Here is a 70,717-nt window from a genome sequence, read left to right as displayed (position 1 = left end):
GGTAGACAGATTGGCTGGTGCTGGAATGCTGGGCTGGGAGGAAGCGGGAAGCCACAGAGAACTGTGGAGTGAGTTTCTGGGAAAATGAGGGCATGTCCAAACACAAGAACTGGGTGGAAAATCAGGATATTTACCACAGAGGAAAAGAACAGAACAAACAGCATCTCTAATTCCAGGGCAAGCTGTGAGACGTGACCTCCCAAGGACACAGGTGTTTGAGCTGTAATTGAACGGTGCTGAAAGCCAGCCTCTCACAGGACCCATCCTGCTGGCCAGTATCTCTGCAGGAACGCTGTGGTCCATCCCCCACCCAATTCCAGAAACTTCTGGATATAATTACACTGGCCTATCTTGAGTCTTGGAACATGCCTCTGTTCTTTTTCTCTCCCCCCCCCCTTCTATCAAACCTCATTTTTTTTTATTTTATTTTTGTTTATTTTACGTGCATTGGTGCTTTGTCTATATGTGTGTCTGTGTGATAGTATCGGTTCCTTTGAAACTGTAGGGAGTTACAGACAGTTGTGAGCTGCCATGTGGGTGCTAGAAATTGAACCTGGGTCCGCTGGAAGAGCAGACAGAGCTCTTAACCACTGAGCCATCTCTCCAGCCCCAAACCTCATTTTTTAACTACCTTTTGTGGTGTGTGTGTCTGTCTGTCTGGCCTTATAGCCCTGGTTAACTGGAACTCAGTAAACCAGGCTGGCCTTGAACTCAAGATGTCTACCTGCTTCTACCTCCTGAGTTCTGGAATTAAAGGTGTGCACTACCAAAGTGAAATTGAATCTCTTATAGCTGAAGTGAGCCTTAAACTCAAGAGTGTTGGTGAGGATGATTTTGAATTCTTGACCTTTCTGCCTCTGTGTCCCAGGAACTGCAATAGCAGATATATGCTTGGCTGTCCCTCCTGAATCGTTCTTGTTGTTGCCTTTCTGTTTTGTTTGTTGTTTGTTGGTTTGTTTGTTTTTTCTGGAGACAGGGCTTCTCAGTGTATTCCTGGCTGTCCTGGACTCACTTTGTAGACCAGGCTGGCTGTGAACGCAGAGATCCACCTGCCTCTGCCTCCTGAGTGCTGGGATTACAGGCGTGCACCACTGCACCTGGTTTCCCTGATGAATCTTATAGAAAGATTTTACCTGGCCAGCTTCCTGGGTCATTTCTTTTGGGGTTCAGGTACCAGCTGCCTGTGTCCATCTTGCCACTGTGTAGCTCTACCCATCCACCTCTCATAAGCCTCACTCACATCTTCCTGGCTGCCTACCAAGGAGACCTTCGTCACAGTCATCTCTTCTGTCTTCCCTGGCATCTAATGAGATTCGGGACCATGGGGAAATGTATCTCTTTTGGCACTCATTGCTTTTGTAGTTATCTTTGGCTAGGATTCCTTTAACAACCCCTAACTAGTGTCCTTATTCTATTACACAATGCACCAAATTAATCTTTTATAGCACCTGTGATGTCATTCGCTATAGTTGCAAATAAAATACAGTGGAATATTCTTGTTTGCCTAGCTCTTCTCAGGCTGGGCTCAGCCTGTGCCACCAGGCCTGGCAGTACTCAGTTTCTTTAGATTTCTCTCTTGTCTAGGCACACTGACCCCCTTGCCATTCCTCAACATGCCTTTATTTCCTGCCTCCCAGGCTTTCTACCCACATTTTTTTTAACTTAGAAGTCTCCCCTTGCTTTGTCTGTCTACAGCCACTACTCTTTGTGGGCCTGCGAAATCTATATTAAAATGTGAGTTCTGGATGGTATAGAGAGCAGTCAGTTCCATGCTTGCCCAGCATGCACAAAGTTGGAGCCCAAGTGGGGTAACACACACCTGCAATCCTAGCCCTTGGAAAGTGGAGGCAGAAGGATTAGAAATTCAGAGTCATCCTTGGCTATGTAATGAGTGAAGCCAGCCTGAGTTACATGAGATCCTTTCTGTGAGCCACTGGACACGGGTGATGGGAACTGAACTCAGGACGTCTGGGAGAGCAGTAGGCATTTTAACCGCTCCCTAGCCTTGGTGTAGTTTCTTAACCATGCTGACTACCAGCTTTCTTTCCTGGAAACCAGAATGTAACGCTTGCAAGTTTGTGTGGGTGTTCTGATGAGAGGCGCCGGGGGACTGAGCAATGTCTCTCCAGCCTGAACTCTGTTATCTCTCCTCTCTGATAAAGCCAAGCCCAGCACCACTATCAGAGCGAGTCTCCTGCCTTCTTGGGCCCTTCTGTTTACTCTGCTGTGTAACCACTCATCTATTTGTGGATAAATCTGTCCTCACACCTGATAACGACTGCTGACGGGCAGGAACCCTCTTATTTATCCCTGTATGCACCATAGTCTCCCTGGTACTGTGCCTAGAGCTGAATTAAATGCAGGCAGAATGCTGAGAACTTGACCATTGAGGAGTCAGAAAACAGCATTACAATCCTGTCCTGGAATCCACACACAGTTACTCTGGCCACCTCCAGTGTTCTTATGCATATAAAGGAGATAATGTTAAAAAAAATTTTTTTTTTTTAAATGAGACATTTCCTTACTGTGTAGCCCCAGCTGGCCCAGCTCTAGATCAGGCTGGCCTCAAACTTCCAGAGGGCTGCCTGCTTCTGCCTCTCAAGTGCTGGGATGAAAAGCATGCAAGGTCTTAGCATAGTTGTTTGCTGCCTCCTTGTGGATAGAGTTAAAATCACTATGAAATCTGTGTGTGGTGACCCAGCAGTCATGTGAGGCTGTATGGAAAACAAACCAGGCTTCAAATGAGAATAGGCCAAATAGATCTTTTGACTGCAGTGATATAGATGCCTCCAGCATAACTCCAAGAAGAAACCTACTTATAAATGACACCACATTTTATAAAAATGAACAGTTGAGGGACTAAAATGTTGGTGTTGATTGGTGAAATTCTGTTGATTTTGATTTTCACTTTTTTCTCTCTTTCTTTCTGGTTTCTTTTCTTTTCAACATGACATTTTGTTGGTTCTCTGGCAATGTTTAACATCATGAACCCGATCTCACTCACTTCCCAGACCTTCCATGCCTACCTCCCCACCCTTGTGATCTTCCCCCAACCAAGAAAAAAATAAGAATAAAATAAGAATAGAAATTTTTACAAATAGAAAAAAAATTAAAAGCCCAGTTTGTGATATCTATATACTCACTGGAGCATGCTCAAATCCTTAGTGACTGGTCCCTTCACTAGAGAACTGAGGCCTTTCCCTCCAGAACCCTCTGCAGAACCTTTTTTTTTTTGAGACAGGGTTTCTTGACTGTCCTGTTCTCACTTTGTAGACCAGACTGGCCTTGAACTCACAGAAATCTGCCTGCCTCTGCCTCCCGAGTGCAGGATTTTTAAGAGTTCTCTCTAAAAGCTTCTTGCCTAGGCTTTTACTTTTGGGTGTCTGTGTAGGGTTTGTCACAGATGCCTTCCATGTCCCTCTGTCTCAACTGTGCACCTGCAGTCATCAATCTCACACCAGACGTAGCCTGCTTGCGCTTCACAGTCATCAGGAGCACAGATCATGGGCCTCCACACAATTTCTGGTGGCCACACAGACCATAAACAAACATGGCCTCCTGCTGCAGTAGGTGTAACAAGATGTTTAAAGAATGCCACACACAACAGAGCTGGTATGAAGAGATTCATTGTACAGAGGTGGAGAGAGACACAGAGACAGAGAGACAGTGGAAGGCATAGGAGAAAAGAGAAGAGGGATGGGTGAGGCACCTCAGAAGAGAAAAGTCAGAGATGGGGAGAGAAACCAAAACACAGAGCGGGTGAGAGTGTCAGACGGGTTATGTCTCAAACACCTGGCCCAAGTGGTGACATAGGCTGTTGTCAGGACCCTAAAGTTCCCGTTGAATTGCCTGTGCAGCAACATAACGGTGGACCATGGGCCCAGACAAGACCCTCGAGGGCAGCCCAGACCACAGACATCAACATGGCTTCAGGCTGTAGCACAGACCATGGACAACATGGTCTCTGGTGTGGATACATCAGCACAGACCCCCACCCACAGTAGGACCACGACCCATACATCACCATAAGCGTCAGGTTGTTACCTTTTATGACCAGCTTCCTCCATTTAGCATCCAAATGTCATAGCAACTTTATTGTTTTTATTGCTAAATAAAATGCCCTCATTGGGGTAAAATATGTTTTGTTTATTGATCACTTAAATGCACTTGTGACATTGCAAGGGGCTGAAGGGATCGCTAAGTGGTTAAGGGCAATTGTGGGAGCTTTTGGGGTCCATCTTGGGGTTTAATAATAATAAAGACACGGAGATGTCTGAATAGTATAAGCCTTCTAGCCTTTTTGCTGAGAGCAGTTTCCTGAGCTAGCCATCCAGACTTGAGCCAACCATTCTGCCACCACGTCTTGACCACCCCGCCTCTGTCTCATCCTTGTTGCTCTCTTCCTCCTACAGCTCCAGCTCTTTATTCATCAAAAGCCGTTCCTTCTTTCTAACACAGAAGGGCTTGTTAGCATAGGGAAAGAGGTTTCACAGCTGACTCACTCTGAACCAATCGGCAGCAACACTACACCCTGTCTATCTCTTAGCATTGCCTTTTGGCCAGATTGAGAGCACACACACTTTTTTTTTTTTTAAGATTTATTTATTATGTATACAGTGTTCTGCCTGCACATATGCCTGCAGGCCAGAAGAGGGCACCAGATCTCATTGTGAGCCATCATGTGGTTGCTGGAAATTGAACTCTGGACCTTTGGAAGATCTTCTAGTGTTCTTAACCTCTGAGCCATCTCTCTAGACCCACAGCTTGCCTTTAATTTAACGTGATAATCTCAGATAATCGTTGATCACTCTGTTTACATCTTTTTGGACAGGTGAGGAGGCAACAAACATTTACATATAGAAAGCAGGTCATGTGGGCTATAGAAATGACAGTATCACATATCCTGCCAGTACAGCAATTAACAATTGAGAATATAGGGGGCACAGATTCATAGCCAGTTGATAACACCACGTGTGGTGGTAGGTTACCCCAGCAAAGAACACTTGCTGTTCTTCCAGAGGGCCTGAGCTAAATTCTATTACCCTTAACGTTTGTAACCCCAGCTCCAGGGCATCCAATGCCCTATTCTAGTCTCTGCATACTCCCATCCACACAGATTATACACCAGACAGACAGACAGACAGACAGACACACACACACACACACCTAAAATAAATCTTTAAAATGTTTAAATGTGCTTGTGATTTGTATATGCACTGGCCATTCTGGGTAATGTTGCTCTGGCCACTCCAGGACAGGTTTTTGTGGGACATGTGTGTGCTAGTTAGATTTTTTGTCATGTGACAAATACTTGTTAAAATCAAGTTAAGGGAAGAAAGACTGGTTTTGCTTGCCTTTCTGGGCTTTGGTACAAGGTCAGCTAGGTCTACTTCGGGCTTAAGGTGAGGTAGAGAATCAGGGCATCAGGAGAGTGTGGCAGAGGACACTTAATGGCAGATTGGAAGTGGAGACCAAGGAAAGACCTCCTCCTATTGGCACTTTCTCCACCTAGGCCTCCTGCTTTTCAGTACTTCCCAATGGTGTCATCATGATCAGAGCCATGGGTCAGAGCCATTGGCCTCCCAAAAGCCCATCAGCCTGCAGCCAAGCTCCCAGTTCATAAGTCTGTGAGGGCCTTTTACCTTCAAACTATAATGTGACCACTTCTCTTAAGTGTGTGCACGGTTCGGGGTAGACCTGTTCCTATGCTTATGCAATCGGCTATGTGAGTATTCTGTTTAACCTTTCTGGGGTTTTGTGTTTTGAGACAAGGTCTTGCTATGTCTTGTAACAATATGGTCTGGTGTTTTGTATTTGATTGTTAATTATTTTGCTCCCTAAGGTTTGCTTGCTGTCTCTCTTTTTTTATGATTTATTCTCTTTAATATTCATCTAACATTTTTCAAAATCCACAGGGATCCAGGGAGGAGCTCCTCTTGGGCTCTTACCCTTCATATTGGAAACCTCTGACATAGTCCCACACTCTTTGGCTTCCTGCTCCCAAGTCCAGCCCATCTTAGTGCCTGACACACATAATTAGTAAACACAGTATCCTGAGGGTTGTGGCCTGGGGAGTCAGGGAGAAGTGGGGCTTTGGGAGCTAGTGAGGTGGACAGTTGGGGTGGGATGGGATGTTTAAGGACAGGAATACTTCTGTAGAATGGAAAACATGTGAACAAGGGCTGGCTGCCCTTGGAGACAGGACTGGAGCAAGGAGCAGCTCTGGCTTAGGATAGGGGATGGGGGTGGTCATGGTGCTTTGGGAGATGTTTGGGTAAAGTTTAGTGAATCTGGAAGAGAAGTACCCCACAGAGAACTTCAAAGAGTCCAAAGTAGGTAAGGAAAGAGGAAGCCTTGAGGTGAGCCCAGGGGAGGGTATGGATCTGAAGGGAAGACCCTGGCCAAAGCAGCAACAGCTCAGACGCCTTGCACAGATGGAGCTGGGACCCAGGGGAACTGAATGCTGTGGCTGAGAATTCTTCCAGGCGGTGCACGGCCAGCATGCTCTTCACCAGCAAATCTAGCTCCAGGAAGGCGGCCTTCCCCTCATCAAAGTGCACCTGACAGTGTAGGTAGAACCAACCCTGATGACTATAAATTCTCCAATCTGGCGGTCGTAGCGCAGAGGGATGGAGCTGTAGATTTTGGCCTCTTCTCAGCCTCTCACTGCCCCATCCACACTTGAATGCAGATGTTTAGGGATAAGAGTCCCTTTCCAAGACTCTCTCCTGCTTGCTGTCTCTTACGAGAACATTCTCACGTACATCTGTCCTTATTGTGTAAACCTTGCTCTAACGTAATTTGAAGTTCACTGGTTAATAAAAAATGCTGAAGCCTGGGCAGGGCAGAAATGAGAGGTGGAGCTAAGGTTTGAGAGCTTTGAGGACAAGATTGTGGGAGGAGGAGAGAGGAGAGTAGGAGAAAGAAGGAAGCAGAGCCACTAAAATGATGATGCACACAACAGATATTCTATGAAAGAGATTTATTGGATGGAGGTGGAGAGATAGAGAAGAAAAGGAAAGAGAGAGACATGGTGGGCCCCCCACCAGGAAAGAAAGTGAGGCAGAGAGCAAGGGAGAAGAGAGGAAGGTAAGACAGAAAGACAAAGTGGCGGGTTGGTCCTTTTATAGCCTATACATGCGCAGCTGAACTGTGTCTGCCACACACCTGGTGGGAACACATGATGACATCATAGGTTACCAGGCAACCCAGAAGCAGGCTGCCTATACACTAACAGCCACCATGTGTAAAAGTGCTTTTATTCTCCTGTTTCTGCTGTTGTCTCAGGAGATTACTGCTTCTATCTGCTAAAGTAGGCCTAGCCTTAGAAGCTTCTAGCCTCTGTACAATCTAACATAGGCCTAGAACATTTTCCACCTTTGAGACTCACTGGTGAATAAGTTCACCCTTTCTTGTTCTTACTAAGCTCTGGGCTGGCTGGTTCAACTCCCGCTGTTCTGGCTCAAACTCCTCTCCCAGCTAACTTATTCGTTCTGGCTTTTCTCTCTGCCTCTGAATTGCTCTGCTTGGCCTCAAACTCCAATAATCTTTTCTAATCTTCTAGCTCCTCATTCTCTGGCTTGTTGTATCTTCACCTATGTCTAGCTTGTTCTCTCTTCAACCTGTCTCTGTGTATCTGACCTGGTAAAACTCCTTTCTTCTCTCTTCACATAAGAGTTGGGCATATCCTATTCTGTCAAATCTTTTCTGATTCATCAGTGTTTTTGCCATTCAATTAGACATCACTTTCAAACATGGGAGTTCCCTTCTACAAACTATTTTTACCTTTATTTTTTGGGAGTAAAGGTGTGTACCACCATGCCTGGATCTAAACTTTTTATTACCTGATAATTGCTCTATATCAGGCTAGGGTGGGATAGGATGTTAAAGAACAGAAATACTTCTGTGGAATGGAAAAACACATGAACAAGAACTGTTAACCTTGGAGGAGAGGACAAGGCTGGCCTTGAACTCAGATCTGCTTTCCTCTGTCTCCTGGATTAAAGGCGTGTTTCTATTCCAGCTGGATCACACAGACAAAGAAGGTTTTTTGGATGTGATCTCTTGCCAGAACAGCCATGTTCTTAATTAAAATTCCTCTACAGTCATGGGTTAGCATGGAAAGCAGCACATGGCCAGATCAGCGTGGATGGAGGAAGCAGCCCAGAGGAGACACACGTACAAGTGTTTATGGATTATGGATGGGACGTAGCCCGGATAGGGATGATTAAAGCAATGGCATGGTATATGGGACTGGGAGATAAAGGGTAGTTTAAGAAGGTTAATTATCTGCCCTGCCCTGGGTAAAATAAGGCTTATCTAAAATCTATCAGGTGTCTGTGTCTTTTATTGATTATGATATTGGTTTAGATAACACCACCATAATACTTAAAGGCTTTTTAATAATAAACATTACTAGCCATTTATATTTTCTGCAAAGGTGTCTAGCTGGCCTGACCCTGACTCCCACCCCTCCTGTGTTGTCCAGGCTGTCCTTCCTTGAAATGTCAGGGATCCTTGCCTCTATCTCCAATGCTGGGATTATAGCCATTATAACCAGCTTGTGTTTTCGGAGCTGCTAAACTATTTTTCAGAGTAGCTGAACCATTTTCAATCCCATCAACAGTTATGAGGATTCCAATTTCTCTGCCTCTGTCAACACTACCTTTGACTATAGTCATCCTACAGGGTGTGAAGTGGCCCCTTACTGTGGTTTTGATCAACATTCTACAGTGGCTCATGATGCTGAGAATCCTGCCATGAACTTGCTCACTGTGTATCTCCTGGTTTGCTTCTTTCCTTATTTAAAAAAAAAAATGATAATTTTTAAAAGAGTAGTTTTAGGTTCCTAGAAACACTGAAGGTAAAGTCTATCCCTTGCCCCATGCATGTACAACTCGATTACTGGTGAGCCCACAACGGTACATTTGTTACATTAATGCATCCACTTTGACATATCACAATCCCACAAAGTTCACACTCAAGGTTCATTCCTATTTTTTAAAAAGATTTGTTTATTACATACATAATGTTCTGTCTGCATGTACACCTGCACGCCAGAAGAGGGCACCAGGTCTCATTATAGATTGCTGTGAGTCATCATGTGGTTGCTGTGGATCAGGATCTCTGGAAAAACAGAGAGTGCTCTCAAACTCTGAGCCACCTCTCCAGCCTCTCATTCCTATTTTTATTTCTCTTAATTTTATGCTTACAAATGAATGTGCATATGTGCTTATTTGGCCCATATGGTTACTGTATGCTTAATCTTATTGTTGATATTTGGTTTTGGAGACAGGGTCTCATTAGGTAGGCCATGTGTGAGATATATTTGCACTTAAACAAATCCATCATGCTATTCTCATAAAGTATTTTCAATGCCCTAAAAGACTTTGGCCGATTGCCATTTTTAAGTTTGTGTTTTGTTTTGTTAACATTTTGTTTTTAAATTCACTTTACATCCCTATCACAGCCTCCTCCCTCCTCTCTTCGTGGTCCTATTCCCTCCTAGCCTCTTCACCTTTTCCCCCTCCCCTTCTCCTCAGGAAAGGAGAGCCACCACCAACCTGCCCCAGCAAATCAAGTCGCTTCGGGACTAAGTGCATCCCCTTCCACAAGCCACAAGGCAGCCCAGCTAGGGGAAAGTGATCCAAAAAGAGCCAAGAGTCCATGTCAGAGACAGCCCCGCTCTAATTGCTAGGGGACCCACATGAAGACCAAGCTTCCCATCAGCTACATATGTGTAGGGGGCCTAGGTCCGTCCAGTCAGTGAATGCTCTTTGGTTGGTGAAAGTCTCTGTGAAGCCCCATGGTCCTTGTTTAGTTGACTCTGTTGGTCTTCTTGTGGAGTTTTTGTCCCCTCCGGGTCCCTCTATCCTTATACCAATCTCCCCAAGCTCAGCCAAAATTTACCCTGCCAACAAGGTGTGCAGGGACAAAGATAGAGCAGAGATTAAGGGAAGAGCCAAACAATGCCTGGCCCAACATGAGACCTACCCTATGGAGAGAGCCGACCCTGACACTATCAACAATACTCTGCTATGCTTACAGACCGGAGACTAGCATACCTGTGCTCTGAGAGGCTCTACCCAGCAACAGAAACAGATGCGGAGACCCACAGCCAAACATTTGGTGGAACGCGGGGGGTCTTGTGTGTTTGTTTTCAGTGGGTTTCTCCACTGACGTAATGAGCCAATTCAAGCTGAATTAAAAGTATAAAAGCAGGTTTATTCCCAAATAAACCTGTTCACCAGTCTCAAAGGATGAGGCCAAAGAAGTGGCCATGCAGCCAGGGAGGCAAAGAATAAGCAGAGATAGATCAATAAAAAATAGGTAGGTAGGTAGGTAGGTAGATGATAGATAGATAGATAACATATACAGAGAGGAGAGGGGCAGAGAGAGATGTGAAGACAGAGTAGATCTCAATTATCTAGAGAAGAACCTCTGGGATAAGAGCAGTCCAGCCCCTGAGCTGGAAAGTTCGGGGTAAGGGTCCCAGTATGCCAACTATACCCAGTAACAGGTAGGGACTACGGGATGCTGGAAAAGCCTGGAGGCCAGGTTTGCTTTGATATGTTAAATAGGTACTTCAGCTGCTTCCTCTGGGTTTGAATCTTAACAGTTTTGTTTGCTTTTTTTTTTTTTTTTTAAGACAGGGTTTCTCTGTTTCTCTGTTTCTCTGTGCCTTGACTGTCCTGGAACTCTGTAAACGGCTGGGCTCAAACTCACAGAGATCCTCCTGCCTCTGCCTCTGCCTCCCAAATGCTGGGACTAAAGGATGTGCCACCACCACCCAGCTTTTTAAAAAATTATTTTATGTATGTGTTTTACCTGAGTATGTGTGTGTTTCCTGTGAGTGCCTGGTGTCATGGATGCCAGAAGAGGGCACAATCACCTAGAAGAGTTGTGGGCTGCTGTGTGAATGCTAGGGACTGAAGTTGGGTCCTCTGCAAGAGCAGCCAGTGCTCTTGAACCGCCTCTCCAGAACCTGGGTTGTCTTTTTATTCTTTCCCTCCCTCCCCTTCTTCTCTGAGACAGCATGTCCATATGTATTCCAAGCTGGCCTAGAACTCTTAATCCTCCTGCCTCAGCCTCCAAAATGCTGAAAGTAGACATATGCAGGCATGGGATGCAGGAACTGGTTGGGATCTCCTAACACATAATAACAGTAGGTGGGGAGAAGAGAGAAAGAAATGCAAGAATTGCCTGGAGGAAGCATCAGGCACCAGCAGACTCTACCTACTCCTTTTAGAGAACAGCTACAGTAGAAACGTGAAATTTTGAGAAAGGGGCTGTAAACAATCAGCCATCTTCTGGGGTGGGGAGATGGCTCAGCAGCTAAGGGTGACAGTATTTACCAGTTTATCATACAAGAAGGCTCCTTTGGGTTCCTTGAACCCACATAAATGTCAGTGGCTGGATGAAACAGCTCCCACAAAATTCCTGACACCAACTTCAGACCTCCACATGCATGTCCAGACGTGAACACACACATGCTTACCACAGACACATGGAAAGGACGAGTACGTGTGTGTGTGTGTGTGTGTGTGTGTGTGTGTGTGTGTCTGTCTGTCTGTCTGTCTGTCTGTCTCTCCTCCCTCCCTCCTCACCCAGCAGGAGCCAGCTCCAGCTGACAAGGGAGGCTCAGTAGGTTGGGATTTGGGTGTGGTTTGTCAACTAAATTCACAAGCATAGTTCATTGCAAATATTTAGCTACCACCCTTTCCTGATCAGTGTTTTAGCTTTCCTTGGAGACTGTATATGTGTGTCAATTAAGCATAAACACTTGGTGGTGCTGAGAACCCAGCATTGTGTTGGGCGTGCCACCTTTTTACATCTTCCCCTACTGGGGTGTGTTCTGCAAAATTTCTTACATAGTCTTACAGCAGAGTCACAGGAAAGCCCCTGGGTTTTAAATTGACAGTTGAGCTAATTATTTACAATTCTGATACTGTCACTGTGAAGATGTCAGCACTTTTGAAATTGATTTGGCAGCACACACCTGTAATCCCAGCACGTAAGTGAAGGCAGGAGAACCAGAGGTTTAAGGTCACCCTCAGCTATATAGTGAGTTGAAGGTCAACCCCACAAGAGAGATTGTGTCTCAAAAAACAGAAGCTAGGTGCGCGTCTAATCCCTGCATTTAGGAAGGGAAGACAGAAGGATCAGAGTCCAAGATCCTTGGCTACATAGTAAGTTTGTGGCCAGCCTGGGCTACATGAGACCCTGTCACAAAACACAATTTCAGTACTATCGGGAGCGATAATAAAAGCTGGGTATGGTGGTGCCGTCCATACCCAACACCTAGGAGTCAGAGTTTAAGGCTAGCCTGGGTTACATGGTGGAAAAACAACATACGGGGGCTGGAAAGATGGCTCTGTGGGTTAGGGCACATGTTGCACAATCATGTCTTGGGTCTAAATCCCCAGAACTCCACTTAAGACCAGGTGTGGCCTCTCCTGCTTGTAACTCCAGAGTTGGGAAGGGTGGTAACAAGATGACTTCTGGGGCCGGCTGGCCTTAAGCCTGGCTCTAGGTTGAGAGAGAGATCCTGTCCTAAGGGATTAAGGCAGAGTGACAGAGCATGGTATCTAGTGCCTGCCTCCGGCCTCCATGTATGTGCACAGGTGCCTGTAACCATGCCCCCCCCCCATGCACATACACCGCATATGCACACACACAAAACAGGCCAGGCATGGTGGTCTATGCCTTTAATACCAGCGCTCAGGAGACATTAGCGCTCTGAGTTTAAGGCCAGCCTGGTCTACAAAGGGCAGCCTAGGGCTACACAGTGAAATGCTGTCTGAAAAAACAAAACAGCAGTCAGAAGATTGCCGCAGTTGTTTTTGTTTGTTGGTTTGTTGAGACTGGGTTGTGTAGCCTTGGCTGTCCTAGACTCACTTTGTAGACCAGGCTGGCCTCAAACTCAAATAGTGACCTGCCTCCCTGAGTGCTGGGATTATAGGGATGGGCCACTGAGCCCAGCTCCCAGTTCTTTATCTTGTAGTATCCTTCATATACTCCTACAGTGTTTGCATTTGGAAGCTCCAAGCCATGCCTTTAAATTGGCACATCAGTACACAAATTAATTCCTCCACTCCTTGGCTAGTTCCCACAGGCTCTGAAAACTCCACTGTTAATGTCCACTGCATTCTCCTTCATCCCAAACAATTAGCCAGTCTCCACTCTTCACCAGTCTCACTTTTCAGTAAGGGTCAGAACAGGATTCCACTAAGTTCTGTCAGTTACGTTTGTGAAACAATGCTTGGTGGATGACCCACAGGTTAAATCAGGGAATAAACAGGAATAAAGACTAGCTATGAAGAAAAGCCACCATCAAAGCAGAGCCGGGGAGCCAGTGTGTAGGACGCCCGCTGCTGCTGGACACAGGAACCAGCCTGAACTGTTGTCTTTCCCTGGCATTCAACACTGGATCCAAGGGTTGGCAACACAGACATCATTGTGCCTGCCAATTTGAAGCTGCTGCCACGGACACCAGAATGAAGTGCCCACTGTCCTTGTTCCCGTGTCATTAGTTTCAGATTGAAAGTCCCAGATAAGTGCATCTGATTGGCAGAGCCTGAGTCAAGGGCTTGCATCCCAGCTGGGTGGAGCAGCAACAGTTCTCACTGGTCGGCGCGGCTTCTTTTGGGGACAAGGAGTCCCTCTAGGAGAGGTAGCCAGAAGCTGCAAGTGCCCCTTACATTTATGTTGCTCTAGGCAGATGCCCATGATGTTCTACTTAGGTACAAGCTTGCTTTTGCAGAACTGCTAGTTCTTTCCTAAACTGCAATAAAATACTCTGCCAAGGACTAAGAGTGCTTAGTGGAGGAGAGCGCTTGCTACGCTTACGGAGGATGAGTTGGATCCCTAGCATCCACATAGCAGCTTACAAGTACTTTTAACTCCAGTTCCAGAGGGGTTCAATGCCAGTGCAATTTGCTCACAGGGACATTGGCACTAGCTCTTTGCAGATCTGTTCTCATCACAGGCCTCTCAGTAGGCTGCTTGAAGTTCCTCAGCCACAGACACTGGCTTCCCCCAGAGGGAATGCCATAGCCTGTTCCAGATGCTGTAAAGTGCCATTAACTGGGCTTCTAATAGCAACTTCTTTCTCAAAGTTCAGGACCTCAAAAGGGCCTGCTCCTTGGTTCACAGATGGCTGTCTTCTGATTCATCCTTGCATGGCAAAGGAAGCCAGTCATTTTTCTCTATCACCTAACAAAGGCCCCTCCTCCCTATAGCATCATAGCAGAGGTAAGTTATGTGTTGAACATAGGCATTGGTCTATAGAAGAAAGCCATCCCCGAGACCATGGTATAGGCCAGATCACCCTTTAAGACCTACTCTCATAGATGGGCATTGTGGTGCACGCCTTTAATCCCTGCACTCAGGGAGGCAAAAGCAGGCAGATCTATGTGAGGCCAGCCTGGTCTACAAAACACACAGACACATACATACAAACCTAACCTCGGAACTCCCATCTTCCTTCTGCCATACTGCTAGTCTGACAGGTAGGCCCTGACTCAGAAGACACCAAGATGGAAGACTACAAGAGGATTCTTGAGTGCTATCCTGGAGACTGGCTGCCTCATGAGTGTGCGTGTCTGTCCCAGGACAACTGAAGGCAGAGGTCCTGCGCAGGAGAAAGAGAATGGTCCATCAGGGCAGGAAGTATGCTGGAGAAAGCAGACTCATGCTTCCTGCTTCATTCTGAACCACGCCACAGATCCTTCCAAAACTCTGCCACAACATAAAGGAGAAAACCAGAAAAATGACAGGGGAGAGAAAGTGGCCATGAAAGGCATTGTAAAAGATGTATCATCTATACAAAATTTTTAAAATGGAAAAAAATGTTACATATAAAGCCAGTTTTTTAAATCTATCCAAACAATATTCAAGGGCAGGCATAATGGTGCAAGCCTATAATCCCAACCCTTGGGAAGCAGAAGAGACCTATGTGTTTGAGGCCAGCCTTGTCTACTTAAGTGACTTTTGGACTAGCTGGGCTACATTGAACTGTCTCAAAAAAAGGGGGGTACGTGGGAAAAGGGTGAGAGGAAACTTCTTGAATTAATAATAGCCTCAGATATTTTAAATAATAATAGCCTCAGGATATTTTAAGTCAAACTTTTTTAATTATCAAAGATCAGTTATACGATTCTGCCAGAATGTTCAAATGCCAGGCCTCCTTGCAATAAAGTTGGGTTGTGGGCCTATCTCTTTATTTTTAACACAGGGTCTCACTATGTAGACCAGCCTGACTTAGAACTCCCAGAGATCCACCTGCCTCTGTCTCCTGAGTACTGGGATTAAATCTGTGGACCTATCTTAGTGGTAGATCCCCTGCCTGGCTTGTTGAAGCCGAGTCTAATCTCTAGCAACACGTATATGAGAAACCTCTATGATGAATCTACCCTCATCATCCCACTGCACAGTCCCAGGATAAAACCCCACTCAGAGGCATGCAGCAACATCTTTTATTAGGTACAGAAGTTTTGAATGATCGCTTCAATTTCTCCATGTTCAGGCAAAACTGTGTGTGTCATTTAATGCACTAGAGCTTACCAAATGAATCTCTACCTAGAGAAGGGAAAATTAACCCCAGCCTGCTTAACCAGGAGGCCACTTCATCTGCCGACCCCCAAGAACATGAAGATGAATATGATAGACAGACTGTCCCCCGTCTGCACCTTCATTCACCACCATCCGATAACCCCGCTTCAGGCCCAGATCTGCAGCGCACTTCTTGCCAACAATCATTAAATGTCCTAGAAGCTGGGAAAGAAAAAACAAGTTTCTTAAACATAGGAAATGTACACTTCTGGCCATTAAATAACAAGCAGTCAAACTGGGCATGGTAGAGCATGCCTTTAATCCCAACATTCAGGAGACAGAGGCAGGCCAGTCTCTGTTGGGTTCCAGGCCAGCCTGGTCCACATAGAGACACCCTGGGTCAAAAAACCCAAAACAACAACTACAAAATCAGTGAAATAAAATGTGTAAGAAATGTACTTACACTCTCATCATCATCTTCTGCTACAGAAATCTGGGATATATGCTTCTTGGGTATCACCAGAAAGTGTGTTGGTGCTTGAGGGGAAACGTCATGAAAAGCAAGACACTAGGGGGAAAAAAAAAAAAACAGACGCGTTAGTCTATCACCCACGAGGCTAAAACATACTCTCTGACAAGTATTAAGCATTAACTGAATGGGAGGTACTGAGCTAGAAAAACAGAACTGTACACAATTCACATGGCTTCATGATCCTATTCATGTAACTTTAGAGTCTTTACGGTGGATGGACTTTAGGCAGAGACGTAATTCTTAGAGGTCAGACATGTTATAAAAGTAAAGGGTGAGGTGGATGATTACCACAAAAAGATGTGCTTTAGACTGAGTGATCAAGGACAAGCACTTCGAGGCAGTGACCCTGATCTGTGACAATGTGTGTGGTTTGAATAAGAACAGCCCTCATAGGCTCACTTATTAGAATGCTTAGTCATCAGGGAATCTCTCTTTCTCTCCATGCTCTCCTACATGATAATGGACTAAACCTCTGAAACTGTAAGCAAGCTCCCAATTAAATGTTTTCTTTTAGCAGTTCGAGGTGACGTACGCCTTTAGTCCCAGCGCTCGGGAAGGCAGAGGCAGGCTCTGTGAGTTTGAGGCTAGCCTGGTCTACAGAGGGATGTCCAGGACAGCCAGAAATACACAGAGAGACCCTGTCTCAAAAAACAGGAAGGAAAATTTTCGAACAAAGATCCTTAGATTTCAGGGTAAGCACTCTTAGCTACTGAACCATCTCCCCAACCTCTATCATTATACAATCAGAAACAAACCCGATTCCCTTCCCCTTCCCACCTTTTCCATATCAGAGTCCTCATTGCGCAATTGCCTGTAGTTTTGTTTTACTTTGCAGGTTACTGCCTGTGTGGGTGTTTTATAGCTCTTGCTCTCTTCCTTATGGAACCCAACCATACTTTTTTTTGGCTAGGGAATAATTTTACTTGCTGTACCCTACAAAATGCTGTGTCACTTAGAATGTTTCAGCCAATTATAACGAAGTTCAGTCATTATTTCAAAGACCATTTATCAAAACAACTGTGGTTCTGTTTGTTTGTTTGAAAGTGAGGTCTTCTTGTAGACCAGGTTGGGCTGAACTTGTACTGTTTCTCTTGCCTCCACCTTCCAAGTGCAAGAATCCCAGGGGGATGATTTTGTGTTTAAAGCTTTTCCTGTTTTGTTTTGCTTTGTTTTTGAGACAGGGTCTCACTTTATAATACAGGCTGGTCTGTAACTCCTGGCTCAGCCTTCTGGATGATATTACAGGGCATGCTACAACAACTTCAAACTTTTTTAGATGAAACGGGGCTTTTTCTAAGACAAAGACACTGCCCCAACTGGTGACAAATACAAGCAATTTAAATAAAACTCACCTCAAGGAACCAAATTAAATTTGGGGTAATATTTTGGATCGCTATGAACATTACCAGTAGCATTAATGCTTTCTCCTATTTCTTAAAGTGAACTGAACAAACCATATACAAAACTTTCTAGTCAACGGGCCAAGCTCCCACCCAGTGAGAACTAGGAAGTAATTTACAAAAATGGTCTTCAATGTCGACCGCGATTTCATGTCTATCACAGAAGAAAAATAGATAAATAAATAATTAACCCTTTGATCTTGCACCATAACTGTTTTCTTGTTCAGCAGGGAGTAAGTGGCGTAGTGGGCCGCCTGCAATCCTAGCATCTGGCAGGCGGAGGCAGGAGGATTAAGGGTTCAAGGTCAGCCCCAGTTAGTTACTCAGCGATTTCGGGGTCAGCCTGGGGCACGTGAAAGCGACATATGTTATTTATATATATATATATATACACACACACACACACACACACACACACACACACACACACACAATATACATATACATATATATGTACACAAAGCAACCTAAAGCAATGTTTTTCTAAAAGGCTGAAGGGTTGATTCCAGAGCCCAGGGGCACCCTCTGCAGCGGGACCGGGGAGCTGATGGCCCTGGCCTCCCCGGTCACCTCGCAGTGCGGGGACCGCTGCGCGCGGGAGATCGCGGAGATTGCGCCGGGGGCACGATCGGGTTTCTCGCGGGCCAGATTGACGCCTGCGAGGTGGGTGGCGGCCTCGGGGGCCCCGGAGGGCGTCACCCCACGGATCGGCCCTCACAGGGGCCCCGGACGGGGCGTCACCTCCGGGGCCTCCGCCCGCGGCACCTCGGCGGCACGCGGCGGGCCGAGCGGCCGATAACGCGTAACCGGAGCGCAGGCACGCGCCGCGGGGCCACGCGGGCGCAGGGCCAGGCCAGCCGGGCCGAGCGTCGCCGCAGGCCCGCGGCTCCTCAGGGAACGCCGGCGTGTCGCCCGGCCGCAAGCCTACCCTGTCGTCCTCGAAGATGATCTTGGCGGGGATTTCCTTGCGGATGATCTTGCCGAAGATCGTGTCGCCGCCGGGTTGGGCCACTTGAGCCTTGGCAATCTCGTCGGCCATCGCGGCTGCTCGCTGCCCTTCCCGCGCCGCGGCCACGGTGGGGAGAGGAACGGCGGGAGCGCGCGGGGACTGCCGGCTCGCGCCCGGTCGGCCTGCGCATGCGTGCTGGCGCTGGCGCGGCGGCTGCTGCGAGCAGGAGAGCGAGAAGGGCTTCGCGTGTGCACGTCTATAGGAAAATTTGATTTGCCGGCTCCAGGAGGAGGCTCGGTTTGGTACACTGTTGCCAAGCATGCTCGGAGTTCTAGGTTTGATCTCCAACTCCTCACAGGCCGGTCCTTGGTGCCTGTAATCCCAGAGTTTGAGAGATGGAGGCAGGAGGATGGAAATTCAGTTGGTCCCCAAGATAGCGAGTTTGAGGCCTGCCTGGGTTACCTGAGACCCTGTCTCAGGGCAGTCTGTCTTCTAGCTCATGGGGTGCTGATCACGTTTGCTGGCTGTGATACCTTAACCTTTCTTTTACAATTTTTCTAAGATTTATCTTTATGTATAGAGTATTTTGCGAGCAAGTGTGTGTGAGCGCACCACATCCAATGCCTGGTATTCCCTGGAACTGGAGTTAGAGGGTTGTGAGCCGTGTGGGCGGAGGGAACTGAAACCCAGCCCTCTGCAAGAGCAGCAAGTGCTCTTAATCCTGATCATTTAAACCCTTGGCTATTTAAGGTTTTGGCTAGAGCTGTGAAGTCTTGCATCCGTTGTTTGTTTGTTTTTGTTGTTTTACTGTGTGTGGCAGTAGCTCCCCATCTTAACTACATACCAAAAATCACTTGGGAGCTCTTTAAACATCTCTAGCCACACTCCAGATCAATTAAGTCCAAATCTGCAGAGATGAGGCCTAGGTTGCAGTTGTTTGTAAGCCTCTAGGGACCAGCTTCAGGTAAGATGTCCCACCTGGAAGGAACAAAACCTTTCTTGGCCCCTCAGCTCCTCCTTCCTATCCCTTTGCTTTTTTTTTTTTTTTTTTTTTTTTTAAGATTATCTATTTATTATGTACACAATGTTCTGCCTACATGCCAGAAGAGGACACCAGATTTCATTCTAGATGGTTGTGAGCCACCGTATGGTTGCTGGGACTTGAACTCAGGACCTTTAGGAAGAGCAGCTAGTGCTCTTAACCTCTGAGCCATCTCTCCAGCCCCCAGATCCTTTGCTCCTCTTAAAAGGTGTTTTCCAAGCTAGGTGTGGTGGTGCACACACCTTTAAATCCCAGCACTCTGGAGGCGAGGTAGGCAGATCTCTGAGTTCGAGGCCAGCCTTGTCTACAGAGTGAGTTCCAGGATAACGAAGGCTACCCAGAGAAACCCTGTCTCAAAAAAAAAAAAAAAGTTTTCTACACATTGTGCTAGCTTTGTCACCTTTGGTTCTTTGAGTCCATTTCCTTCTTGTCAAGATTCAGCAGGACCTCCATTCACAACATTCTGCAGACAGTACCACTTGTCACAGATCTGTTGGCATGGGTTGCCACTGTTGTTACTGTTATCTTCTTTCAACATCTCTACTCCTTTGCTCCTCTGGATGGTATTGTCTCCTGCACACTGAGCCTCCATTTTCATAACTCACTGGAGTCTGCTCTTGGTTTTCCTCTCTGACAACCCCCAAGTGGCCATTGTAAGAAACCTTAAAGGCTCAGAGAGGTGGCTCAGCGATCAGGAATACATACTGTTCTCTAAGAGACCAGCTCAAACACCACAGCTACCTGTAACTCCTGCTCTGGGGGAATCTTCTGCCTCTGGTTTACCAGGGTGCCGCCAATCACACGTGGATATGTGCACACTCAGACGCACACATAAATACATAATTAAAAATAAAAAGGAAAGCTTAAGCCAAGCAGTGATGGTCCATAACTTTAATGCCAGCACTTGAGGGCAGAAGCAGAAAGATCTCTGAGTTTGAGGCCTTGGACTACAGAACAAGTTCCAGGAAATCCTGTCTCAAAAAAAAAAAAAAAAAAAAAAAAGGAAAACTTAACTACGTCCTCTGAATTGCACTTGTTTGATGATTTTTGGCCACTTTGCCTTAACAAAATTATTACCATTATTGAGACAGGGTTTCATGTAGCCCAAGCTGGCCTCCAGCTTGCTATGTAGCTAAGGACGTCCTTAAACTCCTGATCCTTCTTCATCCACCTCAGAGTGCTGGGATTGCAAGCCTGCAACACATACCTGGCTTGGTAGTGGTTCCTGGTAGTCTCAGTGTCCCATTCTTTGTTAGCAGAGGCATTACTGGTACTTTACAATCACTGATAAATAATATCTATACGTAAGACATTAGTTTTGAAGTCATGTTCATTTCTTTCTATAACTACAGAGAGGTCCTCAGTATCAGCTGGCCTTGGCTTGGGGTCCTCTAGGTTATGTTTCTAGTATGTTCCAGATGATGTTACTGCTTTTGGCCCTGATACTTTGCTTTGAGGACCAGTGATGTAATGTTGTTGCAGGGAAAACCCCATTTATGTATTTAGAGGCAAAGGAGTATTATATCTGCAACTTACTCTTTTTAAAACATTACTTATTTTGGTTTTTCAAGAAAGGGTTTTTCTTGACAGGTGTGTGTGTGTGTGTGTGTGTGTGTGTGTGTGTGTGTAGCCCTGGCTGTTCTGTAACTCACTCTGTAGACCAGGCTGGCCTTGAACACATCCACCTTCCTTTGCCTCCCCAGTGCTGGAGTTAAAACATGCACCGCCACTACTCCCAGCATTCTTTAATCTTTACATTGTTTTGAAGGTTATGAACTCTTTTCCTATAGACATTCATTAGACGAAATGGATTATTGTAAACTACTTCACCAAACTTTGCCATGGGGCTCTAAAACTTTACTTAATAAAAAACCATGAGAATATGGATATGTGATAATACATAAATGCTACTTAAATTCAATGCCGCTGCCCATACCAATATTATCTGGACAAGTCCATGTGTGTTCATTATCCATCTTCTGTGGCTACTGTTAGACTACAGCAGTGCAGACCAACAATAATGACAGAGGGGCTGGAGAGATGGCTCAGCGGTTAAGAGCACTGTCTGCTCTCCCAGAGGTCCTGAGTTTAATTCCCAGCAACCACATGGTGGTTCACAACCATCTCCACTGGGATCTGATGTCCTCTTCTGCCATAACAGTGTACATGCAGAGAGAGCACACACACACATATACTTGAATTTGCTGTTTAACTGTGGATGACCTTGAACCCTTGGCCCCCCTGCCTCTACACCCAGCCAAAATGATGTTCATAAAATGTAAACCATGATGTAATTCTCCTGCTGATTCCAGGGCATGCTATCCCAGAATGATATCCAAAATCCTTACTTTGACTAATAGGAACCTTTGTGACCATGTCCCGTTTCTCCTCCTTCATTTACTTCCGTTTCAAGCTTATTGACTGGCATCATACAAACTGGATGTAGCAGGCAGAATATGCCCACGTCCTAATTCCAGGATCCCATGAACATGTTATTAAGTAAAGGGTATCTTGCAGCAGTGATTAAATTAGGGATCCTGAAGGAGGTGGGCACCTGAATTATCAGGGTGAACCCAGAGTAACCACAGGTCTCTTGAGAGGAGAGATGTGATGATCTAGCAAAGGTAAGAGATACTGGTTTAGATGATGGATGGGTGGCATTCTGGAAGTCCTAAGCCAGATTTGTTTCCACTGAGCGAAACTCATGTTAGCAGAAGTGCATTCTTCCTGGAGGCTCTAGAGGGCAGTCCATTCCCTTGTGTTTTCCAGCTTCCAGCGATCCCATGCTTCCTTTAATTTGTAGTATCTTTATTCATCTTCAAAACCAGCAGCTGAATATCTTTAAACTTCCCTGTTTCCTTCTTCCACTTTTTTGTTTGTTTGTTTGTTTGTATGTTTTTTGAGACAAGGTTTCTCTATGTAGCCTTGGCTGTCCTGGACTGGACTTGTAGACCAGGTGGTCCTCGAACTCACAGAACTCTGCCTGCTTCTGCCTCTCTTGAGTGCTGGGACTACAGGCCTGTGCCACTGTGCCAGCTTCCTTTTTCGACTTTTAATGTGACTCATTAGGCCCACCAGACAATACAGAAAAAGCTTCCCACCTGAGAATATTAGTCTAACCCACCAGCCAAAACCCCTTATTCCTGCAGGGTAATACAATGTGAAGCTCTGGACATCTGGGTGCACACATGTTTTGGAGGGCATTATCCTGCCAGGCACATAGCTCCAGGAACTTACATTATGAATATATGTAATTTTCAAATTGAGTTCTGGGGTTTCTTCAGTTCAGTTTGCATGTCCGGATGAAAACCAGGACGTGTTCCCAGAATAACCAGATGATAAGTAAAGAGTGCTGAGCCATCTCATTTTCCTTCATCTGTGGAGCAGCTGAAGAAACTGCACCTTGTTTAAGAGAAGACTCACAACACTCACAACGGAGCAGTGGTGGTACACAACTGTAATATCAGTACTCGAGAGCCAGAGGCAGGTGGATCTCTGCTAGAGTTCAAGGCCAGCCTGAGCTACAGATCAGTCCAGGACAGCCACGGCTTTACAGAGAAACCCTGTCTCGAAAAGAAAAGAAGAAGGAAACTGGGTTATAATCCTAAAGTGAAAAAAAAAATTTTTTTTTAAAGGTTACTCCAGAAAGCACTACAGTTGAATGTCACAAGACCATCTTATTGTTCCTTGGAAAAAAGCCAATAGCCACTACACTTGATTTAATTGGTTATATTAAATGCTCTTCTTTTTAAGAACATCGATAACATTTTTTTTGAGATTTTATTTTTATGTGTATGAGTGCCTGAATGTTTGTCTACACCATATTCGAGTGGTGTCCTTGGAGACCAGAAGAGGGTGTTGCAGCCCCTGGGACTGGAGTTAGTTTTTAGCTGCCATATGGGTGTTGGGAATAGATTCCAGGTTCTCTGGAAGAACAGCCAGTGTTCTTAAACTCCTTGCCAGCTCTACAGCCCTCAATAACAATTTTTAAAAGCTGGCTGTTCTTGCTGCTGTCATGATGACTTGCTAGGCATATTTTTACACACGTGTAATCCCAGCCTCGGGGAGGCAGAGACAAGATCTCTGAGGCCAGCTGTGTCAGCCAGTGTAGCCTAACCAGTGAGTTCTAGGCAAATTCTAGGTCTCAAACAAAGTAGAAGGCTCGTCTGAGGAAGAGCACAGGTGTGGTGGTCTGACTTTAATTCTAGCACTCCAGAGGCAGGCAGATCTCGGAGTTTGAGGCCAGCCTGATCTATATAGCAAGCTCCATAACAGCCAGGGCTATAATAAGACCCTGCCTCAAAACCTGAAAAAAAAAATTTTTTTTTCTCTTTGTTTTTTTGATTGAGATAGTCTCATATATGCTAAGCTGTGGCTGTCCTTGAACTCCTGATGCTCCTGAGTTTACCTCCCAAATGCTGGGCTTACAAGCAGGCACCACCACACCCAGCTCCCAAATCTTTGGTTAATAAACAGTCAGTTTTACGTAAAAGTAACCCGAAATGTTACAGTAGCGTTGAAGACAAACGATTGTGAAATAGGAGCAAGGTGGGTATTTTCATCCATGCCTGCAAGCCGTAAATTAAAATAAATATAAATGTTTTATGGTTATGACTATGAAGCTTTCAGTGATTTCCTACCTCAGCAAAACCAAAGATCAGGGCAAGGCAAGTAGGGAAATGACAATGCAGAAGGTGAACAATCTCTGGGATCAAACGTGTGGGCTTGAGCAGGCAGCTCAACCGGACCCTCTGGGGGAATAATTAAGCGAATGTACAAACAGAACTTTAAGGAGTCAGCGGTCTGATCTGTACCGGCTGCGGTTCTTAGGGCTTGGCGTTTGTTTGCGCACGTTTCCAAGGAGACCGTCACCGCCGGGAAACGTTAAAATACGGACCCGCCCTTACACAGGAGGTGAAAATGAGCAGGTTCCGCGGCCACCCGTTAACAACCAGGCGTGAACGAAAGCCGGAGAAGGCTCTGCCCCTAACAAACATGGCGTCTCGGCTACTTCCGTTCTTCCCGTGATTTGCTTCCGCGGCCTCTCGCAGTCCTACTTTGGGATTTGCTCAGCAAGCGCCTGGCCTTCGTCTGGCGGAGAAGGCGGGCAAGATAGGATGTGCCACGTTCTGAATGGTTGCTACGCGAAAGCGTTGCCGGCCACGCCCTGGCCCTGATTGGTTGCCGGGGGAGGGGGCGGGCTCGAGAGGCGGAGGCAGCGGCGTGGGGAGCCATGGGTCAGCCAGCCAAGGTGACAGAGCCGGGTAGGAGGGTGCTGAGGCTCACGATCCTAGCAAGGGCGGGAGGCGACCCCAAGGGCGGAGAGTGGAGGAGGGGGACAACCTTGAGGGCCGCTGAGTGGGAGAGGGTGACGGATTTGAGGGCAGCGAGTGAGGAGGGCGACGACCCCGAGGGACCGCGGACGGAGGAGGGGGATAGCCATGTGGGAGAGTGAAGGATGAGTGACAGTGTCAAGGGGCGGCAGTGGAGGAGGGGGACAGTGAGTGAGGAAGGAGAGGCCCCGAGTGGCGGTGAGTGGAGGGGGGTAACAGCCATGAGAGACAGTGAGGAGGATGACATAACCATTCAAGATGGTGAGTGGAGGAGAGCGATGATCATAAACTGACCTTTGCCCTAGTAAGTCCAGCAGTAGGAAGATTATAAACAATTAATAAAACCGGAGGAAGTTCTTCAAATTAAAAACACTGGATGTTGTAGTCTGGCGCGATGGCACACGCTTGTAATCTCAGCACTCAGGGAGACAGACAGGTGGATCTCTGAGAAGTTCGAGGCCAGCCTGGACTACAAAGAGAGTCCAGGACAGCCAAGACTATACAGAAAAACCCTGTCTTGAAAAACAGGAACAACAAAACAAACAACAACCCTCCAGCATGTTTTGTGAACCTGTAACCAGGATTTACCTTAGAGGAAAACAGAAATCTCTATAGAGGGAGAGGCAGCACTGCCGAGCCTATTTGTTGATGGCAATCCCAGGCAATATAGATCTTGTCTCAAAATTTAAAAATCACAAGGAACTATAGGAAGAGACCTGAAGTTTGATTCGGAATTAGGAGGGGCTGTCCTCAGCGAGCCCAGGCTGGCTTCCAACCCACAGCAATCTTCATGTCAAGTGCTGGGGTTTCTGCATTTGAAAAGACGTTTCTTAGTATGGCTGTGGTTGTGTTTAGCTCACTATTAGAGCCATTGCTTAGCATTTTCATGGCCCTGGCTTCCATGCTGAGAACTACATAAGTAATAAAATATATGATTATTAACTCCAATGTAGTATTGGTTTCAATACCTTTATTTTATTTGCATGGGTGTTTTTCCTGCATGTATGTCTGTGGACCATGCGCATTCCTGGTACCCACAGAGGCCAGAAGAGGGTGTCAGATTCCCTGGAACTGAAGTTACAAGGGGTTGTCAGCCGCCATATGGGGAATGGGGGGAACTGAGTCCTCTGAAAAAAATGGCCAGTGATAGAGCCATCTCTCCAGCTCCCATTTTCTTTTTATTAAGAGAATGGTCTTAGTGGTGCTGTTTGGTTTGAGGCTATGGTCTTAAACTTTGGGATCAAGTTATCCTCCTCCCCATGTCCCAAGAGGCTGGGACTACGGGTCACCTAGTCGTGAGTGTGGTGGGTGTGTATGTGTGTGTATCTTTACTTAGTTTGTATTTTATTTTGTAGTGCTGAGAATGAACCCAGGCCCCACTACATGCTAAGCCCAGTCTACTGTGGTGCCTTTAAAAGTCTGTATTCCTAGCAACAATCTCTGCAAGGCAGTCAGCTCTTATTGTTAAGCACTTGAGAAAAGTCCATTCCGTACACATCACTCATTTCCAAAGCCACCCCCAAAATTTTTTGGTTGTTATGGTTCCCCATTCCCCCCATACCAAGTGTGTTAGTTTCCTGTGATCTGTGATTGTCTTAACAAAGTATGGGACAAGCATCCAAGAACAAAACAAAACTAAATCTGAAATGCTCATAAATAAATCTTATTTTTTTCCATTTTCATGTGTGTACTTGTGTGCACATGTATATGAATACTTCTCTTGCTCATCTACCTTTTTTTTTTTTTTTTTTATTGAGGCAAAGCGGCTCAGTTAAGCCCAGAGCTCTTCAGTATGAGTATGGCTAGTCTTGCTAGCCAGTTGCTCTAAGCTTATTGTCTCTGCCTTCTAGGGCTGGAAATACATCAACCCTGCATTTTTGTGGGTTCTGAGGACCCAAATTCCAGTTCTTACCTTTCAGCACAAGCATTTTAATCACCAACCAATCTCCCCAGACCTAAATCTAATGTGGATTTTTTGTCAGCCTGGATTTTCTATTTTTCGTTTATTTTTGTTTCTCTTTTTTGTTTTTAACTGCTGAGCCATCTCTCTAGCCTTCTACATTTATTGTCTTGTTTTTTATTTTTATTTCTTTTAAGATTTATTTATTTATTATGTATATGGTGTTCTGCCTGCACACCAGAAGAGGTCACCAGATCTCATTATAGGTGGTTGGGGGCCACCATGTGGTTGCTGGGACTTGAACTCAGGACCTGTGGAAGAGCAGCCAGTGCTCTTAACCTCTGAGCCATCTCTCCAGCTCTGTTTTTAACTTTTTAAAATTTTTATGTGCATTGATGTTTTGCCTGCATTCATGTCTGTGTAAGGGTGTCAGATCCCCTGGAACTATAGTTAACAGACAGTGTGAGCTACCATGTGGGTGCTGGGAACTGAACCCAGGTCCTCTGGAAGAAGGAACCAACCAGTGTTCTTTAAGTGGTAAGCCATCGCTTCAGCAACTTTTTTTTTTTTTTTTTGAGACTTTGACACATGCATGTGTGTCTTATGGTCTTTTCCATTCCCTCCACTCCAGTTTCCACCACGATTCCTTTCCAGTTTCATGGATCACCAAAACATCAGCCCTCTGTGCGCTCACCTCCCTCTCCCCACCCCGTTCACGCCACTTTGCGTTTCAGAAGGGTGCAGTTAGCAGTCCCTAACACCTTCTTGGGCTCTTAAGATAGAATAAGTTCCTGATTACGTGTGTATGCCTCAAGAGCAGATGAAAGGTACAGGTTAAGAAGGCAATAAACCCGTGCAAACTGGCAGAGTTCACTATGTTAGCACACTGGGGTTTTGTCCAGATGACTAACAGTTTTGTTTTGAGGGCATTGTCGAAACACACTCTCATGTAGCCCAGGTTGGCCTTGAACTCACCGCATAGCAGAGGCTGACATTTTGTAAACAGTTTTGTAATATATTGGTAGTAGTTGGAGCCTAGGGCCTTACCTGTATTATGTTGCTCACTCTATCTCTGAGTTGTATCTCCAACTGCTACTTTTTTTTATATGTTTCTGTGTGCATGTGTGTGTATGTGTGTGCAAGTACAGATGCCTACAGAGGCCCAGAGGACTTACAAGTGGTCTCAAGCCACTTGGTGTGGGTGCAGGGAACCAAAGAACAGAGCTGGAAGAACAGTACAAGCTCCTAACCACTGAGCCAGCTCCCCAGTGTTTCTGTTGGTTTGGTTTTAGTTTTGTGTTTTTTTGGTGTGTGTGTGGCAGTGGGGGGGGTGGGGGATGGTGAGGTGGGTGTTGGTTTTTCAAGACAGGGTTCCTCTGTTTAGCAGCCAGACCTTGTCTTGTTCTTTAACTTAAAGAGAAATAATAACCAGAAAGTTATTTTGCAAGCCCTTGCTTTTACCAGGTATCCTGAATAGTAGTTTTCAGAAACAAATAGAAGCTAGGCAATGATGGCACATGCCTTTAATCCCAGTACTAGGGAGGCAGAGGCAGGCTGATCTCTGAGTTTCAGGCAAGACAGCCTGGGCTACACAGAAAAACCCTTTCTCAAAAACAAAACAAAACAAAAAAACCCACATGCAACAGTAACAAATAGAAAATAGTATTTAATACTTCTAATACAATAATTCTAGATGTTATGTAAAATGTGATACGTGTTTATCTGTGTATGCATGTTTGTGTATGTGTATATGTTCAGAGGAAAACCTCAGGTGTTGGTTCCTGCCTTCCACCTTGTTTGAGGCAGGGGCTCTCGTTTGTCTATGCTAGGTTAGCTGGCCCTTGAGTTCGGGGATTCTCCCATCTCTCTGCCACAACAAGGACTACAGAGGTGTGCTACCATGTTTGGTTTTTTTTTGTGGGTTTCAGGGATTTGAACTCAACTCCCCAAAACTGGGAGCATTCCCTTTAACACTGACCATCTCCTCAGTCTGAATTCTCCTTTTTCTTCATAGGTTTTACAGCTCTTTAAAACACTGCACAGGACCAGACAACAGGTTTTTAAAAATGATAGGAGAGCATTAGAAGGTAAATATATCTTTCCTTCCTTTAGAGAAAAATCATGCTTTTGCTTTATTGTTATATCTATCTACCTGTCTATGTATATTTATTTTTCTGTTTATTTTTGCGGTGCTAGGAACTGAACTGAGAGCCTCACACATGCAAGGCAAGCGCTCTACCACTGAGCTAGGTAGCCAACCTGAGCCAGGATCTTAAATATCCCAATCTGGCTTTGAACTTGCTTTTCTGGAGGATGACTTTGGACTCCTAATCCTCCCATCTGAGATGTGTGTCCCCACGCCCCTGGTGCACATTCATCCTTTAGCTGACCACTCTATGGCACCATCTCTCCCTGGTGCTCTATAAAGACCTGCTTACATCATACTCACGGAAGAATACGTAAATATTTATAGAGATCAAGTTTTCATACAGGATCAGTGAAAAAAGAAGGGGCAGGTCAAATTCAAGGTTCTCCCTTAATCCCATTTCTATGCATCATAACCTAACTCTTCTACTTTAGAACCAGGTGCTACCGTGCTGTTTATGCCTGAGCAAGTGTAGCAGTCACTGCAGCTGTGGCAGAATCCAGCCACGTGAATCCTGACTCAGCATCTCCATTTTGAAGTGGTTTCGGGCTCACCTGGGAAGTCACAGCTTTAACCCTCAGCCTCTGCTTGATTGTTGATTTCCACCCTCCATCCCTTTCCAAACCTCCCCTAAGAGGGCAAAGCATTCCCAGGAAATCAGATTTTGTCATTTCTTTTAAATTTTGATTTTTATTAATTTTAATTGTGCATGTGCTGTGCGGGTGCCCACAGAAGCCTGATGCATAGGGCGCCCTGGGAGCTAGAGTCAAGAGGCAGTAGTCAGTCACCTGCTGTGGGTGCAGAGAACCACACTCAGGTCCTCTGCAGGAGCGGTGGCTGTTCTTAACTGCTGAGCAACCTCTCCAGCCCCTAGTTTAACAAACACACCGTTTCACACACTTTACACCCATTTCTAACAGTCCTCAGTTCTGTGAGGCAGTTACAACTCCAACTTTTGTAGCTGGGAAAACTGACAAAATATTAAAAAGATTTCCCACATGTCCTTACTGAACAGTAGAATGAGGAGTACCTGAAGCAGTCTCATTCCAGAAGCCACACTCCTTTTCCTTTTGTTTTGTTTGCTTTTGTTTTTTGAGACAGGCTTTCTCTGTGCAACTCTGGCTGTCCTGGAACTCATGTAGACCAGGGTGGCCTCAGAGATTCACCTGACTCTGTCTCCCAAGCTCTGGGATTAAATGTGTGTGCCACCACTGCCCAGCTCAGACTGTTTTTTTTTAAGTTTTATTTTTATTACTTAATATGTATGGGTGTTTTGCTTACATGTATATTTGTGCACCGCTTGGGTGCTGGGTGTCCTGGGAAGCCAGGAAAGACACTGAATCCCCTGGAGCTGCCACTGAGCCATCTCTCCAGCTTCCAAAATATCAGACTCTTTGTTTTGTTTTGTTTTTCAAGACATGGTTTCTCTGTGTAGCCCTGGCTGTCCTGGAACTCTCTTTGTAGACCAGGCTGGCCTCGAACTCACAGAGATCTGCCCGCCTCTGTCTCCCTGAGTGCTGGGATTACAAGTGTGTAAGACCAGACTCTTAACCACCTTGCATACCAAGGAAGATCAGCACTGAAGGAGATTTCCACAGCTCTGATCTTTTTCTATCAGCATGGTCTATTTTGTTGCTTTAGCCAACATTTGTTGAGGATTTACAAAGAACTTCATACAGATTGTTCTACTACATGCTCACAACACAGCGAGGTCAGTTAGACTAGAGCAGATTAAGCGGCAGTCGTGCGGGTGGTATATGTGATCGGTAAGGGTTTTGTGTGGCTGTCCTGGAACTCAACATGTAGACCAGGCTGGCCTCAAACTCACAGGGCACCTCCTGCCTCTGCCCCCACCCCTCCAGTACTTAGTTCAAAGACAGGCAGCACTCCACCTAGCAACTTCGCTTTTATTTTCACTTTTGTGTCAGCCAAGGTGCTTGGGATCAAGTCTTCCATCCTGATGCATGTGTGTGTGTGTTCAGGTGAAGGTTACATGCCTGTTTGCACTGGCTCTCACCATCTTCGCGAAGCATCGCAGTTGGGTGTGGCAGCCCATGCATGTAACCCCAGCACTCTGGAGGTTCACAGGTTCAGTGACAGCCTGGGCCATCTCAAAACAAAGCGAAGCAGGGCATTGCTTACCTGGCTTTGGATTTCTTAGAATTCAGTAGTTCGGTTGGTACACAAATGTAGTTAAAAAGAAGTTGAAACAAAGGCTGGAGGATCTCTGTAGGTTCAAGGCCAGCGTGGTCTACACAATGAGTTCCAGAACAGCCAGGGCTATGTTGAGAGACCCTGTCTCAAAAAAAAAAAAAAAAAAAAAAAAGGAAAAAAGAAAAAGAAAAGTTGTGCTTGCTTCGGCAGCACAAATACTAAAATTGGAATGGTACAGAAAAGATTAGCATGGCCCTTGTGCAAGGATGACATGCAAATTTGTGAAGCATTTTAAAAGAAAAAGAAAAGAAGCTGAAGACAAAAGGCAAAGGGGACCAGAGTATGAGAGCACTAAGTCTCTTTCATAGATTCACCCAGCTCTCAAGAGCTCCCCAGGAGCCCAGGAGATTTGGTTAATCCTTTTTTTTTTTTTTGAGACAGAACCTCACTATATGGCCCACCCAAGCTGGCCTTAAGCTTGAAATCTTCTGCCTCATCCTCCTAAGTCCTGCTGTTATGGTGTATAACACCATCATTGCAATACATTCTCATGTAACACATCTCACATGTTTTATGTGAGAAGCAGAGATCCATGAGTAACACTGAATAATATGTAAGAATCTTAAGTATTAAGCTGGGCATGGTGGCGCACGCCTTTGATCCCGGCACTCAGGGACATAGAGACAGTTGGAGCTCCGTGAGTTCAAGGCCAGCCTGGTCTAAGGAGCCCGTCCAGGACAGCCAGGGCTACACAGAGAAACCCTGTTTTGAAAAACAAACAAACAAGCAGAATCATAAGTATTAATTTCGTGTATTTCTTTCTCTCTCTAGCAGCCAGAGTAAAGATAAATGAAGAATTCAAAAAACACAAAAGTGAGACCTCTCCGGAGAAAATAAAAGAGGTGCAGTAATAGGTTTCAATTATAAAGCTGGCGTAAATGTTTTTTGTGAAGAGGGGGTGTGGGAATGGAGGTTTGTGTGAAGGAAAGCTATCATATCACAGCTGTGGACAACCCTGGACGTGTTTGCACTGGCTCCCTTCCTCAGGACTATCTCCGGCCCCCGAAGATAACAAGGTCCCCCGGGAAGAGAGCTCAGACCTGGCCCTGGTCAAGTCCAGAGTAGGTGAACCATGGCGGAAGCCATACCATCCTTTCTTCACTTGAGACAAGTGACGACAGATAAGCAACGAGCACTGTCATGACGCAACACTTCAGAGGGAATTTTCTGCTCTATTATCAAAAGTAGACTGTTTTTTTTTTTTTTTTCTGGGGGTGGAGAGATGGTTCTGCGTTTGAGGTCAGCCTGGTCTGCAGAGTGAGTTCCAGGACAGTGAGGGCTACACAGAGAAACCCTGTCTTAAAAACAAACAAACAAAAAAGGTAAGACAATTATTTGTGGGGATACTTATGGTATAAAGAATTGATTTGGTAATGGAGAAAATACAAATAAGAGAGTGTTTCCCATATTTAATAGCATTTATACAAGTGAATGAAATATTAGGTTTGTTTATTTTTATTATTTTTTTGAAACAGGGTCTCACTATATAGCTCTGGCTGTCCTAGAACTCATAGTGTAGATAAGGCTGGCCTTGAACTCACAGGGACTGCCTGCCTCTGCCTCCGAGTGCTGGGATTAAAGGTGTGTGCCACCATGTCCAGCCCCCAACATATTTAAAAATATATAACAGAAAAGTTCTACATCTGTTTTTGAACAAAATATGGGTTGTCTAGATAAAAGTGAAGAACCTCTGAAAGTCCTGCATTTCCATATACTGTGTCAAGAGCTAAAAGCCACATTCTCCAAAAGGGACCTGTAAAAGTGTGGTTTTTAAAGCCAGTGCAGTCCTATGACGCACTCAGGGGTTACTCTGTTTGATTTTCTTAACAGATGATGAAAATAGGCTCCGATGTTGAACTATTGCTCAGAACATCTGTCATTCAAGGTATTCACACTGACCATGACACACTGAGTAAGTAAAGCATGAGAAAACTGACTGTGATGTTTCAAAATAGTGAACAATTAATGTACCGTGGTCTCTATTTTATTTATTATTATTAATCTTTGGGGTTTTTTCCCCTTTGAGACCGGGTTTCACTGTGTAGCCCTGGCTGTCTCAGAGCTTCCTGTGTAAATCAGGCTAGCCCCTCTGCAGGATTAAAGACGTGACCACACCTACCATGCTGGCCTTACTCTAACATTAACAGCAGGAACTGAATTCAAATTCTCATGCTCATGCAGCAAGCATTAACTGAGCCATCTCCCAACCTCGTTTCTATTTTTACTTTTAAGGTATTTTGTTTTTGTTTTAGATTGTTGTTGTTGTTGTTTGGTTTTTGGAGACAGGGTTTCTTTGTGTAAGTTGACCAGGAAGTAGCTCTGTAGATCAGGTTGGCCTTGAACTCATGGAGGCCCACCTGTCTCCCAAGTGCTAGGATTAAACGCATGTGACACCACCACCCGGCTTATTTTTAGATTTTGAAGTTGTATTTTATGTGTATGCATGTCTGTGCACCCCACCCATGTGTGCCTGGTTTTGGCAGAAGTCACAAGAAAGTGTTGGAGCCCTGGAGTTAGAATGGTGTGAGCCATAATGTGAATGCTGAGAATCGAATCCAGATCCTCTGCTTTTAACTGCTGAGTTATCCCTCTAGCACCTTTCTTCCCCAAAATCTTAATTCCTGGTTATATTGCAAAATTGTTGTTATAAATACATCTTTTTTTTTTTTTTCTTTCCAAGACAAGGCCTCACTATGTAGACCAGGCTAGCCTTGAACTCACAGACATCTGCCTTATTCTGCCTAAAGTGTACTGGGATTAAAAAGTACACCACTACTTTCCAGCCAACTGTTTTCATATAACCTTATTTTTAAAAAATTCTGGCATCATTTATTATCTACCTAGACTAAGTCTATTCTTTTATCTTTTATTCTATAATAGGTACATATATACATACATATGAGAAGATAGTTTTCTTTTCTGCATAGATTCTTTTTTTTTTTATAAAGATTTATTTATTATGTATATAGTATTCTACCTGCATGTATACCTTTGTGCCAGAAGAGGGCCCCAGATCTTATTATAGATGGTTGTAAGCCACCATGTGGTTGCTGGGAATTGAACTCAGGGCCTTTGGAAGAGCAGTTGGTGCTTTAAACCTCTGAGCCATCTCTCCAGCCCCAAAGGATAGTTTTTATACTGTGGGTTCCCGAGATTAAATTTGGGGATCCAGGCCTGGTAACTGCTGAGCCATCTCACAGGCTGCTGAATTTGCATTTGCCTGCCAACTAGTGAAGTGTGTGAGCACCTTTCAGTTGATTCGTGGAGATTGGAATATTCTCTAAAAGTACCAGTAAAGCCTCTGGCCACTTGTCTAGGGGGTTTTTGCCTTTTTTATTGACTTGAAGGAATTCTTGTGTATGTATATCCTAAGAACCTCCTACCTGTGGCTTTTCCCTTCGAGGAATTCCTTATTTTAATATAGTCTAGCTGATCCATTTTTCCTTTATGGTGGGTACTTTTGGGTCCTGTCGACGAAGACTTTGTGTCAAGCAAGGTCGTAGAGGGATTCTCCTGTGCTTTGTTCCAGAAGGTAGCTTTCTGGTTATCCGCCAATGTTGGCTTTATGTTTGTTTGTTTGTTTTTTTTTAATTATTTATTTTTATTTTATGTGCATTGGTGTCTTGCCTGCATGTGTGTTTTGTGTGTTCCAGCTTCTGGAACTGGAATTACAGACAGTTGTGACCTGCCATGTGGGTGCTGGGAATTGAACCCAGGTCCTCTGGAAGAGCAGAGTGCCACTGCTCTTAACCACTGAGCCATCTATCCAGCCCTGGCTTTATGTTTTAAGAGCACATGAGCTTCCACAGCAGACTAGATCACCGACCCGCGCAGAGGATTTCTACTCTGAACAAACATGAATTTAAACATCTGACTCCTTCACTGTGCAGTTGCAGAATGCAGACCCATTGCAAGCAGGCTTGATTTTAATTTCACCCTCAAGAATTCCTCCTGGTGTAGTAGAATTAGCATTTCCTTCCCCTCTCCCCTTACAGGAGGACAGCATCTCACACTCCATTTTTTGTTGCCCTCTATAGTTCTAGCTGTTTTGGAACTTGCTGTTTAGACCAGGCTAGCCTCAAATTCAAAGAATTCAAGGAAAAAAGAACACTCTGTCTCCTGAGTGTTGGAATTAAAGGCATGTGCCACCAGGCTGGGCATGGGATCTCCTATTTCTTGAGGTCACTCTCTGGAAACCCATCAGTTTCAACTTGCAGCAGGTCTTCATGCCTCACCACGCCTTCATTGTCTAAGATGGGTTTCAAGATTGCTCGCTTTGCTTTGGAGCAAGCTGCGTGAAGCAAACTCTTACAGGCATTCTTCTCAGTCTGGCCTAGGCAGGGGTCATCCCTATGACTCAGCAGCTGTAATCAGCAGTCCAATCCCAGAGACTCACGAAAACTGGGCTTTCCTCACGACTGTAGCCTTGAAGCCAGAACTTGAACAGCTTTGTAAAAAGGAGTCTTTATAAGATAATGGAAGGCTGTAGCTTTGTGGTAAGGTAGAAACAGTAGCAGCCGGTTTTGGAGATCCTTCATACCACTTACCGTCGTTGAAAACTGAAGGTTAATGTGGCCGCCAGACAGCTGCTTCAGCTGTAGCCATGGTGATAAATGTTTTCCCAGAGCCTGGAGGCGTGGAGACAGGAATACACTTTGGAGGCTGCAGAAGTTTAGACTTCCGAAACCAGTGCTTTCTGACAGGGGACATGTCTGTCAGCTCTACGATGGTGTCATCTAAGCCTGCTGTGACTTCCAAGTAACATATACGTTAAGAGGGTCACTGGGTGAGGAGCTGTTGTGAGGTATCCCCCAGAGAAGACCATGTGGACACAGGTTCAAGGACGATAAAAAGACTTAGCTGGCTGGCAACTTCACTGGGGGTTCAGGACCCGAGTGCAGTTCCTAGGGTCTTCCTCAGGGTGGGCTTTTAAACACAAAAAACCACATCCTGGGTTGACATACTTCATTTAGGGTCTCTCCCAGACTATGGACTTTGACGGGTTGAGACCTTGTTCTTGTTTTGGCAGATGTTGCTGCCCGTGTTTTGGGTTCCAGGCCCGAATGGTACTCCCATTATGGTGTCAGTTGTGCTAAAGTCTGTTACACAGCGATGCCTGTCCATGCTCTGAGAGTTCCACACCCTGCACACCGGTTTCCTTTGTTTCTCTGTTTCTGAGCTGCCTTCTGCTTGGAACAATTGATCTACCGTCCTTTGATAGTAAAGTATGTGAATGAGCTGAACGCTGTTAAATGCAAAGTGAACCAACAGTTCACTTTCAACTCAGTCAGAGAGAAGAGACTGTAACATCCCAGTCGTTGACACCCAAGCAGGAGGGCCAGAGGCCATAGAGCCCACACCCGAACTTTTCCTTTAAGATTTTACTGTTTAGTTAAAAGATGCTTGTTTATTTATATGTGTGTGTACCTGAATATATATTATATTAAATTATATCTTAGATATATGTATATATACATATACACATTATATATCACATATATTCAGACACACACACACACACACACACACACACACACACACACACATCGTGTGCACGCAGTAGCCTGAGGAGGTTAGACCTTCTGGAACTAGAGTTACCTGATCTGGATACTGGGAACTGAATGAGTAACAAATGCTGTTAACCCTTCAGCTATCACTCCATTCCCCTGTCTAATTTGTTTGTTTTGTTTTAAGAGACAGGGTCTCCAGGCTACCTTGTCTCTCTCTCTCTCTCTCTTTTTTTTTTTTTTTTTTAATTTATCAAGACAGGGTTTCTCTGTGTAGCCTTGGCTGTCCTGGACTCACTTTGTAGACCGGGCTAACCTCAAACTTAACAGCGATTCACCTGCCTCTGCCTCCCCGAATGCTGGAATCACAGGCTTTCGACACCATGCCCGCCAGCTTCCAGGCTACCTTGTAATTCATTATGTAGCTGATGACCTTGAACTTCTGTTCTTGCTGCCTTTCTACCTTCTGAGTGTTGGGATTCCCAATATGTACCACCATGCTTGATATATGTGTATACTAGGCAATCACTCTATTGTCAGTGCAAAAACACAGCTTTACCTCAAAAGGTGCCCTCTGAAGTCAGAAAAGGGCATCAGATCTGCCTTTCTGTTTTTGTTTTTTTAAATTTATTTATTTATTATATATACAATGTTCTGCCTCCATGTACGCCTATATGCCATAAGAGGGCACCAGATCTCATTATAGATGGTTGTGGGCCACCATGTGGTCACTGGGAATTGAACTCAGGACCTCTGGACCTCTTAACCTCTGAGCCACCTCTCCAGCCCAGATCCGCCTTTCTTTAGCCCAGCCCAAACTATATAGTTTGTTTTTTGAGACAGGGTTTCTCTGTGTAGCCCTGGCTGTTCTAGAAGTCACTCTGTAGTCCAGGCTGACCTCAAACTCACAAAGATCCACCTGTCTCTGCCTTCCAAGTGCTAGGACTAAAGGTGTGCCCTACCACTACCCAACTTTCAGCCCAATATTTTTTTATCCTCTCTAGCATAGACGTAAGACAAAATTGGTTTGTATTGCTAAATATATGTGATAACATTAAGAAAATACAGCAAGATTTTCTTCCCCCAAGACAGGGCTTCACCTTGTACACTATGTAGCTCAGGCTGTCTTGGCATTCACTGTATAAGCCAAGCTGCCCTCAAACCCGCTGCCTGCCTCTGCCTACAAGTACTGGGATTAAAGGCATGCACTACTGTCCCTGGCTCAGATATCTTTTTTTTTTAACCTCTGCCTTGTGTGTGTGTGTGTGTGTGTGTGTGTGTGTGTGTGTGTGTGTGTGTGTATGTATGTGTGTATGGAGGCCGGAAGTTGACATCAGGTGTCTTGGATTGCTCTCCACCTAGCACTTAACAGACAAGGTCTCTCACTGGATCTGGAACTCACTGGTTTTGGCTAATCTGGCTAGCTTGCCAGCCCCAGAGATTCACTCGTGTCCACCTCTCTAGCTCTGAGACCATAGGTGTGTGTTTCTGTATGGGTACCAGGGATCAAAGCTCTGGTCCTGTGCTTGCACAGCCAGCATTTTATCAGCTCAGCCATCTGCTCAGCCCCACACTTCTGCCTTTCCTTTTACATTTGTCATTGTCAAATGACATCTGATTTTTTTTTCCTAAGACAAATTAATGTGACTCAACCCATACTTATGGAATCCTCATTGTAGTAGGCACTGGGGTTTATGTGGAACAACAGGCAGGACAAACCTGGTTCCTGTCCTTATAAAACGTGTACTCTTTGTGAAAGACTGATAATTAAATATCCCCCACAGCCTTCTCTGCATGTCAGCAGAGCTCTGAGCTTAAACACAGGCAGGCACAGGTTCTTGGGGAGAACACGACCAAAGTGTAAGCTCCCCATTTCAGCTTATTGTTATTTATGTGCCTGATATATTTAGCAGTATTTTTTTTTTATAAATTTAAAATATCTTTTTTTTTGTTTTGTTTTTTTGAGACAGGGTTTCTCTGTGTAGCCTTGGCTGCCCTGGACTTGATTTGTATACCAGGCTGGCCTCAAACTGGTAGAGATCCACCTGCCTCTGCCTCCTGAGTGCTGTTGCCTTATGAAGTGGTCTGGTGGGAGGACTGGGAGGAAAGGAAGGAGGGGACACAGCGGTCTAGATGTAATATATGATAGGATAATTTTTTTTTAAACTTAAAAAGGTAAACACAAAAGATGACTATTCACAACATAAAGTGCATAGTAATGTGAAAAATAAATAAACAAATAAATAAGATTAAAAAAAGAAGAAGAAAAAGAAGTGGTCTCAAGGTAAGGACCAGCAATGCGGCAGATTGTAGAGACCATTACTAAAAGATAACCGTCCTTATTGCTTAAAATCGGGTCAAGATGCTTGCCTGTGGCTTCTTGTTTTGGAAACAACTGGAAACAGACTTGAAGTTTATAGTTTTTGAGCACATTATATTGCTAAGGCTTGTCTAATTTACTCTAACTCTTAGAGCCATCCCTGGTCTCCTGAACTCAGAGTAACAGGAAATGGACTGTGACAGCTTCTGAGGCCCCCAGAAGGGCTTGTCTTCCCCAAGGTCTCCATCTTTCCAGGACAGGAAGTGGCTCAGAGGCTAGCGCTGGCCAGCATCTGTGTAGTCGAATTCATCAGAGGGGGGCTTTGCATCTCTTGAAATAGATTTGGTAATGCCAAATTGGCAGGCTCAAGATTTATTCCTTACCAAATTAAGATGTCTTTACCTTTTCCTGTCCCCGGGATTAGGATTTTTTGTGGTGCAGTCACTACTATGCATTCGCAATCTCCTGTTTTTATTTTTCATCTCATCGTCTATGTCTATTTCTAACCAAAGTGGGTAGCTATCTACCATCTGAGCCACAGATGGACCCAATGGGCAGAGCAGGCCAGTCTATTAATCAGAGGCCCCTATGTGAATCTGGGTGAGGCTCTGGGGACAGGAAGTAAATGGGGGTGTTCTGTGAATTGCTTATGTCCACGTTGCATATCCAGAGAGGGACATCAAAGAAGGATATAATGTGATTTCCCAGACTTTCCGGCATCCTTCATAAGCACCTATCCACTGAGTGTTATTTCCACGGAAGCCTTTGTTTTGTTGAAAAGGAATGGGCTGGGTGGGGCTCCCCTCCTGCCCTTTGTTCTTCCTGCCTGCCATGCAAATGTGGTGTTAGCAGAAGGGAAGGCTGCTGTTCACCGAGGGCTGCAGACCAGACCGGGAGGGAAGATCGTGGGTTCTTAGCAGCACCAAGGATTTGACAAGCTCAGACCTGTTGTCTCAAAATGGCAGAAAATTATCTCTCTCTTGGTTTTTTGAGACAGGGTTTCTCTGTGTAATAGCTCTGACTGACCTGGAACTCTGTAGACCAGGCAGGCCTCAAACTGAAAATTAAGTTTCTTGTTAAACCACTGTTTGACAAACTTCTGGTTATTCAAAGCTGAACATAATCTAAAGTGATTTTGATAGGTTTAGTAATTTATTTCACTATAACAGGCATTTGTGAATCCATATATTATTACAGTGTGATTTGTTCTTTATCTTATCTTTTCCAAGAGATTATGAGCCCCTTGAAGCCAAAGATTATGTAGCTCTGGCCGTTGTTCTGGATTTGCAATGGAGACCAGGCTGGCCTTGAACTCAGAGATCCACCTGCCTCTGTCTCCTTGGTGCTGGGATTAAAGGTGTGTGCCACCAGCACACAGCTAACAAGGCCCTTTCTAGCAGGAAGAAACTGCTTTCCCCTGTGGTCCAGGGTGCCAATGAGTGTCCAGTGCCTCCTGAGTATAGAACAGTTGCTTCATCTTTCATAACCGTGTTTGAAGAGTGTAGGCAGGTTCTGAGAATGGCTGTTAAGGGAGTCTTTGCTCTCTTGTCTGACCAGAATCTTATATATCCCAAGGTGGCCTAAACTCCCTATGTAGCTGAGGATGACCTTGACTTCTGAGTCTCCTTCCTTCACCTCCTGGGTGCCAGGGTTATAAGTGTGTATCAGTACACCAGGTGGCCTGGGGGTTGAGCGAAGGGCACTCTGCCAACAGAGCTGCATCCCCAACCCTGTTTTTGTCAAGACAGGTTTAACTCGGCTGGTCCAGAACTCGTGTAGCTCAAACTGTCCTCAAAGTCACGGTGATCCTCCTGTCTGAGCCTCCCAACTGTTAAGATTATGCGTGAGACACCATACTGAGCCTCATGAGGATGGCTTAGTGAGTATTGAACCCGGGGCCTTTGAGCCAGGGTCTCACTGTAGCTCAGACCAGCCATGCTCATGCTGTGTGCTACACGCTGGCCTTGAATGCAGATCTCGCTGCCTTTGCCTTTGACTCCTGGGATTATAGACATGCACCAACATATCTGGGCAGTTTTCTCTTTTGTTGTCCATCTTTCGTGCATGTGTGCGCATGCACACAAATATGTTTTTACATGTGGAAGCATGCATATGTGGACCCCTGAACCCAATGCTGGGAATTGTCCTCCATCACTTTCTTTTTGTTCATCGAAGCAGGATTTCTCAGCTAAACACACAGTTCTCTGATATGGCTAGTCATGCTGGCTCACATAATGATCTGATCCTCACATTAGCACAGAAAGCACTTTAACTAAACCCTGAGCAATCTGTGAGGCCCCAGCATTTTCTGTTTTAGGAATTTTATCTTGACCCTATCAAGTTGTCTTGCCCAGTATTCAACAGTTGTTTGTTTGTTTAGCAGTGTGTCCCAGTGGGGGCACTGCTGTCATTCTGTCATGACAGTTCCTCACTGCACCAGACTGTCTTTCACACTGCAGCTAGCATCCTTGGTTCCTGCCCAGTAACATTTTAGTGTCTGAAGATTTCCCCAGTTAGGAACCATTGTTCTAGCAGACAGGGGTGTAGCTCAGTAGTAGGCTAGAAGCTTAGCAATGTGTGAAGCCCTGGGTTTGGTCCCAGCACCAAAACTAAAAGAAAAGGAGGAAAGAAGAGAGGAAGTTATGGGAGTGGATGGGAACCATTGTTCTCTAAATGTGGACTGTCTAAATTTTTTGTTTGTTTTTTGTTCTTTTTCACTTTTGTTTTTTTAAGACAGGGTTTCTCTGTATGGTAGTTCTGGCAGTCTTGGACTCGCTTTGTATAGACCAGGCTGGCCTCGAACTCACAGAGATCCGCCTGCCTCTGTCTCTCGAATGCTGGGATTAAAGGTATGTGTCACCACCATGCCCAGTGGACTGTCTAAATTATGAGAGTGACATCTTGCTTTCAATAAAAATTTCCAAGTAGCCAGGCATGGTGTGATACACCTATAATCCCATCATTGGGAGATGGAGGCTGGAGGATCAGGAGTTCAAGGTTAGCCTCAGCTACATAGGGGGTTCAAGGCTAGCCTGAGCTACATGAGATCCTGTCTCAAAAACCATTCATAAGTGACATTTTTAATTAGCAATGACAGATGGCCATTAATGTGTTGTTAGCTTAATTCTGTTCAGTTAATTATTCATGTTTAATAAAATAAAGGACTTAGTGGTATATGTTTTTATGTATCATGAATGCTGCCATTTAAAGTCAAAGATTTCACCTCAGACATCAACTGAAATAAAATGTCTCTAGAAGAGTTGTCTTCATGGTTTCTAAAGTAGACAGCGTCTGGTTAGAACTCGTAGGGGAAATGGACGTGTTGGCTCCTAGGTCTGATCTGAGGTTAAATAGTGACTGGAGTTCTGATCATCTTAATCGTTCCTCTCTCTGTGTTCCTTTTAGAACTGGTTCCCAGGAAAGATCTTCTTATAGAAAACGTGCCCTACTGTGACGCACCAACCCAGAAGCAGTAAAGCTGCCAGGACAAAACCAGCCTCTGCTCCTTCCCACTTAAAATACATACATGACAAAGATCCTGGCCACGCACATGTTTCTCTCTGAGTCACGGGCTGGGGGCTGCAGAGCGCCGCAGTGTTCTGAGGACACAGCAGTACCCTCCCTTCTCACTGACAGGCAGCCCTTACATGGAGACTGAATGCTTGGGGTGGAGGGGCATTCTTCTCTTTCCCTTTGGTAGGTGTTTTGGTCTTACCAAAGCTGTTTGCCAATGAAGCACTTTCCCAACTTGGTGATTTCCCACCCCATGGGAAACACAACTGCTAAATATAAAATGCTACACTGAATTGGTGTTTAATCCCCCAAGTATTAAGTTGGTAAAGAGTTAACATTTTTCTGCCAGCTCTCCGCTTAAAGCAGCCATTGTTTCCAAGAGTCCTGTGGTTATTTCTGCAGCCAACGAAGATTATGTAGCTTGTTTCTCTGAATTCTTATAGAGACAACTTTCCCCTTCTTTTATGTGTATGGATGTTTTGCTTGCATAAATGTCCATGGTGTCTACAGAGGTCAGGAGAAGAGATCCCCTGGGACTGGAGCTGTAGATGGTTGTGAGCTGCCATGTGGGTGCTGGGAATTGAACTTAAGTTCCCTAGGACAGCATCCAGTGCTCTAAATCACTGAGCTACCTCTCCAGGCCTTATAAAGACATTTTAAACAGTCTTCTGAAGATAGCTAGATGGAATGTTAAAATCACTGGGTCACTATAGAATAAAGACATCCCAGCATTTTTAGGAAGTAGTGGCCCTCTGTCAGACTACTTGTGGTCTTGTAGAACTAGCTGTATTTGGATCACAGACTGTTGTGAAATGTTATAGATAGCTACATTCTCTCCCTCTCTCTCCCTTCTTCCCCCTCTCCCTCCCTCCCTCTCTTTTCAGGTAGGATCTCACTGTGTAGTTCTAGCCTCAAACTCTGAGATCCACTTGAGATGGATTGCTGTGATTCAAGGACAGCCTGGTCTACAAAGGGAGTCCAGGATAGCCAAGGCTACACAAAAAAAGAAAGGTGTCTCAAAAAAACAACAAAAACAAAGCAAAACAAAACAAAAAAGCAAGCAGGGCCTGAGATGGCTCAGTGGTTAAGGACTCTTGCTGCTCTTCCCTAAGACCTGATTTCAGTTCCCAGCACCCCTGTCAGGTAGATCACAACAATCACTTCCGCTCCAGGGGTCTAGTGCCCTCTGCTGGCCTCCAGAGGCACTGCATTTACATGTACAAACTCAAACCAACAATATGCACATATACGTAATAAAAATAAAGGAATCTTGGAGCAAGAAATCCAATTAGCAATTCGTTTGTGTGCATTAGTGTTTTGCTGCCATGTATGTCAGTTCACCACAGTGTGCCTGGTGCCCACAGAGACCACAAAAGTGTGTCAGATCCCTTAGAACTAAGATGGTTGTGAGCTGCCATGTGGGTGCTGGGAATTGAGCCTAGGTCCCCTAGAATAGCAGCCAGTGCTCTTAAGCACTGAGCCAGCTCTCTTGGCCCTCAACCCAATTTTTTTTTTAAGACTTATTTATTTATTTACTACTTACACAGTATTCTACCCGCGTGTGTGCCTGCCGACCAGAAGAGGGCACCAGACCTCAGATGGTTATGAGGCACCTTGTTGCTGGGAATTGAACTCAGGACCTCTGGAAAAACAGCTAGTGCTCTTAACCTCTGAGCCATCTCTCCAGCCCCCCTCAAATTAGTTTTAAAAATAAATATTTGAACAGATGCCTCATCGAAAAAGAGTCACAGGAGCTGACTTGCAAGTCTTGGAACCCACATGATGGAATGAGAGAACCAAATTCATGCACACACAATCCTAATTTTTATTTTTTATTTTTTGTTTTTTTGAGACAGGGTTTCTTTGTGTAGCTGTCCTGTACCTCACTCTATAGACCAGGCTGGATTCAAACTCGCAAAGGCCTGCCTCAGCCTACTCTTAAGGCTCTGCTGGGTTTAAAGGTGTGTGCCACCTCTGCCTGGCTAATTTTTTTTTTTTTTTTAGATTTATGTATTTTACTCTATTTTATGAATGTTTTGCCTGTGTGCGTTTATGTGTGCCACATGAAACTTTGTTGTATCATCCCCTGGGGTTGTGGATGGTTGTCAGCCAACATTCGGGTGTTGGGAATTGAGCCCGGGTCCTTTTCAAGAGCAACAAGTGCTCTTAACCACTCAGCTATCTCTCCAGCCACACTTTTTCGTTGTTGTTTAACATTGTCAGGTACTGGAAATTAAAAGCACAGTGACATACTGTTATGTATCTATTAGAATGGCCAAAGTCTGGATGGCTGACAGTATCAAGTGTTGGCAGGGATAAGGCTTTTCTGAGACAGGATCTTACTCTGTAGCCCTGGCTAGTCTGGAACATACTATATTTGCTTTTTGCCTTATTTTATCAAATCCCTAGATTATCCACCATCCTTTTGGCTCAGGACAGATCCAAGATTTATTGTGATGGTTACTTGTGTTCCGTCGTGATTTCAGGCCAACCCTTTAAGGGTGACGTTTCAGCAAAACATGGCAGCAGACAGGAAACACTTGGCTAAGCCTGGTGGGGAGTGGGGGTGGGGTGAGCATAACATTAAAATGACTGTTTCTACTGGCCTATTTGTGCCAATCAAGTTCCACCTCCTAAAGGTTCCACACTCTTCAAAACAGCCCTACAAGTTAGGGAGAAAAAAAAAGCATTTAAAACACAAACCTGTGGGAGGCATTTTAGAGTCAAACTGTAACTATGTGTGTTTGTGCGTGTGCACCTGTGATCGCGTACATGCACGGAAGTCAGAGAATAACTCTGGGAGTTGGTTCTCTGGGAATTGAACTTGGGTCATCAGGTTTGGCAGCAAGCACCTTTTTTTCTACTGCGCCACCTCACTGATCCACACCACATGTATCTTGAGTTAGAACTGTGACGGGCTGGGGCTGTAGCTCAGCGGTACAGCACTTGTACAGTATATACAAGGCCTGGGGTTCAGTCTCCAGGACTGCAGGAAAAACAACAGAGGAAACAGAGTGAGGACTGATAATTCTGTGAGAAGTCTGCGGAGGTGTGGGCTGGGATGGCCCAGTGGGGACTCTGTGCCTGCCTCTGTCAGGCGGCCCAAGGATACCTGGAGATTCCCATACTGCTTTTCAATTTGAAAATTCATTCTAGGGATAAGGATGTGGCTCTGTTTGCCAAACGCTTGCTTAGTATAACCGAAGCGGTTCCCAGCACTGGGGGTGCTGGGGTGGGGGAGTATTAGAGGCTTGAAGATCAGAAGTTCAAGATCAACCTCAGCTTTATAGGAGCCTATGATGTGTGAGACCCTGTCTCAAAAAATGATAATGGAATAATTGATTAAAACATTGCTTATAAGCTATAATACACAGTGTGCTGTAGTTTTATTGTCTTTCATTTTTTAAAACGTGTGTGTGTGTGTGTGTGTGTGTGTGTGTGCGCGCGTGCGTGCATGTGGGTATGTACATGTGAGTGTACGTGCCTGTGGATGAGAGGTGTCAGATCTCCTGGAACTAAGCGTTACATGTGATTATAACCTGACTGAATTGGGTGCTGGGACCTGAAGTCTGGGCCTCTGGAAAAGGGAACAGGGTTCTCAACTGCTGAGCCATTTCTCTAGCCCCCGGTTTTTCTATCTTAAATATAAGTGGGACCTAAGGAAATACTCAGTGGACCTGGGCATGGCTGTGCACATTTCTTAATCCCAGCACCCAAGAGGCAGAGGCAGGAGGATCTCTGTGAGTTTGAGGCCAGCCTGGTCTATACAGTGAGTTTCAGGACAGCCAGGGCTGTGTAGAGAGACGTCCATCTCAAACAAAACGATAATTAACTCAGTGCTTAAGTCGTGTAATGCTCTTGCAGGTTGCAGAACTCCAGTTCCCCAAACCCAGGTCACAGTGACTGACTCCCAGGATGTGACACCCTTTTCTCCTCTCTCCAGGCACCTGTACTCACATGCATGAGTGCACACGTACACACGGATACAGAGAGAAGTTAAGTATAACATAACTCTACACCTAACACTGTTTTTAAGAATATGAATTGAAGTTTAAAAACATTATAGCTTAGATTAGTCTCAAACGCACTATATACCAAGGCCGACCTAAAACTCCTGAGCGTCCTGCCCTCACCTCCCCACCCTGGGGATTGAGATTACAGGCATGCACCCCTGTGCCCGCTTTAAGAGAAAAATCAGCTCTTGCTGGTGATTCGGGAGTACTCTGGAGGCACTTATCAAACTTCTGGCCACACACGGCTTTTATGTAGCTTTTTTTTTTTTTTTTTTTAACTTTTATCTTTTTATTTTTGCAACAAAAAAAGTGGAAAGAGCTCATGTTTTAGCTGGGGTTCCCAGGGAAAAAGACTCCGAGACAGAGCATTGCTTGTGGGAGGTTTAAATTAGATCTCAGGAAGTGAAGGAGATAAGACACACGCCTTCAGAATCTATCTGGGCACCCTGAGGCAAGAGGATGGGAACTCTGTGTCCTGGCACCAAGGCCTGGCCTACCAGGAGAGAGGCAGAGCCTCAGGGGGGCAGTTCCTTTAAACAGGTAAATCTGAGGAAAAAGCCTCAAGCCAACACCCCCTGCAGCTGAGGAGGAAAGCTCCTGAAGGCTTCTGGCCAGAGGACACGAATGCATCCTTACCATCATTGCCTCAGATTGCCAGAGGCGGCTGAGTGTTTCTCTTCAGGGCACTGAGTCTGTTGGCCAAGAAGCTGCGTACAAGCTGGAGAGCCAAGCGAATTAACGCACCTTGCAGTCATTCATCTACCTAATATTTTTCTATTTTGAATTACAAGGAAAAATATCCATCAAAGGGTGAACAGGAGACTGGACGCTAGTCATGGTTATGTCACTGAAAATGGTGTGTCTGAGGAAATCATGGATGTGTTCTCCTGGGACATGAGTCCTACCCCCAAGCATTAAAAAAAAGAAAAATAAGGGGGCTAGAGAGATGGCTCGGTGGTTAAGAGCACTGTTTGCTCTCCCTAAAGGACCCAGGTTCAAATTCCAGCACCCACATGGCAGCTCACAACTGTCTGTAACTCCAGTTCCAGGTGATTTGACACCCTCACATCAATGCACATAAAATAAAATTAAATAAATTAGTTTTTTAAAAAAAATCTGGATTAGATGCTATGCTAGTTAGAATTGTATATATTCATCTTTTGGGGGGGGGTGAAATGGTTACACTGTGCATGTGAAGGCCAGAGGGCACCTTTCAGGAGTTGGTTCTCTCTTTCCATCACGTGGGTCCCAAGCATTAAACTCAGGCAGGCTGACATATTTAGCAGCAAGCACTCTTACCCACTGAGCCCTAGTTGGAATTACTTTAATAGGAGTCTGCTGCAGCTAGCTCTTTTTTAAAAAGTGAGGAGAAGCCAGGCACACCTGAAATCCCAGCACTCAGGGAGGCAGAGGCAGGCGGATCTCTGTGGGTTCAAGGCCAGCCTGGTGTACAAAGGGAGTTCAGGACAGCCAAGGCTACAGAGAGAAACTCTGTCTCGAAAAACAAAAACAAAAAAGGTGAGGATGCAGCTCACTTGATAGATGTCTACCTAGCATGCGTGAAGCCCCAAGTTCTATCTCTAGCATTGCATAAACCGTGAGACCAGAAGTTTAAAAGTTCAAAGCTAGGCTGGGATTACGTGAAACCCTGTTGCAAGAAATAGATTAATTTAAAACAGTTTGAAACCACAGTGGGTAAAATTTAACAATCGGCAGCAGAAATTTGACAATGATTAGAGAAGTTAGAGAAAAATCTGTTAGAAAAATGCACTCAGCCCCACTTACTTCTTAGCTCAGTGACACTAACTATGCTGATCATAACCTACCAGGCAGGGCTTGCTCAGCCTCTCCAGAGGGGAAATGGTGAGGATTTTGTTTCTCTTGTGTGTTTGGTTAGTTGTTTGTTTGTTGTTGTTTTTTGTTTGTTTTGTTTTGTTTTGTTTTTTTCAAACAAAGTTTCTCTGTGTAGCACTGGCTGTCCTGGAACTTGCTCTGAAGACCAGGCTGGCCTGAAACTCAGCTGCCTCTGTCTCCTGAGTGCTGGGAAAAAAGGTGTGCGCTGACACTGCCCAGCTACTTCCATTTTTATTTGGTTCTTTTGGTTTGGTTTGGTTTGGTTTGGTTTGGTTTGGTTTGGTTTGGTTTGGTTTTTGTTGTTGTTGTTTCAAGACAGGGTTTCTCTGTGACACCCTTGGCTGTCCTGGAAATCATTCTGTAGAGCAGGCTGGCCTCGAACTCAGAGATCGGCCCACTGCTGCCTCCCAAGTGGTGGGATTAAAGGAGTGTACTTCTCCCCGCAACCCTCACCCCCACCCCCACCCCCACCCCCAGACAAAATGGTGAGAGTTAAGCCGATGGGGAAGATGTGTTTTTCCTGGTTCCTCGTTGACTTATGGCTTTGCCTGATTGTTGATATTCACTTAAGAGCATAGACTCATCGACGAAGAACAGGTAACCCTGTAGTTTATGGTGTTTTCAGTCCTTGATGCACATTTTTAAGAATCTCAAGTTCCTGTTTTCTTCACTGTACTCCCGAGGTATCAAACTGCCTTTAAAACAACCGAAGAAAGGGACTAATCCAACTAGCGCCCCTGCTGGAGGATGAGAGCATGATGGCTACTAGAGGTGTCTGAGCTATGTCCCCCTAACAGAAGAGCACAATGAAAAAAACAAAACAAACAAACAAACAAACAAAAAACAGCCATTTCACTGGGTGATTTGAGGCTGAAGCTGTTCTTTGCAGAGGGGAGATGTGTGCTGAGCTCCTAAAGAAGGGAGCTAAGCATACAGCACCCAGAGTTTCAAGATCAACCCTGGAGTAAGAAGGAGTTCACTCCCTAAAGCAAAGGTAAGCAGGGGCTGGGGCCGTAGCTGAGTTGGTAGAATTATTCCTAATGTGCACAAGGCCCCGAGTTTGATTCCCAGCGCTTCATGTATGAGGCATGGTATTACACACCTGTATCCCCAGGAATAAGAAATGGGAGCAGGAGGATCAGAAGGTCACTGTCATTCTCAGCTACATAGGGAGCTCAAGACTGGCCTGGACTGTGGGAGAGGGGTAGACAGTCAGCGATTCCCACCCATTCCTGGGGTAACATCTGTTGCTCAGGTCTGCAGTGCTTGTAAGCTCCGAGTTCCTGGACAGTCACTGCTTTCCTATACGTAGGCTCCTTTGAAGGCTGCCACTTTGGAACCCCCAAGCAGTGTTCTGAAGGAACAACCCAGCCCTGAGAAGCAGCCAGGTGGCCTCAGCTACCCACTCACTGTCCTAGGAAACAGCCTGGCAGTGTACCCTAAGCAGCTTGAGCAGCTGAGGTCCTAGGAAGCACATGAGTGGCCTCCTCACCCACCCACGGTTCCAGGAAACTGCTGAGTGGGCCTTCTCTAACTGCCTTGGCTCATGAAGGCCTCTGGGAAACAGGCAGGCAGCGTTACGACTCTGCCTTCAGTCCCAAGAAGCTGCTGAACAGCCTGTTCTCAGCTCAGCCTGATTAAGAAGTCTGAGAAACACCAACCACGCACCCCGAGCTCCAGGAAGCATCTGAACTACCTTCCCCTAGCAGCTCAGGGCCCAGGGCTTTGGAAAAGCCACCCTTGTAGGCCACAGACACTAAACATCAGTCTGTCACTAAGAAGCAAGCTATGCCACACTCACCGTGGTCTACCAGAACAGCCCCACCCTCCCGTGCCCACAGGAACTGACAGGCACCCCAGTACCTCCATCCAGATGTACCACACCCACAGCTCTTGGTGAGCTATCTCACACTGAACAGCGGCAGCCCAGCTGGCTGAGAAGCACCACAGCACACACCTTCAACACGCACAGCATAGCTCCTGTAGATTAAAGCAGAGCTACACCGTTGGCTAAAGCATCTACCGGGAGCTAGCCTCGGCACAGCCTGTCCAGCCAAGGCACACATCACCGGAAGAAAGCCTTTTACTCTCTGTAAAAGGCACCTGGCAAAGATGGCAGACGCGGCAGATTCACCAGACACGCAAGCATCCGTGTAATCCCAGCACATAGAAGGTAGAAGCAGGAGGATCAGGAGTTCAAGACCGTCCTCAGCTTACATAGTGAATCCGAGACCACCCTGGGGCTACATGGGACCCGTCTCAAAACAAGCAATAACACAAATGATTGCATATTGGTTGTATCTTACCACCTACTTTTTTGGGTGTTTGTTACATGCTACTTAAAACATGCTTAAACCTAGACGTCATAAAATTATAGAAGTCAAGTTGTTGGATGACTTTTGAGAACAGGCAAATAATGGTTTAAAAAAAAATAACTTGTGGGGATCTGGAAAGACAGCTCATTGGTTAAGAGCACTCTCCCAGAGGACCCAGGTTTGATTCCCACCACCCACATGGCCACTCAAATTGTCTGTAACTTTAGTTCTCAGGTGTCTAAAATGCCTCTTGTCCTCCATAAGCATCAGGCATGCAAGCAGCGAAGCAGTGTACAGACCCATGCAGGCAAACCACCCATACACAAAAAAGTTTTAAAAATCGAAAAAAAAAAAAAAAAAAAACAAGGAACTATCAGAATCCTAATGATAACCTACACAATCCTGAGTCACTCCGTGACAAGGTGAATTCTGAAAAATCCAACAGTTTCATCAGAACAAGAACCGTGAAGCATGTTCTTACACAGCTCTAGGGGTCATGTTGTTCAGCCCCACATGGCTTAATGTGAGCAAGAGACGTGGAAAACAAGAGATCTATGATGCTAGGGCTGCTGTGTTGTACAGTAAACACTTTTATTTAGTTAATTTTTTTGTTTGTTTATTGTTTTTTTGAGACAGGGTTTCTCTGTGTAACCTTGGCTGTCCTGGACTCACTTTGTAACCCAGGCTGGCCTCAAACTCACAGAGATCTGCCTGCCTCTGCCTCCCTGAGTGCTGGGATTATAGGAATGCACCACCGAGCCTGACTTTTTTGTTGTTTTGTTTTTTTCAGTACCAAGGACAAAAGCGGGCTTACTATGTGGTAAACACTCATTGTGTTTGGGTTCATTGTTTTTTTCGTCAGCTACACCTGGCTACCACAAGGGCCCCAGGCTGAGCAATCTGTGTGTGTGTGTGTGTGTGTGTGTGTGTGTGTGTGTGTGTGTGTGTTTTCAAGACACGGCTTCTTTTTGTGGCTCTGGTTGTCCTGGCACTCACTCTGTAGTCCGGGCTGGCCTCTAACTCAGAGATCTACCTGCCTCTGCCTCTGCCTCTGCCTCCTGAGTGCTGGGATTAACAGAGTATGCTACCATCACCCAGCTCAACTTTCTCGCAGGGAAAAATGAACATAGCATATTCTCTGAGTGAAATAATTACCCAACCTTATGACAAGCTTAATCCTTCTGACCCATTTTACTCTCATCCACTCCTTTTATTCCTTTTGTTGCTCAGACTTCAAAGCCTTTCCAAGGCTCAAAGGCACTGGATTTAGCTATCAAGTTTTACTCTAAAAATTCTGACTCCAGGCAGCATTTGCCACATTTTTTTTTTCAGGAGACCCAGTGAGGCCCCACCATCTCCTCCCCCCTTTCATCCTCCTCTGAATTCTGCAGACCCTTCTAAGACCACCTTACATACCAATCTAAGCCATTCAGATTTTGTTAGAATCTCTCTTGCCTTGTAGAGACGAGAGCTCACCACGAGGGCCCATCCTTAGGTTCCCGAATCTTTTGCACCACTGTCATATCTCCAGCAGGGAACATCTCAGTTCGGAGGAAATAGGGCTGGCAGATGGCCCGGCAGGTAAAGGCACTTGGCTCCAAGCCTGATAACCCAAGTTTTGTTCCTAGAATCCGAATGGTGGAAGAGAGAACCAGCTCCCTCAAGTTGTCCTCTGATTTCCATGCATGCGTGTGCACACACACATGATAAAGGAATAAAAAATAAAAATAAGACCAACTCTAAGGAACTATTTATGTGATAACACGGTTGCATGAAGAAATGCCTTGTTCTGTGATGTGGCGTTATACAAAGTGTCCTGCGCTGTCGGGCAGCGGTGGCACACGCCTTTAACCCCAGCACTCAGGAGGCAGAGACAGGTGGAGCTCTATGAGTTCGAGGCCAGCCTGGTCTACAGAGCTAATTTCAGGACAGCCAGGGCTACACAGAGAAACCCTGTCTTGAAAAACCAAAGACAAAAAAAAAAAAAGTGTGCTGTCGCTAGGCAGGAGGGATTTCCAGCTCAATCATCTTGGCAGATCACTGTTGCATGTGTAGTTCCTGTGAGACGTCACTAGGCTGTTCTGAAGGGTAAGCAGTTTTATGAAAATTCATTGAGCTTGTGTAGCTGTGATTTGTGTGAATTTTTGTGTATATTTCTGAGACAAGGTCTCACGTGTCCCAGCCTGTCTTCAACTTACCAGGTAGCTGCAGAAGGCCTTGAACGTCTGATCTCCCTGCCATCCTCTCCCAAGTACTGGGATTATAGTCACGAGTCACGATGGGCATCGAAACCAGGTGCTTCTGTATGCTAGGAAACCGCTGTACCCACTGAGTCATGTTTCCAGCGACCCAAAAAGCCTGTGTAAAAACCTAGCGCCAGGGAGCTTGCAGAGCAGAGAAGGGCGCCTGCTCTCAAACCTGATAACCTGAGTTGGATCCATGGGACCCACACTGTAAAAATCAGAGAACTGACTCCTACAAGCTTTCCTCCGATATCCGTGTACATACCGTGCACATGTCCACACACAGACATGCAATCATTAATTCCTACATTAAGAAAGCCTAAGTTACGTTAGGTTATCAGATCTTAGGATTTTGGCATGATACATATCATACATATACATCTTTTCCATAATAGATATTAGGAAAAAAATAAAACATTTGTGTTACCGACAATGGTACACAATTCTATTGTATTTCAAGACATAAAACTTTTCACTGTGGGGCTGGGAATGTAGCTCAGAGGTAGAGTGCCTGCCTGGTAGGTACAAGGCCCCGAGTTCCATCTCCAGTCCTGCAGGAATCACCTTCATCACCGCCACGACCATTACCGCCACCGTCACTATCATCACCATCACCACCACCGTTACCACCATCACTTAATACAGTCCGGCATAGGTTGCTCCCTGGTGGCAGGTTGGACAAAGGCCTGTCTTTATTGTGTATTCTGAACAGACCTCAATGTCCTTTTCGGATGAACTAACAAAAAAGTCTGACTTTTTTTTTCCCGGGAACCGCACTGTATTACTCCCCCCCGCCCCCCCATCCCCAACGGTGAGCAAGGGAACCAAAGCACACAGCTTGGTGAGATGGGTCTCACCGCTGCGCTCAGGACCTGGGCTGCTGTAAGTGTCACGGAGACAAGGCACCGTGGCTTCTAGGCACACAGTGCCGAGGGACTCGTGCTGCCACAGGAATGGTGATGTGCGTAGGATCATTTACTTCATTTAATTTATGTCAGTTTAGCTGAATAATGGTCGCGGCAGGCGTTTCTTCGAAGTATTGAAGTTCTCTAAATGGAAATTGTGAGTTCACAATGCCCTAGTCGTATGTGCCTGGGTCTCATCACGCTGCTCAAGAGTAACCCTGCTTCAGAAGTCTCTTTGACTTTGTCTCAAAAAATGTTTCTGAGCAAGCAGCACATAGCATGTATTTCCAAGCGTGAGGACATTCAGCTGGTGTGACTCAGGCACTGTGATGTATGGGGGTGGGAGGAGGTGAGATAGAAGGACAGCAGAAATGCATTATTTAAGCTCTCAGAGTGAACCGGGACGTAACTATTACTGGAATTCTGCTCAGAATGAGGCATCTGCCACATGGCGTTATGAGAGCTGTGAGGAACGAGGTCACTTGTCCAGCCTCCTCCTGCCATTATTTCCTGCGTCGACTGGACTACCATCTCCATGTGCACACTGGCTTGTGGGCCACAAGGTAGAAAGGTCTCCGGAGACTCTCACTGGAGACTCCGCACGCTCTTCTCGTCCACCCTGCCTCCTAGCCAAATCCACACTGAGCACCTGCCCATACCCAAAGTCCAGCTGTGGACGCTGTGCAAAGTACCAAACGAAGATGAGACTCAGGTCCACCTCAGAGTTCACTACATAAGCAGATAATTAGCGGGGTGAGGGAAAAGCCCAAGATCCCCACTCACCTGGTCCAAAGGACCGTGCTTCCATTCACAGTTTAGTTACAGGACAGGGGGCAATGCTTCCCACGGAGCAGAAAAGCTCTTCTCCCCCTCAAGCTATTTCTTACTTTTATTTTTATTATACAGGTACAAGTGTTTTGTCTGCGTGTGTTTCTGTGTGCTGCAAGAACGTAGTACCCACAGTGGCTGGAGAAGGTGTTGGGTCCCCTGGAGCTGGAGTTACAGGTGGTTGTGAGCCACCTGATGTGTGCGCCAGGAACCGAACCCAGATCTTCTGGAAGAAGTAGATGTGCTCTTAACCCCTGAGCCATGTGACCAGCCCCTCTCTAATGCATCTTTAAATAGGTACACATGTCCTGGCTACAGGCTATGTGCTGTAAAGCTATTGCACAGAGCCAAATGACGAAACCAGCCCAAATGAATGCTGCATAAAAGCAACCCTAGCAGGAGAGGATATTTACACAGATGCTACGATGTGAAACAGTAGCTTTTATTTGCTAGAATAGATACACCCAGCTGAAAGGCAGGGATGAGGTCTGGAGGAGATGGCTCAGTGAGAGCCGTTCCTGTGAAGGCCTGAGCACTGGAGGGAAGAGCTAGGAGCTTGCAACCTTAGTGTCATGGAGCAGAGGTGGGGATCCCACAGACCCACTGGCCAGCCAGCGTAGCCCAAATGGGGACCTTCAGCTCATAAAGAGACCATGTCCTAGCAGGGCAGTGGTGGCACACGTCTTTAATCCCAGCATGCAACTAGGAGGCAGAAGCAGGAGGATCTCTGAGTTCAGACAGGCCTCTATAGTGAGAGAGACCCTGTCTCAAAGTAAAATCAAACAAAAGGAGTGAGGCAGCAGTGATAGAAGACACTCAGGATCTTCCTCTTCCCCTGGCTTCCATGCTACACACACACACACACACACACACACACACACACAGAGAGAGAGAGATTCATACACCACGTAAAGAAACTAAGTGAAGAGCTTTTGCTGTGTGTGGTTAACAGAAAGACACTCTCACTCCCCAAACCACCCTACATCTCGAACTCAGCTCACACAGAGGCTGTCTTAGTTCATCAGAGAAAGTGTGTCAGGTGGGGTGTGGCGCACACCCGTCATCCCAGCACACAGGAGTCTGAGGCAGGAGGATCCCCAGCCCAAGGCCTGCCTGGGCTGCATAGTAGGACTCTTTTCTCCAAACAATAGCAACCAGGGTGTTAGATTCTTTCCTACTACAATCTCTCTGTGGTGAGATGACAATGTCAGTGACTTGAGTGGACTCACGTAAAGACACACTGGGCTTTGCCATTTTTATGAAGCAGATGGTTCTTGGCCACCCAGAAGTCTAGGTAATAAAGGCAGGCTGCCAGGCTGCCTCGCAGTTTCTGGAAGGCACCTAACCTCCCTTCTGCATCAGTGAAAGGAGAAAGGTGCTCCTCCCAAATTTAATTAATACACTAAACTTCTGGGGCTGGAGAGATGGCTCAGTGGTTAAGAACACATACAGCTCTTGAGGAACCAAGTTTGGTTCCCAGTACCACGCTGGGTAGCTCACAACTGCCTCAAACTCCAGCTACCAGAGAAACAATGCCCTCTTCTGGCCTCTGGAGGCATTTCTACTCCTGTGTACACAGTGCCCCATAACTATTTTAAAGAGAGATTTATTAATCTTTAATATGTGTGTATGAGTGTGTGTGTGTATCTGTGTATGTGAGTGTGTCTGTGTGTGTGCCTGATGCCTGTGGACGGCAGAAGAGTACCGACTGATTGGCTGCCCCACTAAAGGATGTATCATTTTTTTACCTGACTTGCCACACACCCGTCTTTGCTTCTGACTGTTCCTTGCTGCCCACGTCTCCAACTGCCCAGGTTAGAGTCCCTGGCACTCTGCCCTGAAAGCCATAACGAACGCTGGTTGGTTTCTGAGCTAATGTAATGAAATCATCAGCGCCCCATCCACTTTCTTAAAATAGGTTCTTTTCTCTCCTCCTTCCCAGCACTGTTTCTTAGCTAATTTAACTGGCTCATCCACGCCTCATCCATTTACTTAAAATAGAAGACTGTTTTCTACCCTCTCTTTCGGCTTCCTTTCCAGGTCTAAATGGAACTCAATTGACTGGGAGACATAATTGTTTCTTTCCCTCCTCTCTTTCTACCTGACGTTCCGATGTCATCTGGACCACAGTGAACTTGAGAAAGCCCCCCCCCCCCCCCATCTCCGGCTACCATTAAGTAAACCTGGGACGATGGTCCTGGGCCACTGTTGGGATTGCTGAAGCAAGCTACATTTGCTTTCTGATGATCGATATTATAAATCAGATCGAACGTGTGATTTCAGGGCTGGGGGATGGCTCAGCTGGTGAAGTGCCTGCTGCATAAGTATGAGGATCTGAATGTCAACTCCCAGCATCCAAGAAAATGCTAGGGCCTGGGGCATGGCTGCTTATGTCTGTAGCCCCAGAGCTAAGAGAAGGGGACACATATGAGTAGGTACCAGGGGCCAGTCGCCAGCCAATCTAGACAAGATGGCACACTTGCCTGGAATGCGTGGAGCCCTTGCTTCAGTTCCCAGCAGTGCATAATGAACTGGTTTGTGTCCGTAAGCCCAGCCATGGGAGGTAGGGGCAGGGGCATCAGAAGTTTTAGGTTGTCTTCAGCTATGGAGTGAATGTGAGGCCAACCTGAGTTTTGCCCACGCCATTCCACCAAGCCGTTCCTGTCAGGGCTACAGCCTGACTTCCCTGTAGACCACGTCAGTGGTCAACTCCCAGTGCTCATCTCTCCCAATGTCCTTGGTCACTCGTCCTCCACGTCCATTCTGCCCTTCACTCAGAGTATAGGGTGCCTCCTTGGTGTGCAGGTATGTATGCTTACATGTATGTATGTGGATATATACACACACACAAACGCCACAGCCATTTCCCTCTGAGAATATCAAAAGGAAATTTTAAGGACCCTGCAGTGGCGGCTACATTCAGAGTGGAGTGGAGACCGTAAGAATGCTGGGTCTCTGTGCTCAGTGACTGAGCCACAGGTAAGACATCTCCTAGGACAAGTCTCTCTGTCCGTGATAGGAATGCAACCCAAGGAAGCCTTCCTAAAGGACAAGTGGACTCCACAGCTCCTGGGAGAAACCCAACATGATCTCAGTGGCAGAAAATTGCAAGGCAAATCAATTTAGGAATGAGATTTCTGGAAGAGTCTGAGGTGCCGTGGAATGCCTTGGAACCAACCTCCCCAACCTTCACAGCCTCTGAGGCCACTTCTGGCCATCATGGACCTGTGTAAGGAGAACAAGCGGCAGATGCCAAAGGCGCTGCCACCTCATACTGTGGTGGCACCCTGGCCGCAAGCCACCTCTCCCCCACACAGGAGGATGGGGAAGAGGAAACTGTATCTTGCCCGCATTAGAGAAGAAGGGCCGGAGGGTGGCGACAGTGAAGGAGTCGGACTGGGCGCAGAGGAGAGTGTGACCTCAGCAGAAGCTCAGCCAAGGGTGACAGCTGGGTAAAAAAGCATACCCAGCAGAAGCTGTCAGTGTTGGGGGAAGGGACACCACTGTGCCACAGCAGCCCTTGTGGAAGGGACATACAGGACAGCATAGGCATGAGGAGCAGCCCAACGGCCAGCATGGGGGTCTAGGTGGAGTGGCCTTGCTTCCAAGTGGCATTCTCAGTGACCTTGTGTGAACAGTGTCCCCCCTCAAGGGTAGCTTGGAATGGCTGCAGTGCCAACTGGAATCCCAGAAGTGGCCTGGAGTCAGGGGGATTCCAGAACAAAGCAGAGGAATGTCACAGACGGCAGCTTTATCCACAAACATGAACGTGACTCTCCAGAAAGGCTCAGGACTTTCACTGGTGCTGGGAGCTCTCCAACCAAAAGAAAGTTGGGCCTGTAAGGCCAGCACTCAGGAGGCTGAGGCAGAATTGAAAGTTCGAGGCCAGTCTGGGCTATAGAGAAAGACCCTGTCCCAGAACAAGAAGGAGGATACAGCTCAGCAGCACACTGCTTGCTTACATATGTAAGACTTTGGCTATCAGCATACACACACCTCAATGTTAAGGTGATTTCACCCACAAGCCAGGGCATTTTAGGGACATCCGTGATTACACCTTGCTTCTGACCATCCTTTAAGAAAGTCCCATTTCATTCAGTGATGAGGCTCAGGTTTTCTGAACAACAGACACAGGAGCTAAGTGTGTGGGTGACTGAATTATGAAACAATGTGAATTCGCAAATGCCAGGAGCCCCTTTTATTCAAATAAAGCATCAATTGGGAAGAAACAGGACTTTGGATTTTGGCATGAGGTGTCCATCGGCGGACAAAGCCACCCGCCATTCCTGCCTGAGAAATGTTAGAAATGGATGACAGATTTATCATACTGAAGAAGAGATAGTTACTTTTAAGGTGAGCCTTGTTAGGAGAGGGACAGCATCAAGGCCATAGCTGGCCATGCGGGGGTCTCGTAAGGGAGAGACAGAGCCTGCAGTTTCCTTCAATTCCTGAAGTAGATGAACCTTCTGGCCCTGAGAACAGAGGGATATTTCTTGTTCTAACCAGTTTCTGGGGCTAGAGGGGTCACAAGGCAGGAAGGCACTAAATAAGAAGTAGAGTTATAATTCAAGGTTGTCTTGGACCCAGGTATGAGGTGGCAGCCTTGGCTTACAAGTGTGAGAGGGAAGGGGGCCACAACAGGCTTGGTTATCAAGCTCTCCCTGTCCGGAGACAGCTGCAGAGGGGCGAGGCTTGATTTCTGAGAGAGGGTGGCTATATGGTAATTCCTTCTGAACTGAATGAAACATTTCGTCTTGTAGGGAGCTCATTTAAAAGATGCAAAGAGCTCTAAAGCAATGGTTCGCAACCTGTGGGTCGAGACCCCCCCTGGGGGGCAGAAAGACCCCTTCACAGGGGTCACATTATCAGATATACAGCACACCAGCTCTTTACATTACAATTCACAGCAATAGCAAAACTACAGCTATGAAGTAGCAATGAAAATAAGTTTATGGTTGGGGAATTACCACAACATGAGGAAGGTCGAGAATCACTGCTCTAAAGGGAGGCTCTTAAGTCTATAAAGTAGCCTGGTGTGGTGGCACACGCCTTCAATTCCAGCACTTGGGAGGCACAGGTAGGCAGACTTCTGAGTTAGAGGCCAGCCTGGTCTATACAGTGAGTTCCAGAACAGCCAGGGCTACACAGAGCAACCTCGGGAGGGAGTGGCCAGGGAGTTAGAGGAGAACAGGAAGTAAACATCGGAGAGGTCTCAGGAAATCTCTAAACCAGATTTACAGAGCTTGTCCCTTCCTTAGGTTATACAAGTGGTAAGGATTGCCAGCTAAGGAGATTCCACAACCTGTCCAGCCGCCTGCTAGTTTGGAGGCAAGCTCTAAGGATGTAGCTTCCATGAGTCATCAGCTCACGCTGGGGTGGGCCTTCCAGTGCTGTGGCTGCCTTTGAGTTACCCATGCTTCTGAAAGTAACTTCTCATTCATACTCCTCTAAAGAACCCCGACATGCTCACTGGTTCACAAAGCTAGAGTCTGGTTTATGTCAGGGTCCTGTCTCGAGAAAATAGACATTTGTTCTATTTCCCTGTGAAAAGCCATACAAAGACGTGTTATCTAAAGAGGTAGAGTTGCCACTGGGGTGGCGCATGCCTTTAATCCCAGCATTCGAGAGACAGAGGCAGGCGGATCTCTGTGAGTTCGAGGCCAGCCTGGTCTACAAAGCAAGTCCAGGACAGCCAGGGCTCTGTTATACAGAGAAATCCTATCTTGAAAAACCAACAACCAAACCAAACCAAACCAAACCAACAACAACAAAATCTTTGGGGAAAAGGTTCCTAGTGCCAATTATCACAACAAAGCTTTAGGCACGGCTACACGAAACTCTTGCAAAGTCCATCTTTTTGGCTAAGCACCCGTGATGGTTTCCACAGGAATTGGTTCTACTGAGTGAGAACAGTGCTTAGGGAGGAAGGGTTTGTGATAAACACAACAGCAAACTCTTTTACAAAGTTCATGGGACCTGGTTCTTGAATATGTTTTCTATTGACTGAGAAACAATGCTCAGGATTCTGGGGCACTGGGTAAGAGGGCTGGCTTTACCAAACAGCAGAGATTATTACCAGTATTAATACATCCATTCTCAGCCTTCTGGGTTGAAAACAGATGTCAGTGTCTTATATCGAAGAAAAAAAATCATGTGTGTTTAACAACTCTGGTTTCTCTAGTGCTTATCTGTGAGCTCATGCCCTCTACAGTCACCCCTGGAATTGTTGGTGCTGGCTTATGGTATCCACACATCTGAGTTAGTTAGATGGGCAGTTAATTGAAATCTCTCTTCCGTGCAGTCATTTAATGTCATTTGTATTTAGCGTGACAGGAGGAAGCTGAATGCCCAAGGGTTGATCGGCAGAATCTGACTTGAATTGCACAATTTGAATCGCCCCTTAACCAAGTCTAAGGCGTAAGCGTTTGCACACTGAGAGCTGACTCTATAAAGAAGAGCTAGGTTCACAGCAGAAGATGGCTGACACCCAGCCACAGTTTTGTATTGTAAATTTTCCTCCTAAGCTTCCCCAAGGGGACTTGCATCTTTTTGACAGGGTGATAGGCTCTGGGAGGATGGGTTAACCATGTTGTGGAGTTGGCCCTCTTTCCTAGAGACCCAAAGGAATGCCATGGCCTGCCATCCACACAGGAGCTTCTGAAGGCCAGGTGCCTGTCTGGCTTCGGCTCCAGTCCACTGTACAGCAAGCTCACTGGGTTGTTGATTTGCCTGTGTGGTCGTTCTTGTTCTGACGTGCGTAATTGGATTAGAGATCGTCAGGAGCCGGCTGCAGCCTTACATCGGCTTCTTCAGTCTTGGAGAGAAAGTTATCATCATAGAGAGGACCAAATGGAAGCCACTAGGATGACCTCTGCTTACCAAACAAATGCTTAGGCGGCTTGCTTCCCTGATCAGATTCGCTCTGAGATAAAGTTACTGACTTTGACTGGTTTTTTTTTGTGTGTGTTTATGATGTGTGTGTGTGTGTGTGTGTGTTATATAAACATGTGTGCACGTCTGCATGTGTGTAGGTGCACATGTATGTGGATGCCAGATGTTGATGCCGTGGGAGTCTTTCTTGATCACTCTCCACTTCATTTACTGAGTCCAGGTCCCTCACTGAACACAGAGTTAGTTAATTATGGCTAGTCTGGCTCCCCAGATCACCCAGAAATCCCATCTCTGCCCCCAGAGCACTAGGATTAGAGTTGGGCACCAAGCCCAGCTTTTGTACTCAAGTCTCGGGGAGCAGAAGTCCAGTCCTCACATGTGCACTTTACCTACAGAGCCGTTTCTTTGGCCTTTTCTTTAAGAAATAAAACCTTTCTAGGGATGCCTATTTATAAGCTCGTTACTGATTTTTCTGTTATTGCTTAACCATGCAGCACTCCAATGTGAAGTTGCCATGTGTTCTTTCTGCTCTGCTTACAATACTATTGCCTTCTTTCTTTCTTTCTTTGTTTTCAAGACAGAGTTTCTCTGTGTAGCCTTGGCTGTTTTAGACTCCCTTTGTAGACCAGGCTGGCCTCAAACTAACAGAGATCCGCCTGCTATTCCTCCCCCAGTGCTGGTATTACAGCCGTATGCCACCTTGCCAGGCTGCTATTATCTTTTTAAAAACTCCACGTAACTGATCTCTGGACTTCCCCCATTGGCCAGACTAAGGCTCAGGACAGCTTTCACTAGAAAGAACTAAAGAAAGCCATCTTGGTCCTATGTCTGATTCCAAAGGAGATCTTCCCAATGTCTCAGCCCCAAGGTTGATACAGGAGCACCCGTTTCATTTAGACACTATTAACTAATCAGAAACACTGAAGCAGCTTTAGATGTTCCAAACAGGGACTTAGCTAATTACGCAATCACTGTAAAGATGCAGGCGCCATTGCCCAGAGCTCAAGGACACACTCTGAGTATCTGGGATGTGGAGCACAGTTGTCCCCCAATGGCAGCATTGAACCATCTAAGGGATGGAACATACAAAACACAGTCATTAGGCTGCTAGCTGTTGTGTTTGAGAAGAGAGAGTACAAGTGAAGGGATGAAGCTAATAGCTTCAGATCAGGGGAGGTTCCGTGAATTCCTGGTAAGGAGAGAGCATGTGGCAGGGGTGGGCGAGAGCATGTGTACATGCACGTGGAAGCCAGAGGTTGATATTGGGATCTCCTCCTCATTACTGTCTTCATCGCTATCGTCATCATCATCGTCATCATCATCATTTTGAGATAGGGTCTCACTGGACCCATAATCCACTCTTCTGGCTACCCTGGCTGACCAGTGAAGCTAGGGTATCCTCTTGTCTCGCTAATCCTACCTCTGTGGCCCCAGCACTGGGGCCACAGACACATGCAGCCGCGCCAAGAATTTACAAGGGTTCCGGGGATCCAAACTCAAGTCTTCATGCTTGTGGGGTAAGTACTTTATCAGCTGAGCCACTGTTGTGTGACACTATTCCTGAGGACATGTGAACAAATGTTCTTCTCACTCCAGGTAGGGAGCTTATGAGAAAGTGCAGACACCACCAGAATCTAACTTGGTGAACCAGAGAGTTGTTTGGGGGGGGTTACCTACAGGACTGTGAATGAGGGGTTACTTACAGGAGCAGAAACGACTGAAAGACAGCTGCGTCACCCAAACCTATCCCAGCATGGTGACAGCTCCAGAAAGCTGGAAATCTGGAGTACATTTGCTCAGCCTGCAGGCAGCTCAGCAGGCTGGAGGGTATCCTATGCTGGTGACTTGGCTTGTCATTGCTTCTTTTGTTAATCTGGTTGGTCAGAGTCTCTCACAGGCAGCTTGTCTTGTCTGAGTGTCTCTCAGCAGTCTTTACTGCTTGTGTAAGCTGGGTAAGAAGGGGGCCTAGTGAATCTGGTCAATTTCAGGGACTTCCTGCAGCCTTTTAGTTGTTTACGAAGCACAAGGAGTTTCCCTGCAGGTCCGAATGTTCCACGTCCTGTTGTTTCACCTCCCCTTTAACATCTTGTGCTTTAAGGGGCTTTCCTCCAAGATGGAAGGTTTTAGTCTGGGGGACGGAAGGACCACAGGACACTGCTACACAGAAGCCATCTTCTCAGCAATAGAGTTTTTACAGTTTGCTTTTTCTGCATCTTGAAGATGGTGCTGTGGCCTCTCTTTTTACTCTGTTAATGACAATGATGAATGACATTAATGGTTTCCTTCTTGCTAAACCTGATTTGATGTCCTTAGCAATGTGTGTGTGAAGGTGTACACACATACCTTTGTTCAGTGTCTTTTTATCCATTTACCCATGCTATTATTCTTTAATAATCCTTCCTCCTCTTCCTCCTCTCTCTGTGTATGTGCATGGTATATATCTTTGTATGTGTTCATATGTGGGCAAAGTGCTGTGGAGGTCAGAGGCTGACATTTTATGTTCTCCCCTCTTGCTTGATTGTTTTCTCCTTTTTTTTTTAAAAAAAAAAATGTGGGTGCTGGAGATTGAAGCCAGGTCCTCAGGCTTGCCTGGCAAGCACTCTACCAGCACAGTGACTTCCTCAGCCCATGTCTGTCTTTCGTGTCACTTGTCCATCTGTCCTGTGTTTTTGTGAATCATAATCTAATCATAATAATAACCTTACAGGTTGTCCTTTCTTTAGTGTGTCTTTTGAATGTGTTTGTCTTTTGTTGTTTCTCCTGTGCGTGCTAGGGGAGCGTCCCCAAAAGGCAGTCTGAGTGGCCTCTGCAGCGCACTCTAGGTGTTTCCGATGGGCTCCAACATCAGTGCCTCTGGGCTTCCCTCACCATAGGCTGTCTCACATCCTGGAGAGACCTCATCTTGGGTTTCTGGCCTCCCACAGTCCCACTCAGAGCCGGCTTCCTTGCTGTTTTTGGTTTGACAATTTTGCAGTTCTCCTGTGAGGGGAGCCCCTCCTTTAGGTCATTGCTTTTCAGAGAAACTTATCAGTTTCATTCCCTGCTTGAAGTGCCAAGGCTGCCTGTTATCTTCTCCTAGGACTGGTGAGCACAGCCCTGGCTGTCAGGGTCAACATTTGTATCCGGTAATCTGCCCTCATAGTAGCTATGTACTTCCTGCCCTCAGGAGTGAGCTATCATTGTTATTATTTTTTTCTGCCTAGAAAGTTCCTTTCAAAAAAAAAAGTTCCGGTTTCAGATTGTAAGCATTTCTGTATTTTATGCATTACTTCTCAGATGAAAATTAATCTTATGCATTTTTATGATGCTGCATTTTGGCTTAGAATCAATACTCTTTCCCTCTGTATCCATTCATTCTTAGATACAACAGTGTGGGGCTTCTCTATTCCTGACATCCTGTCTTATTTTGTTCGGTTACGTGGGCCAAGTCGTACATCTAATTTCTACAGCAGATTTACACTAGCTCTCTAGAAGTGTTCCAGAACCATGCATCTGAGTATCACTGAGCGTCAAGGTGCAACTGACAGCACACTGCTCTCTGCCATGGACTGGCACTTGCTGCTCACAACTTGAGTGAGGTCCCCGAAGTCACTTACTTTGAGAGCACCATGGAACAAGTGTCTCCTCCTTTCTCCACTTGATATTAGCCCTCTGCTTTATAAACTTGCAAGTAGAGCTGGGCTTAGTGGGGCATGCCTTTAATTCTAGCACTAGAGAGGTTGCTGTGAGTTCGAGGCCAGCCTGGTCTACAGCGTGAGTCTAGGACATCCAAGGCTTCTCAGAGAAACCCTGTCTCAAAAAAAAAACCAACAACAACAACAAAAAAAACCTCTAAACATAATAAATAAATAAATGGCAAATAACAATTCTTTTATTTTTATTTTTTGATGAAAATAAAGCAAAACATTTTCTCTTTGGTATCTAATTCCCCCTAAACATAAAAGGGCTTGCAGTAAGTGTGTCCTAAACATTAAGTTTGGAAAATTGTTTGCACATATGAATGATTTTGTAAACATTCTTAGGTCAGAAAATGAAATATTAACATAATGCCATTATGTAATTTATTTCTGCTATAAATTGTTTACATTTATTTATTTGCATGTGTGTGTATAAGGGAGACCCTTTCAGAGTCAGCTCAGAGCACATCCAGACACAAATTTCTCAGCACAAAGGAGACGTATTCCCCGGCAGGCACAGGCAAGGGGTGGGGCTGCCTCTGGATCCGACAGAGACAGTCAGCCAGCTGCAGGAGCAAGTTTTTAAGAAGAAAAGGGGAAGTCTGTGCTGGGATGAGTTGGCAAGTCCTGATTGGACAGGTTAGCTAGAGTAGCCAAATGATGAATTTTGATTGCTGGACCTTGGTGATGACTCTCAGGATGATCAGTGGTCAAATACAGGACGTCGGTGCCCAGCTCTAGGAATGCAATCTAGCATTGGAGAGGGAAGGAGAAAAGGCAAAACTTGCCAGGGCCATGTTTGGCATGCTCAGGCCTGTTAGGGAGCCCTTCAGGGTGCGTGTACATGGTCGGGGTCAGAGGACAACCTCTATAAGTCAGTTTCTGTCTTTCTGCCATGCAGGTTCAACACTAGACTCAGTTGACTGGGCTTGGCAGCAGGTCTCGCCAGCCCCATTTCTGCTTTTTACTGCTAAGAAGTCTCTATTGGGCGCACACTTGTGTGTGTGTATTCATCTGTGCATGGGCGCACAGCACGCAGTGGGCGTGTGGAGGTCAGAGGACAGCCGCAAGCGTCAGTCCTCGGGTACCCTTCACCTCTTGTTTAAGACACCGTCTCTCACTGCCTTGGAACACATAAGCCAGGCTGCCTGGCTGAGAGCTTCCAAGGACCTGCCTGTCTTACCCATCATTCAGACTTCCCTGGGATCCAAGACAGAAGCATGAGGATGACAGGCACTCACTGGATTGCCTTCAGATAGTTTGGGGGCTTTTTGTTTTACAACATTATAGACTCATGGGCTTACTCTGCAAAGTGCCTCCTTTCTAAGTTGCCATGTTAATAATCCAGGACATTTGAATCTGTCCTTGGAGGAGTATTTTCTCTTTTACGTTACTGGAGAGTGGACCCAGGGCCCTGTGTGTGCTAGGTTAGGGCTCTGTGCTGTTTACCACTCTAATTGGTAGCATGGACCTGGGTGAGCAGGGCCTAAAAATGAGGCAGATTACACTCCGAGGGTTGAGAAGACTCGCCTGGGCGAAGCCTACAATCTCAAGAGCAAGCCTCACGTGGCAAAAACACGTTTTTCTATAGAGGCACGTGAATAACACCAGCTGAAGTAAACTGACACAGTTCGGAGCACTTGCTGCATTTGCAGGACGCCAGGGTTCAGGTCCCAGATTCCATGCAGCAGCTCACAGCTGCCTGCAACTCCAGAGCCAGGACACCTGACACCCTCTTTCGGTCTCCCCAGCCCCTGCACACATGTGATACACAGAAACTCAGACAGGACACACATATAATCAAAATTTCAACCCCTTTCCACTTTTCCCTCTTTAGACCAGCTCCTCCCTATTTATTTATTTATTGAGTAAGTGAGTGAGTGTGTGGATGGGGTCGGGGAGCAAGCAGTCATGAGTACCACAGTGTACATGTGGAGGACAGAGGTCAATTTGTGGGACCTGGTTCTCTCCTTCTACTATGCGGTTCTGGGGATGGTCAGGTGTTGGCAGTAAGCACCCTTATTCCCTGAGCCATCTCACCGGCCCCAGGCCTACCTATTTTCTCCTCACTAATCTCTGATACATTACATTCCTTCCTCGTCTCCCCAGCGCTGAGATGACGGGACGCGCCAAGGCGATGAAACTTTTGTTAGGTGAGCGAGCCATAGCGTCAGCTTACATGTGTCCATAATGCAACGAGAGCCCAGCGCTTTATTAGATGTCTAAACCTTATCGGTCACTGGTGGATATTTCGTGATGGGGATCTCAGAACACTCCCCAGGCAGGTCTCAAGCTCCTGAGCTCGAGAGCAGCCGCCACAGCAGGAGTGCCCCAGGAAGCGCAGCTCAGAGCCTAGGTAAAAACTGTGCTGTATGGTTTTGTGTACCTGCATCAAACAACTTTTATTTACCCATTGGTGTACATTGTCACATTGAAAGATTTGTTTCCACAGAGAAATCTGATGGCTGGGCCCTAGCTGTGGAAAAAAACTGCAGAAGGGGAATTGAGTTCTGGATTCTTTTCCCCTTGTGCCTTGTCAATGCCTTTCATGTGGGTAGTGACGATGTGGTAAACGAGCAAAAGACAGTCCTTTTGTCTCTTTGACACCCCTGCTTGTGAAAGACCCCAGCCTCACACTAAGTTAAACATAGCTAATGCCATTTTGTGAGACACCACTGTTTTGTAAAACTCTGAAGGCCAGATGAGAAACTGGAAAATTACTGAGAAATCCTAGCTGTGTCACCCACTTGGGATACCTGTGGTCAGGCTGCCCCAGTCATACTAAAAACAGTTTGTGTTAATCACTCTCATAGATATCTGTGAGACTGTTTCAGCTAAGATAGGGAAAAACAAAATAACAGGTGGCGGGCCACGTCAAGGGGTCATCCTACCCCCCTTGACCACCCAGTTCCTGAAATCTTGGTGCCCCTGCCAAACTTTGACGCAAATTGTGGTCTCGAGTAAACGTACCAATCAGCCCCCTGTAACCATGCCCTCTCGCTTCTGTACCAGTGCTTCTGCCTCTAAAACCCTATAAAAACCCCAGCTTCCCATCTAGGGGGCGCGGAAGTCTCCCGAATGACTTTTCGCCCCGGGTACCCGAGTATCAAAATAAAAGCCTCTTGCTGTTTGCATCCGAATGGCCTCGTTGATCCTTGGGAGGGGGTCTCTCTGACGGAAGATACCCTCCGGGGATCTTTCACTTGCTTATTATAGCCAGGGTATGTTGTCTTCTAAAACCAGCCGCTAAGAACTCACCCGTTTATGCATTCTCTCTAGGAAAATCAAAGGAGCTTCCCATATACCGCAAGAAAGTTCTCTGTGTTTTCTTTTTTCCCTTTTGGAAGAGTCTTGTCTTGTGTAGTCCAGGCTGACTTCCAACTCACTGTGCCGATTCACTTTTATATCAGCTTGACACAAGGTAAGGTCATCTAGGAAGAAGGTTTTGTTGTTGTTGTTGTTGTTGTTTTGAGACAGGGTTTCTCTGTGTAGCCTTAGCTGTCCTGGACTCGCTTTGTAGACCAGGCTGGCCTTGAACTCACAGGGATCCTCCTGCCTCTGCTTCCCGGAGTGCTGGGATTACAGTGATGCACCACTATGTGTGGCTTCAGAAGAAGGAATCTTAACCTAGAAAATGTATCCGTGAGAGTAGCCTGTAGGGCCATCCCTGGGCCGGTGGTCCTGGGTTCTATAAGAAAGCAGGCTGAGCAAGCCATGAGGAGCAAGCCAGTCAGCAGCACCCCTCCATGGCTTCTACTCCAGCTTCTGCCCCCAGGTTCCCTGGCTCCCTTCAGCAATGGACTTAATTAAGCTGCAAGGCAAAACAAAGCTTTTCTTCCTCAAGGTGCTTTAGGCCATGGTCAATGTTGGTTACAGCAGTAGAAGACACTTAGCTAAGGATGACCTTGAACTTCTGATCCTGCTTCGCCTCCTGTGTGCTGAGGTTATAGTCTGGGCAAGCACATCCGGTTTAAGCCATTCTGGTCTCAAACATCGGGTTTTGTGAACATTGGGTAAGCCCCCTACTGACTGTGCATTTCTTTCTGAAGTTTTAGGGCTCGTTTGTTGTAAACACTTCTCCTTTGACTCACTCGTAACGCCAATGGGGCAAGTGCCCCCCGCAACCCCCCCACCCCCACCCCCGTGCTAGAAAGACTAGCCTGGATCAGCATTCAGAGGTTACCTCACACAGGTTCAGCTTCCTGTGTGTGCACATGCCTTGAAGTCTCAAAGAAACCAAAGACGAGAAAGGCCCTCTCTGGGTTAATATTTTGCACATGCTCTCTCTCTCTGTGTGTGTGTGCACGAGAGAGAGAGAGAGAGAGAGAGAAGCATGCACATGGTTTAGGGATGGAAACTATGCTAGGCAAGTGCTCTACTGTAGAGTTAACACCCTCAGTCTCATCTTGATGTTTTTTTTAAATATTGATCATTTTTTAAATTGTTTTTTTAACTCATGTTTCTCTGTGTGGGTATGTGCATGAGAGTGTAGGTGTCTGAGGCGCTGTACTTACAGGCAGTTGGGAGCCACCTGATGTGGTTACTAGGAATCAAACTTTGGCCCTAGGTTAGACTACAAACCCTTAACCATTAAGCTATCTCTAGCACACACACATACACACACATATATCATCTTGATCTTAATGATCTCCACATTTCAATTCTGCACAGAGCCCTGAGAATTAGCCAATTCCCCTCTGAGAATTTGGCAATTTCTGAAGTAATAATTCTTGGTGAGAATGGAGAAGTTGTGAGGTCAGTAGGGGTGTAAAGTCCCTTGTAATTTGAGCTGAGTCCCGGTGTCGCCCTGGAGCCTCATACTGTTCCTACAAGTGGACTTTGGTGTGGAGACAGTTGTTCTTTGTCTGTGTGCAGCTCCTGTTCCTGGATTACATTAGCACTTTAAAGGGCCCGGAGTTGTGTAACTATCCTTGGACATCAGGCTACTGACACAGTGGACCCCAGGGAATTACCCAGGAGCTCCAGGGTTTTGGGAGGGGAAAGACTGAACTCAGTACCAGCCAGAGGGAGAATTTGCATTCCAGGAAGAGATTTTTACACAGTTCTGACAATTCAGAGGGACCACCTTGCAGGAGGGACTGGAGCCCGGTGATGATGGGCAGCCCACATCTCCACCAGGACTTTCAGCTTTAAGCTTAAGTCTCATGTCCGTACCCCACACTTGAACTCAGAGGTCACTACCCGGCCCCCTTATTTCCTCCTCTTCCCGATATGGTGCTCTCTGCTTTTCACCATCACTCTTCTCATGGAGTACTGGGGACAGATGGCTGAACCTGGCAGGGCCCAGGCTTTCACCCATAAAATTCTAGTTTAAATCCCAACAGCAGCAACAATGCCGGGAGGTGATGCTGTGGCGGGAGGGAGCTGCAAACCTAGTAGTCAAAGAACTCTGCTTCCTCCTAGGGAAGATGCAAAGCTGAGAGCAAAAGCATGGGAAAAAAACTGTGCACATTCTAACTGTAAAGGCTGACACAGCTTTATAATCGCAGATTCTAGGACAGGAAGTACTCCCTGGGGGCAGCAACCCAGGAAAAGAAAATATCCAGGTGCTGTTTACCAAGA

General features: G+C 46.0%; 2 protein-coding genes and 1 non-coding gene across 5 annotated transcripts; 2 read left to right on the top strand and 1 right to left on the bottom strand.

Moving 5' to 3' along the window:
* Positions 1-15,462: 15,462 nt before the first annotated feature.
* Hint1 (histidine triad nucleotide binding protein 1) lies at positions 15,463-18,626 on the bottom strand. Its single transcript, XM_055602907.1, has 3 exons — positions 18,413-18,626; positions 16,016-16,120; positions 15,463-15,774 (listed from the first exon to the last, which is right to left on the bottom strand). Exons 1-3 carry the CDS (start codon positions 18,521-18,523, stop codon positions 15,610-15,612), a joined length of 381 nt encoding a protein of 126 aa, XP_055458882.1. The 5' UTR covers positions 18,524-18,626; the 3' UTR covers positions 15,463-15,609.
* Positions 18,627-24,677: 6,051 nt separating this feature from the next.
* Lyrm7 (LYR motif containing 7) lies at positions 24,678-43,703 on the top strand. 3 transcript variants are annotated; one of them, XM_055602818.1, is made up of 5 exons: positions 24,678-24,726; positions 28,723-28,795; positions 31,843-31,910; positions 32,899-32,980; positions 42,301-43,703. In XM_055602818.1, the coding sequence occupies exons 1-5, from the start codon at positions 24,709-24,711 to the stop codon at positions 42,369-42,371; spliced, it is 312 nt and encodes a 103-aa protein (XP_055458793.1). In that variant the 5' UTR covers positions 24,678-24,708; the 3' UTR covers positions 42,372-43,703. The 3 variants fall into 3 exon arrangements, with proteins under 3 accessions (XP_055458793.1, XP_055458795.1, XP_055458794.1); XM_055602820.1 differs by lacking the exon at positions 42,301-43,703 and adding an exon at positions 32,056-32,129 and having other exon boundaries at positions 31,840-31,910; positions 32,899-32,962; XM_055602819.1 differs by lacking the exon at positions 24,678-24,726 and adding an exon at positions 24,765-25,069 and having other exon boundaries at positions 31,840-31,910.
* Positions 31,203-31,309, top strand: LOC129673203 (U6 spliceosomal RNA). The gene has a single exon (XR_008719632.1). It is a non-coding gene; the product is annotated as a U6 spliceosomal RNA (small nuclear RNA).
* Positions 43,704-70,717: the final 27,014 nt, after the last annotated feature.

This window comes from Psammomys obesus, unplaced genomic scaffold (genome assembly GCF_907164565.1).
Source record: "Psammomys obesus unplaced genomic scaffold, mPsaObe1.curated_primary_1811, whole genome shotgun sequence".
Lineage (NCBI taxonomy): Eukaryota > Metazoa > Chordata > Mammalia > Rodentia > Muridae > Psammomys > Psammomys obesus.
Note: the sequence above shows the minus strand (reverse complement) of the source record. Positions and strands in the feature narration are given on the sequence as shown.

Bases quoted from the DNA above. Each gene is read 5' to 3' on its own strand.
- Hint1 (XM_055602907.1), bottom strand. From the start codon at position 18,523: ATGGCCGACGAGATTGCCAAGGCTCAAGTGGCCCAACCCGGCGGCGAC. The intron at 16,121-18,412 runs GTAGGCTTGCGG...TTTTCCCCCTAG, and splicing joins TCATCTTCGAGGACGACAGG to TGTCTTGCTTTTCATGACGT. The intron at 15,775-16,015 runs GTAAGTACATTT...TTTCTTTCCCAG, and splicing joins CAGAAGATGATGATGAGAGT to CTTCTAGGACATTTAATGAT.
- Lyrm7 (XM_055602818.1), top strand. The intron at 28,796-31,842 runs GTAAATATATCT...TCTCTCTAGCAG, and splicing joins TGATAGGAGAGCATTAGAAG to CCAGAGTAAAGATAAATGAA. The intron at 31,911-32,898 runs GTGCAGTAATAG...TTTTCTTAACAG, and splicing joins CTCCGGAGAAAATAAAAGAG to ATGATGAAAATAGGCTCCGA.